This window comes from Lactuca saligna, chromosome 4 (genome assembly GCF_052625555.1).
Source record: "Lactuca saligna cultivar CGN05327 chromosome 4, ASM5262555v1, whole genome shotgun sequence".
NCBI classification, from domain to species: Eukaryota; Viridiplantae; Streptophyta; class Magnoliopsida; order Asterales; family Asteraceae; genus Lactuca; species Lactuca saligna.
The window spans coordinates 72,321,822-72,393,910 of NC_136420.1; the positions used below are offsets into that span (position 1 = coordinate 72,321,822).

A 72,089-nucleotide genomic window follows, 5' to 3' on the forward strand; every position below is an offset into this window, starting at 1 on the left:
GGTTATATTGCACTTGCCATCACCTCATTAGGTGTTGCGGCTAAAGAGAAAACAACTTCCAATTTGATTGTGTTTCGCAATGATAGTGAATAAAGCTAAGGGAGAAATAACTCCAGAGGAATATCAATACAAAAATATTAGTGAACCCTGATGAATAATTCAAAATGAAGCCTACACATCAAATGTGGTGTTTAAAAAAGTGTTGTACGATTAATAATTTACAACCAATCATGTGTTCATGTAATGTAAAGAATCTCAACTTTTCATTTATAAGTTTAATTGATTTCATTTTTGATAGCATGATTCTTAGTGATAATTGTTTAGATGTAGTAAACTATTTGCGTAAAAAAACTAAATTGCCTCTAAAAACTAATTTGTAAAAAAACTAAATATATATATATATATATATATATATATATATATATATATATATATATATATATATATATATTTGTTAATAGGCCTTCGAACTTGTTGTTTTATAGACATTATGTCCTTAGTCACAGCTACTCAATGTTAACTTCTCAATTTATACATATTCAGCCTTTAATATTTTTTTTGTTGTAGAATAAGTCCTTGTTTTTGTACACATTTATTCATCATGATCGATTTCTATGGGGTTTACTCGTGTGACATCCTATGTGAAACAATATTTAATGAGGTTTTGTCATATGTGGTTTATCCCTCACTTATATCAGAAACCTAATGCACGAATTGGTCAAATCACTTTGGTGCTCTAGTTTTCTCTAAGAAGAAGACTTAGCTTCACTATCGTCTATCTCCATAGCATGCAACGAGATTCTTTAACATTGCTTTCTCTCAAGTCGAATTTGAACTTTATTTTTATACGTTTTATAAAACATATTACTTTTCAAAAAGTATTTTTTTTACATATTTTTACAACATTGTTTTTCGTAAATTTGTTTCTACAAAATTGTTTTTAAAACTTCTTTTATATTTTTTATTTTTTGATGTTTTTTAAGCACAACCTTATTACCAAAAAAAAAAAAAGCATATTTTTTTCATGCATGCAAAGTTGTGAAAATTATGAATGTTCTTTCATCAGTTTAATCAGGGTTGATTTATTTGGTTCAGTTTAATTGGTTTGCTTATTAATAATTTTAAATAAAAGATTAAAACCTATTCTCTTTACCATTCAACAAATATCTTTGTCATATTAATAACATCATCAATGATTAAAACCTACTAAATCATAGACAAACACTATTTTATATAAAAGATAACGAAGTCAATTCTAACTTCATATTTTTCTACTGTGATCCTAAAACAAACAAACAAAACCTCTATTTTGAAGGATACTATAGTCTTTAAAATCTTAAAAGGTCCAAGTATTTTGATGAGAACGAAAGGAGAACGAATTAATTTATAAAATATAAATTTAAAAAATATCGGTTTAATGCTTTATTTGGTTATTTAGTTAGTTGAAATGAATTACCAAAAACCGAATAACTCAAACCTTATTTGGTTTAGATGTTTTATTCACAAACAATAAGTATGTTTTATTTATAGTTAAATGTAATCAATAATTATATTGTAAATTATCTTTTGCATATTATAAATTTATAACTTTTCTACAACATCATACACCATGATATAATGAATAATTTGTTAAGTTAAAATTTGAATATATTATTATTATTTGAGTAATTTTTTTGAATATATTTTTATTATTTAAGTTCAATTTTGAATATATATTTTTTAATATATTATTATTTTTATTATTTGAGTAAGTTATAGTTTTTGTACATATGGTTTACATCCCTATGTTGTTGAATCCAACTTTTAAATTTTTGATGGGGCTCGTCCATATGATTTTCAAAAGTTACACGTTTAGTCCTTGAATCTTATCCTCAAGTTTTTCCTACTAAATACATGTAAAATATCATTTTTACCGCATTTTGTTTTTCCTTGCATATTTCAGTTTTTATTAGTTTTTATTTAAAGTAAGTTGGCCCTTACCAACCCCACTTACAATCTTAAACTTGTCCCTACTCAACAAACTACCATTGACTTTATCATTATTCATTAACTTCCACCATCCATCATTACTGCTGCTAATCATCTCCATCACCATCACTATTATTATCAATCACTATTATTGCTAATTGACATCATCACAATAACCATTACTAACGTCACTACTACTGGAAAATTGGTTTTACCAATTTCCAAAAATGGTTTTTTTTTTTTTTTTTTTTTTTCATTTTTGAACACGAATTTTGAAATTTAGATGTAATTAAAATTGACAAATGATTACATATTTGTGTTCTCCTCCTTGTTACCTTTGTTTTGATATATTATACGTCCAAATAGATTAAAGATGAATGATAAATTACATGTTAAAGTGAGGTGTTTGGAAGAGTATAAACAAATGGTTTATTAGGTTTACTTCATCCCACATTGACGGGAGTATGAAAATGAAATGCTTTTATAACTAGAAATCCTAACTACCTTTATAAGATTTATGGTACCAAGGCTCTTTCTTGTGCGCCCACGTAGTGGGGTGCACATGCAAGCTAGTTTGAATTTAGGTCAACGAATCTATATGCGAGCGGGGTGCACATGCAAGCTAGTTTGAATTTAGGTCAGCAAGCTAGTTTGAATTTAGGTCAACGAATCTATATGCGAGCGTGCATCTTGCGGGTACGTATGCACCATCGGTTGACCAGAAAATTTCAATGACCTTTTTACAATTATTTTCTTTTCGTTTACAGGCCATTAATGGTAGATTTGGGTTTTGATATTTTGACTAATGGTGCAATTCAATTTTAACCATTATAATTTTATACTAATCACATCGGTTACGTTTTTTTGCCTCTATTATTCTAAGTATAAATAGAGGTTTAAGGATACAAATGGAATACACCGAATGAAACGAAACACTTTTCTTCCTCACTTACGTCTTTGCTTCATCTTCCATCTCTTGGAGCAACCAGGGTATTTTCCGGGCCAAGTGACGGTTCGGATGACCTAGAAGAGTCACTTTTTGATATTGTATCGTGGGAAACAAACACCCATATATGGCGAATTTGTTTTAAGGAAATTATGTTAAACATTTTCATCAACCGGTTTTTTTCTTTCTGCTTGTTCTTTTGTGCAGTTTTGGGTGATACCCTCCTAACAGTCTTAAAACAAATCGTTTCTACGAAACGAACAATTGAAAATAAAAAAGAATTAAGTACATCTATCTTCTATTACAGTTCTCAAAGAAAAACAAAAAATTTTCTAAAACAACTGCTTTCTATTTGTTTTAGTTTCAATAATATCATTCTTGGTTTGCTTCTGTTTTCATAATTTCTTTTCTAAAATAGATTTCAAAACCAATTGTTAATAGTGTTTAGAATCTATTTTCTGAAACACCACTCATTTAAAAGTTTTATTTTTTGTGATTGAGTACCAATCTTTAACTGTTTTATTTTTTGTTTAACTAAAATTTTTGGGTTTTATTTGTAGTATGAGTGTTGAAAGCTCCCAACCATTAAAGTCGAATGGTACTCCTAATGCTCATACCCTCCTAATTGTCTTAAAACAAATCTTTTCTAAAAAACGAACATTTGAAAAAAAAAAAAAAATTAAGTACATCTGTCTTCTGTTACAGCTCTCAAAGAAAAACATAAAATTTTCTAAAACAACTGCTTTCTATTTGTTTTGGTTTCACTAAAATCATTCCTAGTTTGCTTCTGTTTTCATACATTCTTTTCTAAAATAGATTTTAAAACCAACTGCTAATAGTGTTTAGAATCTATTTTCCGAAACAACACTCATTGAACAATTTTATTTTTTGTGATTGAGTACCAATCTTTAACTGTTTTGTTTTTGTTTAACTAAAATTTTTGGGTTTTATTTGTAGTATGAGTGCTGAAAGCCCCCAACCATTAAAGTCGAATGGTACTCCTAAGGCTCAAGGAGCTCCAATGATGATCATGCCGATTAATCATGCTGAGAAACTTGAGAAGTTCTCAGGACTACACTTTAAGAAGTGGCAGCAAAAGATTTTTTTCTCCCTTAACACATTGAATCTTGCTAGATTCTTAACTGAAGAGGCTTCAAGGATGCCCGAATGAGAAGGAGATGTGCAATCTTTGAGTGAAATTGATGCTTGGAAATATTCTGATTTCTTATGTAGGAATTATGTTCTTAATGAACTTGTTGATTCACTTTATACTATGTATGGTGTAACAAAGACAACCAAAGAACTATGGGACACATTGGATAAAAAGTACAAAACTGAAGATGTCGGGACAAAGAAATGTGTAGTTTCCAGGTTTCTTGAATATAAAATGGTTGATGTCAAAATTTTTATGTCCCAAGTCCAAGAACTACAACTCCTCATATATGACATGCATGCCAAGGGTATGAGGTCTAATGAGCCTTATTTTTGTTGCTTCCATGACTGAGAAGCTACCTCCTAGTTGGGTTGATTTGCAGAATTACTTGAAACATAAGAGAAAGGAGAAGTCCATTCAAGACCTAATTTTTTGTCTTTGAATTGAAGAAGACAACAAGGTAGCTCAAAAGAGTACCTACAACTCTACATCTGAAAAAGCTAATTTGATGGAACGGTCAAAATTCTAGGAAGAACAAGAATGGAAAGGATAAATTCCAAAAGAAAGGCTAGGATGGAAACTTTGGAGCCAAAGGTGGAACTTTCAAGAAAAAAATTCAATTAAACTGCCACAACTACGACCAACGTGCTCATCAGGTTGACAATTTCAAGCTTCCAAAGAAAGCAATGGAAGAAAATGTTACGGAGAAGATAACCAAAGATGTGTCTGACATCAATCTTGCAGCAGTTATTTCTGAACTGAACCTTTTGGAGTCCAATCCAAGGGAATGGTGGATTGATATGGAAGCTAGCCATCATGTTTTCTCGAATAGTGACTAGTTCAGAAACTTCAAGTTTGTGGACAATAGTTATAAGTTGTGTATGGGAAACTCGACAACTTCTAATATCCAAGATGTTGGGAAGATTGAGTCGAAGATGACTTCGGGAAGAGAGGTGACATTGAATGAAGTGTTGTATGTACTAGAGATTCATAAGAATATTATGTTGGGTTGGTTATTAAACAAGCATGGTTTTCGCTTGGTTTTTTATTCGGATAAATTAATGTTATCCTAAATGGTGTATATGTAGGTAAGGGGTATGTTCAAACTTTATGTAATTGTTCTTAAGCTAAATGCTAATGAAATGAATAACTCTTTTACATACATGCCTGAGTCTTGAAATATTTGGCATGCTAGAATAGGACATGTTAATTTTGATACTCTTGGACGGTTAATTAAACTTGAACACATACCACACTTTCACATTGACCAAAAATAAAAACTGAACACTTTTGTTGAATTGAAATTAACAAGACAGACTTTCAATTACATTCAAAGGACAACTTAACCAATTGGATTAATTCACATAGATGTGTGTAATATGAAATCGATTCCATCTTTGGGTGGAAATAAGTACTTTATCTCTTTTATTGACGATTGGACTAAATTATGCTATGCCTATTTACTTAAAAGTAAAAATGAGGCCATATAGAAGTTTAAAATCTATAAAAGTGAAGTTGAGAATAAACTCAATAAGAAAACTAAAGTAACAAGAAGTGATCGTGGAGAGGAATATGTATCACCAATTGGAGTTTTTGTGCATACGAGCTTACTGCACCTTATTCACCATAAAAAAAATGGCATTGTGGAAAGGAAATGATAAATGTCATGTTATTAAGTTCTTGGTTTCCACCCTCAATATTGGGGGGGGGGGGGGGTTGTGAAGATGTATTGATGTGTTGTCAGCTAACTACCTTTTAAATATGGTACCACGAAAGAAATCAGTTAAAACATCACATAATTTATGGTTGGGAATCAAGCAATCCTACAAATACCTTCGAGTGTAGGGGTGTCATTCAAACGTCAAGGTACCAGCACCCAAGGTGATAAAGATAGGACCCAAGACTATTGATTGCATAGTTATTGGATATACACAAAACAGTAGTGCTTATTGGTTTCTTATCCATGACTCAAAAATAAAAAAAAATTCATAAAGGCATAATAATAGAGACAAGAAACACATTGTTCTTTGAGAATGTATCTTCGTGTCTTGCTAAGGCTGAGACAAGTGCTACAAAAATAGTCGAGCAAAATGAATCCTCTTATGAAGACGCAATAGAGGAAGAAATAGATCCCCGAAGAAGTAAAAGGGAACGAGTTGAGAAATCATTTGGAGATGGTTTTTACACTTATATGGTTGAAAGAGGGCCCTGAGCATTCAAAGAGGCGGTTACCTCTTCTTAAGGACCTCAATGGAAAAAAGGAAATTAAAAGCAAAATGGATTCCATCTTGCAAAACCATACATGTGAGCTAGTGGATTTACCTTAATATTGAAAACCACTAGGATATAAATGGATTTTCAAGAAGAAATTGAAAGCCTACGGAACCATTCACAAGTACAAGGAAAGGCCAGTAATAAAAGGCAATAGACAGAAAAGTGGTCTTGATTAGTGTGATACTGTAACACCCGGTTCCTGGTTTGTTTTTAAATTATAATTTTAGTTATTTTAGTTAATAACTCAATGAGTTGGAGGCCTCAAATTCGTCGAGTAGGAATGGAAATTTAGGATGCGGGGTTTAAAGTCTACTCGACGAGTTGAGAGCCTCAAATCGACGAGTACGGATGCCATATTAAAACCCTAATTTGCAGGGTTTATCACCCTATTCAAACACCTTAACCTCCAAAGGTTGGCCTTATTTGCAGCCTCCATCGTCCCAAACCCTAGCCACGATACCTTAATATATCTTTGAGTGTTTTTTGAGCTATTGTTGTGTGTTCTTGGTGATTTTGAATCTTAAGATGGAGAAGAGTAGATCCAGAAGTAGAGCTTCATTTCTGGTTCACCTGAGGTAAAAAGCTCTTACCTTGCTTATTGAGTGTTTAGATCTAGTTTTAGGGCTTTTTCTCTATGTTTTGGTTCAATAATGGTGGCCTTTGGGATTTAGATGTCCCATGTGGAATGAACCTTCAGATCTAGAGTGTTTGAGGGACTCCATGGCATAAAGGTGCCAACTTTATAACCATGGGAGTCCCATGCAATTTGTGAACCACCTTTTAGGGTCTCTTGGAAGCACTAAGCCCAACAGAAAGTGACTTAATGGATATAGGCTAAGGGGAACTTGACGAGTTGTTCATGCAACTCGATGAGTTGGATTATGGCCCCAACCTTTTTCTGGTTAATGAGCAAACTCAGTGAGTCTAGGAGATGACTTAGTGAGTTGGATAAGTTTTTGGGGTTTTGAAGATTGGAGAACTCGATGTGTTAAAACAAAAAGTCTCGATTCTGTCATAAGGAAGAACTCAACAAGTTAGAGGGTAACTCGACGAGTTGGATCGCGAGTGTAAGGTTTTATGAATCATGGAACTCGACAAGTTGATGGAACAACTTGGCGAGTTGAGTTAACCAGATGTTAACCTTGACTTGGACTTTGACCAAAGTTGACCCTTAAGAGGGGTTATGGGTATAAAAAGGGTAATTAAAGGAAATGTTTATATGTAGGAGTCTAAGAGGGGTTGATTTCGGAGCAGGAGCCGTTGCAGCTATTTCTCCAATTATTGAGGTGAGTTACCTTCCAGTAGAAGTGGGCCCAAGGCACCAATGTCGGCCCACTAATAGTTGATTATAGTTAAGATAATTGTCTGTGTGATAATTGTCTGGTATGCCATTATTTGTTATGTGTTACGTGCTAGTATGTTATGATATTACGTGATAGTGGTAGGAGGCTTGGGGTAGACCCCAGTATCGGTTGTAAGAACCGACATGGTGGTCAGGCACCTAGATATGCCTAATAGTATGTTATGTTATGTGATTATGTGGTAGTGGTAGGGGTGAAATAGTCCCCGTACCCGGTTGAAATAAACCGGATGGTAAGTCGGGCACCCAGATATGCCTAGCAGGGTAGGTTAAGCACCCAAATATGCTTGATAGGGGTAGGTCGGGCACCCTGGTATGTTTGACAAGGGTAGGTTAAGCACCCCATATATGCTCAGCAGGGTAGGTCGGGCACCCAAATATGCTTGGCGGTATGTTTATTGTATGGTATGTAGTATGATGGGGGAAATTACTAGGCTTTGCGCTTACGGTTTTCAGTTTGGGTTTCAGGTACTTCTTCCTCGAAGGGAAAGAAACCGGCATGACTACAACACATTACACCATTATTTTACACACTATGATGTTCTTGGGATTTGTACTTTGATATTATTTTGTGATGAAATGTTTTGATGATGGATACACTGGTTCTGATATGAGTAGCATTATCATGTTTTCAAACAAATGTTTTATAATTATTAAATAAAATTGAAATTTTTGGTCTTGGATTTTGGGAAGCTACAAGTTGGTATCAGAGCCTTGGTTTGAGGGATTCGGACACACCTTCGGGGGTGTGTGAACTCAAATTGAGGGTTTGAAGGGTTTTTACAAGAAAATAAATTTTTCTAAAAATTAAAATAAAGAGTTTTGAGAAAGAACAATGTGTGTGATGTGTGCAATCAACCGAGCTCAAGTAAGTTTTCCCTAAGAAACCCACACAAGTTTGTTATGGTATATGTTATGATTATGAGAACTGCATGCTAGATTACGGGTAAGGATCTAAGAAGGATGCCCTATTTGCTTATTATATGATAACTGCATGCTTGATTAGGGCTAAGGATCTAGGAGGATGCTTTATATGCCTGCTATTTGCTTATTGTATGATAACTGCATGCTTGATTCAGGTGCAGGTTCCAAGCTGGTTGATGATGGACTATGCGAGTTCATCGCATCTAAGATTACGTGAGGCATCCTTGAGCCGACCCTGGTGATTTTCAGGTCGATCAAGGAAGGGATCATTGAGTTGATGGAGGATTGCCTCAATGCATTCCGGAGTGACATGGCATCTAGCCAGTTAGGGACGTGCACTCCCCTTCAATGATTTCAAGGGATGTGGTGCAACATACTATCATGGGGCAAAGGACCCCATTGTGGCTAGGAGATGGATTACATACATCAAGTATGCACAGTTCATGAGCTTCTGCCCTGAGGGGTAGAAGGTCCGGTATGCTGCGGGATGTTTGAGAGACAGAGTTAGGGACTGTTGGGAGGCAGTCAGTGATTCGTTGGGAGCCCTAGTCATTGAGGCTATGATTTGGTAGGACTTTATGACCAGGTTTAGGGATGAGTTTGCGTCGGTTGTGGAGCTTTAGCAGCTAGCCAGAGAGTTTCTATACATGAGGTAGACGACTGAGTTGGTGGTGAAGATTACCACCAAGTTCAGAGAGAAGGCCTTATTGGTGCCTCAGTAAGCAGGGGACAAGGAGATGAGGAAGACTCGGTTCCACGACATGTTGAGAGCTGACATCCGAAAACATGTCAGCTACTTGGCATGTACGAGCTTGGAGGATATGATAGCCAGGGCGAGGGAGAGGGAGATTGATGTAGGGCACCTCAGGAAGAGGAAGGGAAAAACTGGGCAGACGACTAGGGTTTCTAGGAAGAAACCCAAGGGATTTGACTCAAAGTCTAAGGGCTAGTAGGGCCAGAGCCGCCGTGGGAAATGTGGCAGGCCACATGAGGCAGTGTGCAGAGCTGTGGGATCGGGCTGCTACAAGTGCGGCAAGACTGGGCACTTTAGCATGGATTCTACAGCCCTTACCCCCACTATTCAGACATCAAACCTGATTTGCTTTCATTGAAATCATAAGGGCCATAAAAAGGCCAACTACCATAGATTGGTAACAACAACGTAGTGGTGGCGCTAGCTCCAGTGTCCATGTGGATCACGGATGGCCGACAAGGCAAGACGGATGTGGTGACAGGTATGTGGTGACAGGTATGTTTTCCTCTGCCTAAATCTTATTATATTTTGGTTATGTTATTTATGTTCTATGTTATATGTATTTCATTTAGGACCGTTCCACGTGAATGGTATCCTAGTTCAGGTGTTATTCGATTCGGAGGCTACCTGATCATTTGTCTCTCTTGCACATAGCAAGAGGTTTTATGAGACCTCGGGCATGTTGGATTTCCCTTTCTAGACATCAAAGGTTTTCTGAGATTGCGTCTTGAGGTTGCACGACGAGTGGTATCTTTTGGATTTGGTTCCCATTCCGTTAAGGGGCAACAAGGTTATCATAGGCATGGACTGGTTGAGCCCTAATGGGGTGGTGATTAACTGTGCACAATAGTTGGTACACATCATGACCCTAAATAGGAGAGAGCTGGTGATTCAGGGCGAGAGGCTGCAGCATGGACCAACTTTTTGTTTGGCAGTGAGAGCCAGGTGCTACTTCCAGCAGGGTATGTTGCCTACATTATGGATACCTGGGAGACGGGTAAGGCGACCGTGAGTGATGTGCCAGTTGTGCGAGAGTACCCGGATGTATTTCTAGAGGAGTTGCCTGGGATACCTCCGGAGAGATAGGTGAAGTTAAGGATCAACCTAGGCCCTGGTTCGGCGCCGATAGCCAAGGCACCATATCGGTTAGCTCCTCCTGAGATGCAGGAGTTGTTTACACGGTTGTAGGAGCTGTTAGAAAAGGGATTCATTAGGCCGAGCAGTTCACCTTGGGGACCCCCGATCTTGTTTGTGAAGAAGAATGACGGTTCGCATTAGATGTGTATAGATTACCAGGAGATGAACAAAGTAATGGTAAAGAACCGTTACCCACTACAAAGGATTGACGATCTCTTCCACCAACTGTAGAGTGCATCTTAGTTTTACAAGATAGATTTGCGTTCAGGCTACCATCAGATGAGGGTCAGAGACAATGATGCACCAAAGACTACTTTCTGGACTCGCTATGGAGACTACGAGTTGGTGGTGATGCCCTTTGGGCTCACCAATGCTCTTTCCACGTTGATGGATCTCATGAACCGCGTATATAGACCGATGTTGGATCGGTCTGTGATAGTATTATTGAAGGCATCTTGGTTTACTCCAAGATGTAGGAGTGGCATGAAGAGCACTTGCGGGAGGTGTTGGACACCCTGAGGAGGGAGAGATTGTATGCCAAGTTCTCCAAGTGTGAGTTTTGGTTGTGTGAGGTTGAATTCTTGGGCCACCTTGTCAACCAGAACGGTATTATGATCGACCTGGCCAAGGTGGAGGACGTGATGAGAAGGGAGGTTCTAAAATCTCCATCCGAGATTCGGAGTTTCCTCGGTTTAGCAGGCTATTACCGGAGATTCATACAGGATTTCTGCAAGATACCGGTACCACTGACCAAGCTAACGAAGAAGGCCATTGTATTTTGTAGGGGGGATGAGCAGCATGCAACATTTGAGACTTTGAGATATAGATTGTGCGAGGCACCGATCTTAGCCCTGCCAGAGGGCATAGAGGATTTTGTATTGTACTGCGATGCATCCATTTTAGGCTTGGGCAAAGTATCGATGCTGATGAGGCATGTCATCGCCTAAACCTTGAGGCAACTGAAGCCTCACGAGGTGAACTACCTGACGCATGATCTGGAGTTAGGGGCGATTGTCTTCACCCACAAGATTTGGCGGCATTACCTCTATGGGTTTCATTGTACCATTTACACGGACCATAAGAGCTTGAGGTACCTTATGAATCAGCTAAATTTGAGCATGAGGCAGCATCGGTGGTTAGATGTGGTAAAATATTACGATTGTGAGATCCTTTATCACTCAGGGAAGGCCAACGTTGTGGCCAATGCACTTAGCAACAAAGCAGCCCCGCTTAGAGACATCTGCTTGAAGATGACGATGGTGACTCCACTTTTGGAGCGGATCTAAGAGGCTCGGGTCGAGGGTATGAAGGAAGAGCATTGGAAGTGTGAGCGGATCATAGGATAGGTGGCCTCATTTGATTATAATAGTTGAGGGCTACTAACCCTACATCGAAGGGTCTGGTTTCCTTACCGAGGTGTGGTGCGCCAGGTTCTGATGGATGATGCCCACAAGTCAAGGTTCTCCATCCATCCTGCGGCAACGAAGATGTATCGTGATCTTCTCCCTGATTATTGGTGGCCCTGCATGAAGCGGGATATAGCTTGGTACGTGGAGCAGTGTTTGAGCTACAGGAAGGTCAAGGCCAAGCACCAAAGACCTCACGGAAAGACGTAGCCATTAGATATCCCTATGTGTAAATGGGAGGATATTACTATGGATTTCATCATGAAGCTTCCCAGGACCGCACGAGGAGTGGATTCTATCTGGGTCATCGTGGATCGGTTGACAAAGAGTGCTCATTTCATTCCGATCCAGGAGAGCATCTCAACTAAAAAGCTGGTTGACATCTACATCAGGGAGGTTGTAGCTCAACACAGAGTACCAGTCTTCGTGATTTCTGACTGAGATGTACGATTCACTTCCAGACTCTGGAAGAAATTTCATGGTGAGTTGGTACTCGTCTACACTTCAGCACGACTGTTCACCAGAGACGCATGATCAGAGTGAGCGGACTATCCAGACTGTGGAGGATATGTTGCAGGCGTGTATCTTAGACTTTGGTGGTAGTTAGGATACCCTCCTTCCCTTGGCATAGTTTTCCTATAATAATAGCTACCACGCTTGTATCGACCGATATCCCTTCGAGATGCTCTACAGGAGAAAGTGAAGAACCCCGATATGCTGGGGTGAGGTTAGACAAAGGATCATGGGGAGTATTGAAGTGGTACTCAAGATTACAAAGAGTATCCAACACGTTCGAAATAGAATCCAGATGGCCCAGAGTTGGTAGAATAGTTACACCGATCGACACCGATCTAACCTGGAGTTACTGGTCGGGATATGGTCCTTCTGAAGGTTTCACCTTGGAAAGGTGTCATCCTCTTCAAAAAGCAGGGCAAATTGGGCCCAGGTACATTCATCCTTTTAGCGTTATAGCTCGGCTGGGCAAGGTGGCATATAGGCTGGATCTGCCAGCCGAGCTTAGTCAGATCCACAACACCTTTCATTTCTTCCAGCTACGGAAGTGCTTGGTAGATGACTTTGTGTTGGTGACACTAGAGGATATTCAGGTGGATGAAAGTCTGAACTACATCGAGAAACTAGTAGCCATCCTCGACAGGAAGACGAAGGATCTGAGGAACAAGAGGGTCGAGTTAGTGAAGGTGCAATGGAAGCACTGCAAGGGCACTTAATAGACTTGGGAGCTGGAAGACAAGATGAGAGAGCACTACCTAGAGCTATTTTCAGATGCAGCAGACTTCGAGGACAAAGTCTAAAATAATTTGGGGAGATTTGTAACTGGTCCCTGGTATGTTTTTAAATTATAATTTTATTCAATTTAGTGAAGAAGTCAATGAGTTGGAGGCCCTAAACTTGTCGTGTAGGAATGGAAATTTGGGACGTGGGATTTAAAGTCTACTTGACGAGTTGAGAGCCACAACTCGACGAGTTGGGCTGTCAGATTGAAACCTTAATTTTTAGGGTTTAGAACCATATTTAAACACCTTAACCTCCAAAGGATGGCCTCATTTGCAGCCTCCATCATCCCAAAACCTAGCCATGAAACCCTAATCTATCTTTGAATGTTTTTGAGCCATTGTTGTGTGTTCTTGGAGATTTTGAAGCTTAAGAGGGAAGGAGAAGCATGATGAATTGAAGGAGAAGAGTAGATCCAGAAGTAGAGCTTCATTTATGGTTCAGCTGAGCTAAAAAGCTCTTACCTTGCTTATTGAGTGTTTAGATCTAGTTTTAGGGATTTTTCTTCATGTTTTGGTTCAATAATGGTGGTCTTTGGGAGTTGGATGTCCCCTGTGGAAAGAACCTTCAGATCTGGAGTCTTTGAGGGACTCCATGGCATAAAGGTGCCAAATTTATGGCCATGGGAGTCTCATGCAACTTGCGAACTACCTTTTAGGGTCTTTTAGAGCTAAATAACCCATGCACATACGTAAAGTTAGTAACTTTACGTGATATATTAATCCTAGGGGACCAGATCTATGGCTTGGAAGCACTGAGCCCAATAGAAATTAACTGAATTGACATAGGCTAAGGGGAACTCGACGAGTTGTTCATGAAACTCGATGAGTTGGATCGTGGCCCCAGAAAACTCAGTGAGTGTAAGAGATGACTCAGTAAGTTGGCTAAGTTTTTAGGGTTTTGAAGATTGGAGAACTCGATGAGTTCAAGGAAGAACTCTACGAGTTGAAACTAAAAGTCCCGATTCTATCATAAGGAAGAACTCATCGAATAAGAGGGTAACCCAATGAGCTGGATCGCGAGTGCAAGGTTTTATGAATCATGTAACTTTATGAGTTGATGGACCAACTCAATGAGTTGAGTTAACCAGATGTACACTTTGACCGGATGTTGACTTTGACTTGGACTTTAACCAAAGTTGACCCTTAAGGGGGTTATGGGTATAAAAAAGGGTAATTAAAGTAAATGTTTATTTGTACGAGTCTGAGAGGGGTTGATTTCAGAGCAAGATCCGTTGCATCTATTTCCCCAGTTATCGAGGTGAGTTGCCTTCTAGTAGAAGTGAGTCGAAGGCATCAATGTCGGCCCACTAGTAGTTGATTATAGTTATGATAATTGTCTGGTAGGCCACTATCTGTTATGAGTTATGTGCTAGTATGTTGTGATATTATGTGATAGTGGTAGGAGGGGTTGTGTAGACCCCAATATCGGTTGTAAGGACCGACAGGGTAGGTCGTGCACCCAGATATGTCTGACAGTATGTTATACTATGTTATTATGTGGTAGTGGTAAGGGTGAAATAGCCCCCGTAACCGGTTGAAATAAACCATAAGGTAGGTCGGGCACCCATATATGTCTGACAGGGTAAGTCGAGCTCCCATATATGCTTGACAGGGGTAGGTCAGGCGTCCTGATATGCCTGAAAATGGTAGGTTGAGCACCCAGATATGGTCAGCAGGGTAGGCCGGGCACCTAGATATGTCTGGCAGTATGTTTATTGTATGGTATATGGTATGATGGGGGAACTCACTAAGCTTTGTACTTACGGTTTTTAGTTTTCGTTTCAGGTACTTCTTCCTCGAAGGGAAAGTAGTCGGCATGACAGCAGCGCATCACACCACTATTTTCTGCACTAAGATGTTCTTGGGATTTGTGCTATTTATTATTTTTTGATGACATGTTTTGATTATGAATACACTGGTTTTGATATGAGTAGCACTATCATGTTTTCAGACAAGTGTTTTATAATTATTAAATAAAAATGAAATTTTTGGTCTTGGATTTTGGGATGTTATAGATAAGTACTCTCATGTCACACGTATTACATCCATTAGATTGGTAGTTGCAACTGCTTCTATAAGAAATCTTGAAGTACATCAAATGGATATTAAAACAACTTTTCTAAATGGGGTTTTAGAAGAATAAATTTACATGGAACAACCAGAAGGTTATGTTGCTCAAGACAAGAATCAATTGTTTGTAAACTAGTGAAGTCACTATATAGGTTGAAAAAATCCCCAAAACAATGCCATCATAAGTTTGACCATGTAATGTTGGAAAGTGGATACAAGATTAATGAATGTGATAGGTGTGTTTATGCTAAAAACGCACTTGAGGGTTTGCTTATTGTAAGTATTAATGATAAAATGGTTAAATAAAAAAAGAACATGCTAAAGGAAATATTTAACATGAAAGATATGGGGTTTGTAGATGTCATCCTTTGTGTGAAAATCACAAGGACTGCAAATGGACTTACTTTAAGTGAAACCCATTATGTGGACAAAATACTTGAAAAGTTCAACTCTGGCGACACTAATGTGGCTAGGACACCAATTGATACAAGTCACCATCTAAGTAAACATAGGGGTGGAGGAGCTGCACAAGTCGAATATGCAAGAATTATTGGTAGTTTCATGTACCTTACGAGTTGTAACAGACCCGACTTAGCTTTTGCAATAAGCAGACTAGGTAGATACACCAGTAATCCAAGTGATGAACATTAGGAGAGTATTAAAAGTGTATTTCAATACTTAAGGTATACTCGGGATTTTGGGTTGCACTATACAAAATATCTTGAGGTAATAGAATGGTATAGTGATACAAATTGGATATCTGGCATAAAAGATTCCAAGTCAACCAACGGGCTTGTATTCACACTTGGAGGTGGATCTATATCATGGAAATCTTCCAAACAAACAGTTATAGCTAGATCCACCATGGAATATGAGTTTATAGCACTTGATAAAAGTGGAGAAGAAGTTGAATGGCTACGATAATTTCTGGAAGATATACCAGGATAGCTTAAACCAAATTTTGCAATCTCAATCCATTTAGATAATTAATCGGAAATTGTACGGATGCAAAGTACTATGTATAATGGGAAGTCTCGACATATCTATCGAAGACACAACACCATTCGAGAATTTCTGGAAGATATACCAGGATGGCCTAAACCAATTTTTGCAATCTCAATCCATTGTGATAGTCAATCGGCAATTAGACAAACGTAAAGTGTTATGTACAATCGTAAGTATGGACATATATGTCAAAGAAACAACACTGTTCGACAACTACTCTCAACTGGAGTTCTCCCGATCGACTACATCAGGTCCAAGGATAACATTGTGTATTCACTAACCAAAGGGTTAAATAGGGAGTTAGTCAAGAGAAATGTGATTAAAACCCATGAACGAATAAGTTATTACAAAGGAAAACCCAACCTAGTTGACTGGAGATCCCAAGATCTAGGTTCAATAGGACACCCTACTTGTATATAACATATATGAATCACTATTAGGGTCAAACCCAACCTATTCCTATAAACAAACAGTGATGCAAGTTAAGCTTATAGTAGTTGATGATAAGTTAAAACTCATCAAGCTTTAGCTTTTAATGATTATGATATAAATCACTTATGTGAGAGAGAAATAGGGTTGTTTCAAAGGGGATTGAATGGGTAAATTCCTCAAAACTCTTACAAAACCAGGTAAGTGTCCATGACCATAACAGACACATCAATAAGAACATATCTAGGCTGGGGAGAATCATGTGAGAAATGTATTGATCATTTAAACAAATAGGAGAACGGTTCAAGGAAATCGAGTCTACTGGTCTAATAGTAAAATAAATATGTATCTTAAGGGAATGTTTAAATCGTAACATCTACATATCGTATACATGATTTAACTATAGGATTTTACCTAAGCAGCTTGGAAATTTTGAAGCAATTTTCATTCATGTGGGGGATTGTTGGAAAATTTGTTATACTAATTCCAAAAATGGGCTAATCCTACTTTTGAGCATGAATTTCGAACTATACATGTAATTACAATGGAAAATTGATTACATATTTGGGTTCTCCCCCGTGACACCTTCTTTCTGATATATTATATGTCTAAAATGGATTAAAGATTAATGAGAAATTATATGTTAAAGTGAGGTGTTTGGAAGAGTATAAAAAAGTTGTTTATTTGGTTTACATCATCCCCTATTGGTGGGAGTATGAAAAGGAAACAAACAAATTTTGTTGTTGTATCCAGGGAAACAAACAATCATATATGACGAATTTGCTATAATGAAATTGTGTTAAACACAGACCCCAACCAAATTTTTCATTATGTTTGTTCGTTTGTGTAGTTTTGGGTGATACCCTCCTAATAACTATTATCACTAATAACCACCACTAGAAACCACCACCACTATCGATACCATCACTACTACCAAGTTGGAACACATAACCAAAAACTGAAACTAACTCCATTCCTAACATAAATATATTATGACTTTCAAGAATGAGAGTACTCAATGATGGTTGACCGATGTCATTGTATTAATAAAAAAAATAAACCAACTAACCTAAGTAGATAGGGTAAGTCGGGTCGAATCCAGAAGGAGTTCGTGGTTAAACATTGTATCAAAGTAATCAATACATAAAAAAAGTATTACTAACAGTTCTCACTAAAAAGATTAAAGTAAAAATCAAACAAAAGCTTGGAAATTTATTAAATTAAAACAAAATTCTCAATGAGAAAACTAGAGTACTCCCGGTTCAGTTATAGACAGCTTAGATTCACACACTTTCTTCCATATAATCCTAATTCAATTACTTATATGCAATTAGGGTTTATTATCTGGTAACACGTAATTTTGGGCACATAATATGTTCATTCAACTACTTGTTTTACTCCCTATATCAAAATGGATTAGGACAATTAGTGAACTCACAATAAAGTGTCTTCCAACTACCTATTACCATGTTAAGATTCAATATCATAAGTTGGAATAATATATGTTGATTCAATCACTTTTCTTTAGATCACTTTTCTTTATTCCTAAACTATTTGAACTTGGAACAAATGATGAATTGACAATAGACTATCTTAATGATGACATGAAACAAATTCATACAACCCAATTTCAATTATCATTACCAAAGATCATCACATAAAGCATAAAACAACAATTGAAATTAACTAGAATCAAGTAATAATCAAGTGTGCTCATCCAAAAGTCATAAACATCCTCGGAAGTAACCTAATGATTTAGCCTTCCACTGAATTCACAAAAACACTAACTTGGATGAAATAAATAAAATACATAATAGAATTCATAAACAAACTTAATATCATCCAACAATTGTAGCCTAATTATTATCAAAATCTAAAACAAATAATCCTTAGGGAAGGAGTAATCATATCTAAAAATTACTATAATTGATGAGAATCACCGTTTGAATGACATTCAAATGTTGCTTGATAATGAATTGAATCGCATCTTGCCTTGAATCCAGATTGAAATGGAATGAATTTATGTTTACAAATGTTTCCAAGGGTTTATAAGCCACAAAAATTCAGGAAAATGGTCTCAAAATCAGAGGTAAGAACCCTAAAAAGGAATGCATAAGTCCCTATTTATATTATTTGGCATAAAATAGTGAAACTGGGCGATGTGGGACGTTGGACGTCCTAGGCAACGTCTTAGACACCATGTATAACGTCTTGGTGTTTTTTGTACGTCCTTGCATGCCATCTGACGTCCTTGAATTACAATAAAAATTGCCCAAAAATGCTTGACGTCTTAGATGAGTTCTAGTACGTCCTTCCTTGATTTCTAAACTTTCTGAAACTTGGCGTTCCAACACAGGACTCCACTAAAACACCCGGATGTCCTAGGGGATATCTTAGACATCGTGTACGACACCGATGGGGTTCTCCTCTTCTTTTCTGCTCAATAATTCTCCCAGGAACTGACCGTTTGACTTGGACGTCCTAGGGGACGTCTTAGACGCCTGGAGGCATCCTTCACCTTCCGTGCAAGTTTTGGTGGTCAAAACGACAGAATTAGCAGAAACACAAAACACTAAATTTGTAGAAAAACTTGTCTAGTTTTAGAACTTCTTTACTCATGTCAATCAGAGCTCCAGAACTTGAGATATGACCAAAACATTGAAGCAATGTCAATTTTCCTAGCAACATTTCTTCATTCTCTTAGCAATTCGTTTTACTTGCAGGTTCCGCCCACTTTTAGTATGATATATTGACCTGCATATGAAGTTCAACAACTCATCAAAGTAGTGCCATTCTTGGACAATTATACATCAATTCAAGATATTTATGACAATTTAGTACATTCATAAAATAGACTTTTCAACCTACCCAACTTTATTCCAAACTTGTATCGAGATTAGCTAGAAATAATCAGTGTAGGCTTACTCTCTCATCCTAAGAAAAACTCAATGGAATCACGAACTCCATACATTTTATCACAATACTTTCAATAAGCACAATATACTGATTTCGGGGATTATTAGTTGCCTATCCGGTCTTTTAAACTCAAAATACATGTTATGCTTATTTTACTTTGTTGTTTGAAACCCTCCACTTTTTGAAACCTTTCCAATAATCAACCTCATGAGTAATCAGTTGAACTCATTGCCAACGCCCCGTTTTCAGGGTGCACTAACATAGTTAGCATGATTGGTAACACTTAATGGACTAACCCATACACTCCCGCTATCAAGGGGTCACATTGTTTCACATAATGTCTTCAACTTGAACTTTTCTTGATATTTATCTTGATTGTGCATTCTTCAAGTTCTTTAAAGGCTTCATCGATTTGATCATCTTTGTATTTGACTTCGGCTTGAATATAGATACTTGGAAGTTCTTTAATGTCTTCTGATGCTTTTTGGTTGTGTGAATACAATAATAGTGTCCTCCCAACCCCAAAGGCGCAGGAGTAAGTAAGATCAACTACTCAGAGCATGATGGCACATATTGTTCGGTTGGGTCCTCAACTAAAAGATCATAGGCTCGAGCCAAAAACCTTCATTTTTCAAACACTTCGGTATTTCACATAACGGTTTACATATATATATATATATATATATATATATATATATATATATATATATATATATATATATATATATATATATATATAAGCATTTCCAAACCGACTGAGCAACCCACAAAATAAATATTAAATAGATATTATGACTCGATGAACGAAACTCCTATCATTTTCCGTATTGATGAGTTACATTCAGGATATAGAGATGCTACTAACTCATCACATATTTAATAGAAACAACCCAAGAGAGAGTAATAATAATAATAATAATAATAATAATAATAATAACAACAACAACAATAATAATAATAACAACAATAATAATAATAATAATAATAATAATAATAATAATAATAATAATGAGTTTAATAGTAGTACATTTATCCTAAATAAAGACATGAAAATCAAAAGAAAAACAATAATAAAAAGAAAAAGTCTTTAACAAACCATAAAAAAAAAAATCAAAAGAGGATCTTACCAAAGTTCACTGCGGGGGCAACTGTGGAGGATATCGTGGGTATGGTGGAGGATACCCAAAGATCGATCCAGCTAAATCCTCAAAGCGAGTAGAATCCTTTATAACTGGTGGTGGCTGATCAATATCCATCGGTTCATACTGGACACGACTCTATCTGTGGGCAGCATCTGCATAGTACTCCTGCTGGTACAACTGACGAGTTGAAACACTATAAGTGTTGTTAGCTGTAATGTCGACCCGTCGTATCTGCTCAGTAAGATCAGCTAGTGTCGTGTCGACACCCTCCATCCACATATTTGTTCCCTCTATGAAACTATGCCCCTGCTGGTTATGCATGTTTTGCCTCCCTACAAAGTCCTCCCAAGTTTCCCATATGTTCCATCCCTGATCTGTTGTTGGTCCCCCTGAAAATCACCAACAAATGGCTCCTCATCCCCCACCCCAAGTGGTGACGTATACGTCAAATTCGTAGCAGAATCCACCAGAGTATGTCTCCTATTTATAATTTGAAATGAGATGTATCTGAAAGAAGTATCAATGGGGCAAAGGATACGCTATTATGATGCAGCTCATGGGACCTTGATCCTATTCCCCAGCTCCGTAGTCACATATGTCGATATCAGGGTGTGACAACCCAAGTTGCCCCATTATATTTCTCCGTTACCGTTAACGGAATATTCCACTGTTCAAAAGTTCCGTTAATGAGAAGTCATCAAGTTTAATAAACATTTCAATTGTGTATGTTTATATGCCGTTAAGTCGTGATATAAGGGAATAATATACATAGCACACATTTCCATTTACTTGGAAAATATTAGTTTATTATCACGACCATTAAATCGGGTGCGATCAAAAGCCCCGTTTAACGGCAGTATCGGATAAAATCCCACTGAGCCCCGACTCAGAACCCTATGTAAGGGTGAGTGGAGTCCATGGGAGACTTTTTACACTCTCTCTCTATACTCTCTCTCTAGACTCGTTTTAGCCCCGAATCCGCAACCAAACGCTTCCAAATTGTAAGTCCGCTTACCCTAGCTTATTCTAAACATATTGATTTGTGTTTATAGCCCAAAAATCGGACTTAGAAGCAATGGAAAAGGAGTTTACGGCCTAAGAACCTTCTTAGGCCGTAAACACCCAAAATGAGACCAAATGACCCAAACTTGTCCCTATAGGCTTGGAAATAAATTAAGGGGATTGTCTAGGAGTGTTTAAACATTAAAACACAATGATTTAAGGGACAAAAGAGAGTTTACGGCCCAAGGACAAGCTTAGTCCGTAAACACCTCAAAATCATGTTAAAAGGCCCCAAAATCACTCCCAAACCACCCTTAGGCTTCATACATAATTTAGGGACTTGGTATTTTGGGTTTAGATCACTAAAACACATCAAAATGAAGGATAAAAATGAGTTTACGGCCCAAGAACATGCTTAGGCCGTAAACTCCCCAAACATTCCCAAAATGTTGGTTTTTGTCCCCCAAATGGCCTTAGACTATTTCTATAAAATGCTAGGAAGGATTTAAAGGCTTAAACACAAGGAAATGAGGCTTGAATTGGAGTTTACAGCCCAAGCATTTATCTAGGCCGTAAACTCCCCAAAACCCACTCAAATGATGGTTTTAAATCCTCCAAAATAGCATCATACTTCATTAGAAATCACTAGAAAGGCATTAGGGGCTTTAAACTTCCCAAAACTCTAAGGATTAGAGTTTACAACCGTAAACTCCTTTAGGAGAGGTTCCTTGGCCGTAAACTCATAGATCATGCCCTTAGAGGCCTCAAACCCACTCATGCCTTTTGGGAAAAGTGCTTAGAATAAATCAATGAACAAACTAGAAGCATCAAACACCCAAGAATATGACCTTGGGAGTTTACGACCGTAAAATCCCTTGAGTTAGGCCGTAAACTCCAAAATGGTCCATATTAATGACTTAAACCCATTTACACACTTGATATTTGAGTTTAGCAAAGTTCCACAACTGATAGAAGACCCGTAGCACCCTTAAACGCTACCCGGGACCCCAAACACTTAACCAAAAGTGTTTTCCACTCCATTGAGTGCGTATATTTGTGTAATTAGCATTAAATATACTAATTGTATGTGAACATATGTTATCATATGTTAAATAGGTCATTGAGTGTGTTCGAGTCCTTACGTGGCACCGAACGCCCAAACAGCACTCTCGTCGGACCTACTTACACCAGGTGAGTTCATACCCCTGAATAAACCTTTTTAAAGGCTTTTAAATGTTTTATAGGGGGGGATACAAGTTAAACATGCCAATTATCAGGTCAATTACATGTGATTGATAACCTGCATGCACAAGATTTTACTACTTTACACTGTTTTACCGAGTGGGACACTATAATGATTTTTACTTATTTCATAACTTTTACTTATACTGATTTATCCAAATTCATTCTAAATTAGTTTATGAAGGATCCTCTAAGGTTTTTAAACATATTTTACAGAAGAATTCAATTTGTGATTTTCTCTGTACATAGAGGCTTTTCATTAAGATTTCCCTTTTTGACGTATACCTTTACTTGTTAAATACTGCTACTTCGCTTATACTTATTTTATACTCTGACTCGGTAACACTTTCACTTATACCTATAGTCGCTTATACTTGATGACGCTTATACTTATTCACGCTCTTACTTAGTAATATCGACTCTACTTCACTTATACTTGATATCGATTCTACTTCACTTATACTGGATATCTACTCCACTTCACTTATACTTGATACACTCTTGCTTCACTTATTGTCGCCTCTACTTCGTGATACGCTTATACTTGTTCAACACTTCTACTTCACTTGCAACCGCTCCTACTTCACTCGTTAGACACTCCTACTTCACAAGAATCACTTATACTTTACGATTCTATTATTCCACACTGTATGAATTCACACCACGATGATATGTCTTCAATTACTACACACTCAGTCGTAGTTAGATGTACGTCTGTGCGTATATAGATACATATAAGTAACGATTGAAAGACTTAGGAAGGCTCATCCGCCCTATTTCCTTTTCTTCGTTGAGATGTGGTCTGGTGGGATCGGGTGGCCGTCCGAAAGTCGTTTGGTTCATTACTTATATACTATGTATACGAGTATGGACATACAGGAAATTCTCCAGTCAGTCCTGTTAAGAGTCTCTACCTCTAGTCTACACTTACATTAGAAACCCACTCCCTCCTAGTAACACACTATCCTCTATTTGGGATGCATCTTCGGGAAGCGACCTTCTCCGTCGTCTAGTTGGTAACCAGAGTCTCCTGTAAGGAGAGCGGACATTGTGTGTATAGGTCTATATGGGATTGACAACCCCGCACCCTGACTGCTAGCTACAGTCCACGGCCTACCAAGCCAAGGGGTGACAAATGTCACATTATATAGATGCTTGTAGGGTGTCTAGAACTCTAGTCAGTATGGTTACAAGTATCCTGGGTTGCCTTATAATTCATGGCTTTAAGGTAACGGTATTTCGTCAGCAATTTACACTGTATGCTGATGTCACCTTTTTCAGAGTCACACTGTTTGACCTTGCCAGATGTGTCTTTCATGTGATACTGTCTGCGGTTTGTAGTCTCTGTTTTGACCTTGCGAGATGTACCCTTCATTTGGTATCGTCTGCGGTTTGTCTTCACTGTTTTGACCTTGCGAGATGTACCTTTCATTTGGTATCGTCTGCGGTCTGTCTTCACTGTTTTGACCTTGCGAGATGTACCCTTCATTTGGTATCGTCTGCGGTCTGTCTTCACTGTTTTGACCTTGTGAGATGTACCTTTCATTTGGTATCGTCTGCGGTCTGTCTTCACTGTTTTGACCTTGCGAGATGTACCCTTCATTTGGTATCGTCTGCGGTCTATCTTCACTGTTTTGACCATGCGAGATGTACCTTTCATTTGGTACCTTCTGGGGTCTGTGTCTCCATTTGTTAGACTGAACCAGGCGTGACGTTAGTTCGATACTTCCCTGGAGTCTATGTTCTTTGCCTTAGTCATCAGTCCTCACTGTTGAGGCATATGATATTCCCTGATGTCATTGCTTTCCTCAATAATCAAATTCAGTATTTTGATAATGATAGCAATTTAGGGAAAACTACTTTTACCCTACATCACTGACCAGTCTTGGTAGAAGGCTGCTTTTATTAAAGAAAATATAGGATTTTCTGGAAAGGACTCTGATACACTGAAATCTCTTAAACTATTACTTTCTTAAGTTATTTGAATGAAATGTCACTAAATGCTTATGAACTCACCAGCATTTGTAAAAATGCTGATACTCGCTTTTCAAATAACTTGTATTTTCAGGTTAGCATTCGACAGGTATATCCCCGGAGCTGTTGATGAAGATAGCTTTGTATCACACTGTATTTATTCTATTACTTGTATTACTTTAAATCGTTGTAATGTAACCTTGTAAAACTATTACTATTAATGCAATGTTTTGTTGTACTTTGATTACTATAATGCATGTGTTGTGATACTTGACATGACGTCATCCACCCCAGAACATTTCCGTCGTTCCGGTTTTGGGGTGTGACATAGGGCGACATAGCGGGTGGTGACTTTATTCTAGATATCAAAAAAGGACCATATGTTACACATAACATTATCCCCTCCCCAACTTTAAACATTGGATCATCCTCGATACAAAAAAAAAAAAAAAATTAAAACACACAAACCGAAAAATAAAAGTAAAAACATATAAATCATGAGTTGCCTCCCGAAAAGCGCTAAGTTTTACGTCTTCAGCCGGACAATTTACCTCGTTTCTAAATATTGTGGTACCTCGAGAGTTGTTTTCTCACGAGAGTCGTTTCACCATATACCATTCTAATGTATGGTTTGAGTCTTTGTCCATTTACCTTGAATGGTTCACCACCTTTCGTGTCTTTGATTTCAATGGCACCGTGATCTGCCACATTTGTCACCACAAAAGGTCCACTACATTTACTCTGAAGGTTTCTGGGGAAGAGTTTGAGACGGGAGTTAAATAGCCACACCAGTTTTACTTCAACGAATTGTTTTCGGACAATATGTCGTTCATGAAATGCCTTCGTCTTTTCTTTATAGATCTTTGAGCTTCCGTAGGCTTCCCTTTGAATCTCTTCCAATTCAACAAGTTGAAGTTTTCTTTCCGTACCTGAATCATTCAATTTAAAGTTAGCATTTTTAATGGTCCACATGGCATGATGTTCCAACTCCACCGGGAGATGGCGTGGTTTTCCATAAACAAGCCAGTACGAGGACATTCCAATGGGCATCTTATAGGTTGTTCAATATGCCCATAACACATCATCTAATCTTAAGGACCAATCTTTTCGGTCGGGACGAATAGTTTTTTCCAAGATGCGTTTAATTTCCTTATTTGACACCATTACTTGTCCACTTGTTTGTGGGTGATATGGAGTAGCAATCCTTTGTATGACACCATAGTGTTTTAGTAACATTGCAAAATGCCAATTTTTAAAATGGCAACCCCCGTCACTAATAATAGTTCGAGGGATTTCGTGTCTAGAAAAGATGTTCTTTTTAACAAATTTGCAAACAACATTATGGTCATTCGTGTGTGTAGCCTTAGCTTCGACCCATTTTGATACATAATCAACCGTTTGACTTGGACATCCTAGGGGACGTCTTAGACGCCCGGAGGCGTCCTTCACCGTTGGTGCAAGTTTTGGTGGTCAAAACGACAGAATTAGTAGAAACACAAAACACTAAAGTTGTAGAAAAACTTGTCTAGTTTCCAGAACTTTGTTACTCATTTCAATCGGAGCTCTAGAACTTGAGATATGACCAAAACATTGAAGAATAGTCAATTTTCCCAACAATATTTCTTCATTCTTTTAGCAATTCGTTTTACTTGGAGGTTACACCTACTTTTAGTATGATATATCAACCTGCATATGAAGTTCAACAACTCATCAAAGTAGTGTCATTCTTGGACAATTATACATCAATTCAACAGATTTATGACAATTTAGTACATTCATAAAAATAGATTTATCAATGATGATGATGATGATGAGAGAATGTGTGATATATATATATATATATATATATATATATATATATATATATATATATATATATATATATTGGTGGTTGTGGCAATGGCATTGATAACGACAATACCTTTGCAATGGTGGTTATGGCTATGAGTATACTCTATGGCGATGAAGGTGGGACTTAGAGTGATGAGTGAGTAACTTTGGGTTATTGGTGAGATTATGGGAAGTTCAAAGGAAGGAGAAGCATTAATTAGGTTTTCAACTAGGTCAAAGGAAAAAGGATTGATTACTAACAAGAAATTATAAAGCCTTAAGCTTTTAGGTCATATTTTTTTAAATGACAAAAAAGATCCACGTAGTTTATAAATGTGTTAATATGTACATATTTGATCATATATTTCATATAATATCTTAATACTTTTTGGTTATTTTTTCTCGATTTATGAACAAAAGGTACTTTATTATCTTAAAATTATATTTTCAGTCTCAAAGACATGATCGAGTGAAAAAAAGAAGCAAGAACTAGCAATTGGGAGTTTGGGAATTAAAGTTTGAAGAAATAAAGCTTAAAAGAGGAAAAACTCGGCAAGTTCGCCATCAAGTCGACGAGTAGAATGGAACATTTGTGAACCATCAATGCCTTACCAACACGTCGTACATTTGTTATAAGTAACGAACTCGTCGACTTGGGTCTAATAACTCGACGAGTCCGTGCGTGATTTTGAAAAATCCTTATATATATATATATATATATATATATATATATATATATATATATATATATATATATATATATATATATATATATATATATAAATATATATATATATATATATATACACTAGTTTATAACCCGTGATAACCACGATTATAAAATTAATTAAACTTTCGTATTAAAAAAACAAAATTATTATACAATTATTTTAAATAAATTATTACTTAAGAAATATTGTTTTAGTTATATAAAATTATAATCGTTGATTTAAATAAATACGTGGAGTTATATCATTTTATAATTTATATTAATTTTATTTTATTTTTTAATCTAATGTTATTAATTTAATATAATTAAAGGGATAAATTTTAAATTTTGAAATCTAAAATGAAGAATCAATTATTAATTTAATAAAATTAGAGTGGAAAATTTAAAATTTGAAATTTGAAATGAATAATTAATAGATTGACAAGTGACATGATAAATAATATATAACATTAATGAGGGGTTCTAATTGCATGACACTTGTCAATGTGAGAATAAACTTATTCTTTTTTTAAAATAGGGATATATATATATATATATATATATATATATATATATATATATATATATATATATATATATATATATCGGTTATTCCCGAAACCAAAAAGGAGGTTAGACACTTTTGGCGACTTATTGACGATTAGAAGGGTTCTTGAAGCTCTGGTTTTCGAGAATTCAACTTGGTAGTCAAGTTAGAAGAGATCAAAGGCAACAAACACTATTCTTTTTCTTAATCTTTTGCATAAACTATGTTTCAATCATTAGATTTCGATTTTAAGTTGTTAATTGATGTAGATATGAGCTAAAAGCTTTTAACTTTTGTTCATAGTAGATGAATTTGTGAATATGATGTGATTTTATGGATTAGATTAATATTATTTGGCGAATTGTTTTGTTAAGCTTGTTAAAGACCCTTATGTGTTGATAATAATTATTTTCTGTTAAAAATCAAGTTGTTGAATTGCATGAACATCTTCTTAATTGTTTGAATCATATAATTTTGTGAACATAATATTGTATGCATAGTATTAGTGAATATGAACCTAGGGTTAACTAGAAAATAAGTAAATTAATCTGTAAGCATGTGTGATGAAAAACCATACACGAGTTGATTTAATTACCAAATTTAATTAGCTAATATTACAAGTCTTACTTGATATGAATTAAACACTAGGAAACTTGTTAGTTTAATCAATTGACCACTGTTTGAATTAACATGTTTGCTAAGGATTAGTAATAGTGAACATGAACCTAATCACATTAAAAATCAGTAACCAATGATATATTAATCCATTGCACTCGCCATGAAATCAACCATAGGAATAAACGAGTCGAATCTAAACATAAGTCTATTCTATTATTGAATCTAGTTACCTTCTATCATATTTAGTTGTTAATTGTTTTGTTTGAGTGTTATTTGTTTATTTAAGTTTGTAGTCTTGCAAAACTATAGAAAACCATCTTTTATTACTTGTTTTTATTGAGGTAACTCTAGTAGTCAATCATAATTGTTACCTTTCCGTGTGTTCGATACCTTACTTGCCTGAGTTATATTGTTAATCGATAGGTACATTGTCTTTTGTGTGTTTATTTTGTGTTTAGATTAGTAGGATTAAAACTAGTGCATTTTACACACATCATGTGTTAAAATATTAAAAAATACAAAAGCAAGGTTTTATTGACAATTTTAAAGGCATCTAACTGATAGTCATTGACAATGATCGGCGACAACACATAACGTTTGAAAACCACATAAACTAATAAATGTAAAAAGTTAATCTTAACATTACACATGAATATCCTCTCTAATAAATGAATGTTTATTTTATTTTATTTTATTTTATTTTTTTGCCATTTATCACACTCTCATTCAGTTTGTCAAATGTTATTTTTTGGTTAGTTTGATTTTTTTTCCCACATGTCATTTTATGAGTTTTTCTATTTTATTAAATTCCACATAATGTTTTAATGTAATAACTACAATAAATATAATAATAAATTGACATCAATATCATTAATAAACTTATATTTAAATTTCAAAATTCCCAAAATTAAAACTCATTAGTTTCTTTTTATTTATTTATTTTTTTTTAAATCATCTCTAATAAATAAATGTTTTTTTTTTGCCATTTGTCACTATCATTCAAATTGTTAAATGTCATTTTGTGGTTACTTTAATTTTTTTCATATATCATTTTATGAGTTTCTCTATTTTATTAAAGTCCACATAATATTTTAATATAATAATTACAATAAATATACTAATAAATAGATATCAACTTCATTAATGAATTATATTTTAATTTCAAAATTTCTAAAATTAATGCTCATTAGTTTCTTTTATTTATTTAAATTTAAAAGATAAAAATATTTCCATTAGTATAATTTATTATTTTTTTTTATAAATTTAATTTTTTTTAAATATTTTGACATTTATATTTATTTTAATTAAACTATATAATATATGTGTCTTACGGCTAATAATGGGTGCTGCTATTAAAAAACCATTTAAACACCCTATTAGCATATTTATAAAAAATCAAACAATAATTAACTATTTATAATAATTTTTTTTTAGAAAACAATACAATTTAAACCATTAAAAATATTTCAAAAATTAATTAGGATATTTATATGATTAATTTAAGTATATTTTTAACCAACCCCTAATAACTATGAAAGCAAAGATTATAATTTAGCTAACATTTATTATGTGAATCATAGAAATGTTTAAAATGATTTAATCCTTTTGTTGATATTTGCTAGTACAAAAATTATAGCACGTGAATTGTTAAAAAATAATGATAACAAAAGTAATATATAATAATAGCTTTTGTTTCAATTCCCAAGAGAAAGGCATTAAATATAATATTGGTGACGTGCAGTGTTTCGATGCTCCAACGCCCGCCATCGGCCCCATCCTCAATCCTCATCCTCTTTTTCCCCAAATCAATTTCGCCCTACTTTCAATACCCGTCTCAATTCAACCAATTTCATCCCTTGACGCTTTCAAACACAAAGCCTACATCAATTTCATTCGTGTAATCGACATCTTCGCTCAATTTCGCCGGGGTTTCAAGATTCCGGCAAGGGTTAATAGGTTTTGTTCAGAAGAGATAATGGTCGCCCCAGAAGACGATGATAATTCGAATTGTTTCTTCGATTTCAGCTTGATCGAACAGATTCCAGTCCCCGGAGGTGAACTTCCGTCTCTCGAATCGGATTTTCACTGGTCGTCTAATCCGTTTCCCGGTCCGTCCAATCTCAGGTTAGTTTTCATAGTTCTATTTCAGTTATTGGTTTAATCAAGCTTATCTTCGAGGTCACTTTATCTAAAAAAGGATTCTCGTGGTTCTGCATTGCTACTATATGTTCTATTTTGCTGAATTTCTGAATCTCTTAGTTATTCTTAAACTAGTTAAATTAACTCCACTTTCTCCATCGACTAATTAAAAAATTGTACTTGCAATTTATTGGATTTTTGAAGTTATGCATAAAAGTTTATGTATTATAGCTCTTCTGATATATATTTTATAATTTCCTTTTTACTTTCTGTGTTGTTCCTTTTTCTTTTTTTCTTTATTTGTGTTTTAATAGTAACAGAGGGATGCAATCTTTGTTCTAATGAAATTTAAATGTTTAATAGCTCCACCCACAAGAAAGAAGCATTCCAATTCATAAGGTTGGATTAATGAGTTATTTAAAAATATATAATTCATACCTTTAGCATTCACTTATTGTAGTTTTACATCCCAAAGAATGTGAATTTGGCCTAGTTTTATATCTTGATAATGGGCTAAATCCAAAGCTAAGTCCCTATAATTCATACCTATGTCATGCACTATTCACATATTGCTATTCTTATAACATATATAACTTCCTTAAGTAATTATTTAAGACCTTTCCTGTTTCCATTCCATTCTAATTAGTTGTATTGTTAGATACTAGTTTTCTAGAATGTTCTTTGCTATTATATATTACAAAATCCAACAAATTCCTTGTTTATCCTTTCATGGATTTTGACTTCAACAAGTCAATGCATTCGACTACTATATTTATCGAACTTAAAACCGAACTTTCTTCATGCTCAAACTATGTCTCAAAATTCAAGCCCATTTTGTTTATAGCAGTGCAGGTTTTTTAGACTCATCTGGAAAACCAAATTGTAGCAAGGAACTTGGGTCAAGAAAGAGGTACATTGTATATATTTATCTATTTTAAAAATCTTTTAATCTGAATAAACTGTAAAACTTGCTATTATTAACTGTTATTGTTACTGTTTTTTTGTAGGGTGAATCCTGGATTATGTTCTTCTACTGATACAAAAGCATGCAGAGAAAAAAGGAGGAGAGATAAGCTGAACGAAAGGCATGATTTTAACCCCTGTTTCTTTTTTACTCCATTAATACATTTCTTGGAGATGCCATAACAACAAACATATGAATGAAAATTCATTGATTTGACATTTTTGCCCTTTGGTTGGCTGAAAAGGTTCCAAGAGCTAAATGAAATACTTGACCCCGGAAGACCACCTAAGACGGATAAAACCGTAATTTTGGGTGATGCCATTCGAAGGGTGAATCAATTGAGAGATGAAGCATTGAAGCTTAAAGAGTCTGCTCAAGAATTACAGACAAAAATCAATGAATTAAAGGTAAATGTTTGAATTTGATATAGAAAGTTAATGAGTAAATTATTTTACACATAATTTTTATTTATTGTAAGGCTGAGAAGAATGAGCTAAGAGATGAGAAGCAGAAACTGAAGGCGGAAAAGGAGAGATTAGAAGAGCAAGTGAAGGCTTTTGGTAGATCTCCGGCGGCGGCAACGACGGCGGCTTTCTTTCCACCACCGCCGCATGCCGCCATGCCAATACCTTTTCCGGCGAACCACATGGTGGATGGTAAGTTTATGCCGATCATGGGATACCATGGAGTTCCAATGTGGCCGTTTGCTCCTACTGCTGCTGTTGATACCTCAGAGGATCATGTTCATCGGTCACCTCTTGCTTAAGAAAGATCCTTTTTTTTTTTTTTTTTAAATAACTTTTTTTTTGTTGATGATGTATTGGATGCTAATTGAATTTGTTAGGTAAATTAAGTTATGTTGCCATGGGGATAATGAAGTAGTTAACCCTATGTGGGTTCTCATTGATATTGTTGTAATCAGAGATTTATAATGGAATTTTAGTAGGTGATGTTTAAAGAAGGAATAGTATATAAAGCCCATTGTGTATCACTCTTAGAACATGTTTCATTTTTTTTGCTTTTATTGTAAATGGCGCAATGCAAATTGTTGGGTGACGACTTTGCTAGGTTAGGTGTGTGGAAAGGGAAGCGAAGGTAGTAAGATAAGTTATGGAATGTTAAAGTTGACACCGGTTACAGAGAAATCGGGGAATTGAAGTATCAATGTTAAACCAACTCTAACAAACTGATCACCCATAGTCCTTGTTGAAATACCATGCTACGATTCTTCCATATCCCTTGGGGGGTTCTTTTTTTCCCGAATTCATTATAAACTTCAAATAAAAACAAAAATCCTACCTTGACTTACACGATCCAATATAGAATACGCTTGTTAAATCGATTAGATTATTAAATCCATATTTGTTTTAGAACAAGCGTTTTACAGCATCAAAAGTTTAACCCGGATTCTAACAAAACAAAGTTTTTTCAAACATAGACGATGAAGGCTGGACCAGATACCTAGAAGGATGAACCATGAAGACGATAAAGACGATAGATGACAATTATGACATCCTTAATTTTACGGTTAGAAAAGACCGATTTGTTTATGTTTAATTTAAAATCAGAGTATCATTTTGAAGAATAATATTATGAAATTTGTTCCCAAAATACGATCAAGATATTATCAAAACATTTCCGAATAAATATATTTTAATTATATTAAAAACATTGGGATGTCATCGTCAATACAGTACATAAGCATAAACGGAAATAATATATAACTTAAAAACATCTATTATTCTGCTAGTCTATAATCCATAAATCTTTCATCTGTTCGTCACGCTTGTGCTCTTGTGCCACTACTTGTGATACAAGAAACTGAGTGAGTCAGGTTTGGGAGGCTGGTGAGCACATATGGTTTTCAACATACAATAATTAAATTCTTTATTTTGTAGTGATTTTAGCCAAGGAGAAGAAGAGGAAGAGCATCTAGTCCATCATTTCTGCATTAAAGTCTCACCACTAAGCATTTGCACATCTTCTGGACCTTTTGTGAGCTTCAAGTTCATTGCTTTATGAGTCAATTAGCCTAGATCTATATTCTTATGCTAAAACATTAATTTTCAAGATGTTTTAGAGGTTAGAATCCATAAAGTTGCCAACTTTATAGATCTCTAGTGTCCCTTGAGTTGTATAGTTGCTAGATCTGGAAGATGGTTGAGTTGTATGACTCTTGCATGAGATTTGATGTCGTTTTTCCCTTTTGTGCCCTACTTAGTGTTTGGGACATATATTGGAGATGCATGTCCAAAAAGCGACGATTTCTATGATGTTCTAGAGTAAATAAGACACTATGAGAGATTTGGTTGCTTGGCCAAAAAGAGATTAAGAGTTTCATTAAGAACTTTTGATCAAAGCGTTCTCACAACGTGAGCACGAGGAGCGTCACGATGTGAGGATGGGGATTCCTCGACTATTGGACTTATTAGGTCACAATGTGACCATTAGAGGTCACGACGTGACTAACGGCTATGGGATTTTCAAGTATGAATTGACTTTGACTTTGACTGAGAGGTGTGTCTCGTCTTTTCAATGATCTTTTTTGATGGAGAGGTGAATTTCCCTCACTATACTTATTGGTCGAAGGCACCAACACCGACCTAGTGGATTGTGCATCGTGGTTTCGGATGTTTCTATGTTATAGCGATTAGTTAAGACCTGCATGATTACCTGTTTGTTGTCGACATAGTATGGTTGGGTTGAGCAATACTATTTTATGCGGAAGCGAACAAACCCGGGAGCAAGCCAGATGTAAGCTGTGGGCTTGCAGGGCAAGCCAGACTTATGAAGAGGTCTTGGGAGCAAGCCAGACATGAGCTATGGGCTATAAGGCAAGCCAGACTCATGTTGTGGGCTCAAGGATAATCCAATCTATTAGATATGGACCCAATATGCAAGCTGTTATATGATTGTGTATTGGTACTTTAGGGGAACTCACTAAGCTTTGGCTTACAGTTTCCGATTATTGTTTTAGTTACTTTAGATGATCATAGGAAAGCTAAGGCATGATCATTCACGTGTCCCTGTTTTTTTTATGATATTGGATTTTGGGAAACTTTGATTATGATTATACTTTTGGAACACTGGTTTGGTAAACACTTTATGGTTAAAATGGGCTGTTTTTGAAAATTTTAAATTTCTATGATTTTTTTGGGTGTTACAAGTTGGTATCAGAGCCAGGTTTAAGTGAATTGGATAAACGTTTGTGTGAATCCAGACTCAAACTAGGGAATCTTAAAAGTTTTAAAAATCGTTTTCAAAATTGTTTTCAAAAGTAACCAATGAAGGATGCAATGTGTATGATTAGTCGGAGCAAGAAAGTATACCCCAAGTTACCACACTGTTATTTGTTTATGATAGGACATCATGCTAATGATAGGCTAGGGATATTTAGGAATTGCATGATAGAATTTCCTAATGTAGGATGCCTGATAGCCTAGGGTTACTTCTTGTATGAAATTGATATAATTATTGTAATTGCTTAGTGTATGCATCATAGTTGTACATAACTAAGATTTTATAGCTTGAGAATGTTTTGTTTAGCCTTATTTCCTGTTACTTATTTGGTTGTGGGCTTAGGGTAGAATCAAGTATTCGACTGTCTATAGGATCCATTGTTATGTATGATTAGCATACACGAGTAATGCAGGGTTGGTGGAAGTTTCATGGATGAGTATATGTGTGAGTAGCCGACCAGATGAAAAATGTTTAGCTACTCTCGAGAGAGTGAGGATAGGATGTATGCGTATTATAGCTGTTGTATTTGTTTTGGGTGGTTATGATGGTCCTTGAGACAAATACGGGTAGGTATGGAATGTAGTAGGGGCACAACTAGGAAGGTAGTATGGGCCCATACTACTAAAAGCACAAGACCCATACACGTAGCAAGGAAGTCACAAACCCCAAGGGTTTAGTCTCGTCTCGTGATCGTAGCTATATGCATTGTGGAATTTCTGACATATTCTGGTCTATTTTCAGTGTGATGTTCATGTGAGGATCTGGTTCTAGGTCCGAAGCGACTAAACAGGATAGGCCAGGGTTGATTGATGATCAGATTTGGGAGATCATCACCACTAAGGTGGTTGCTGCTGTCAGGAGGTCTATGCCAGAGTTTTTTGGGTCTATCAAGATCGTTGTGATTGAGCTTTTTGATGATCAGTATGCTACTCTTTCTGATGCTGCCATTGTTGCAGCTACCACAACCATTTCTGATGTGGGGGTTCGAGCATAGAGAGCCTTCCAGTATTGGGATTTTGACAATGCGAATCCCCCAGAGTTTGATGCGGTTAGGGACTCGATTGTAGAGAGGATGTGTCTATTTGATATGGAGGGTTGTTTATTCACATGCTCTTGCCTTGCAAGCTAGAATTTCAAGTGCGCCCTGAAGCTTATTTGGTTAGGGGAGAAGGATTGGTGGAAATTAGTGACTGGATCTTACACTCCTAAGCAAAGAGTTGTTGTTACTTAGGAGCAATTCTCGGAGATGTTTCACACGAGGTATGTTCCCTTGGTGGAGAGGGAAAGGTTGGCTCAGGAGTATCTAGATCTAAGGTAAGGTACTGATACGGTGACAAAGATCACCAAGATGTTTACTAGAGAGGGCTCTTTTCTGCCCTGAGTGTGTTGTTTCTGAGCAGGCTCAGATGACCCGATACTTGAGTATACTCAAGATGAATATCCGCTAGTTTGTGTCCACCCAACATTATTGTACCCTCTCTGAGCTTCAGGAGGCCACGAGGAGGCAGGATATTAAGAGAGAGCTTCAGTCGAGGGAGCTTAAGGCATGCTCCTATTCACTCGCAGCCTACAACAAAGAGGTTCAAGCCCGCTGATTCGAGATCTGGGGGACAGAGGGGCCATACTTTGTGGCAAGTACGACAAGGTTCATGATGGAGCTATTCGATCTTCATCTGTATGCTACAAATGTGGCAAGGAGGAGAATTATGCAAAGGAGTGTCATCAGCACGTCCAAGTACCGAGTGCTCGAATTTCTCATCACTGTGAGTAATTTGTCCACATGAAGGCCAATTGTCCCTTGCTCACTGCAAGGCTGGCGCAGGCTCCAGTACTGGCTACACTGAGGATCACTGATGGACGCTTGGGTAAGGTGGAGCCCCCGAGGGCTGAAGGTTTTTATTTGTAACTCACTACAGAGGAGGCTAGGGCGGCGTCAGACATCGTTACTGGTATGTTTCTATTTATTATTATGCCAGTTATTTTATGTTATGCTTATGTTTATAATTCTACTAGGTACCTTCTTAGTGAATTCCTTGCTTGATCTTGTGTTTTTGACTCAGGTACGAAGCGTTCCTTTGTATCTTAGTCTTTTAGTAAGGGTTTTGATATGAATCTTGGAGAGTTGGAGTGTCCGTTATGGGTTTCTATCGCCAACGAACATGGGGTTTCTACATTGAGCTATTATCAGGGTTGTGTCTTTGAGATTTCTGGGGTGCCATATTCGATTGATCTGGTTTCTATTCTCATGGGGGATATATGCATGATAGTAGAGATGGATTGTATGAGCAGGTTTGGGGCTATGATTGTCTGTGAGGGTTAGCAAGTGGTAGTTCAAACCCCAAGCGGGGGAGAACTGGTTATTTTTGGAGAGGGTACCAGGGTTGGGTCATCCTTTCGTTCTGCTGGTAGGGCTTGACAGTATATTTGACAAGGTTGTATGGTCTTTCTTACGTATGTGGTGGATACTCGAACTGGGAGTAGGTTTCAGTTTCAGATGTGCTTGTTGTTAGAGATTTTACAGAGGTGTTTCCGGAGGAGATTCCCGACGTACCTCTCGAGAGGCAGGTTGAGTTTAGGATTGATTGGTTCCAGGTGCGGTTCTGATTGCCAAGGCGTCATACCATTTGGCACCACCTGAGATGCAAGAGTTGTCCTCTTAGCTTCAAGAGCTGTTGGGCAAGCATTTTATTAGACCGAGTAGTTATCTATGGGAAGCACCAATTGCCAGACCCCCGAATCAGAATGATGGAAACATCCGGGGGTGGATGACGTCATTGTACGATATCATAACAATTGAATATAAATGAATCAAAGTCACACAACCATCATATTGAAAATTTAAAAGTTTACATTGTATTCAAACATGGTTTGGTTGATATCAAATGTGTATACAAAAATAAATAACGTGATGCGATGATGCCTCATCCTCAAAAAACGTTTTGATTACGTGTTTACTGATTTCTTGAGAATACAAGTGATTTTGAAAAGTGTCAACAATTAAGTTGATGAGTTCATAAGCATTTTGTACGAAAAGGATGTGTAATTGCTTCGTGAAAATGATAGTGTATACTTTCAGAAAATCCAATATTTTCTTTAAAACTTAGCTGTAAGTCTTATATTCTAAGACTAAAAATGTAATTAATGTTGTATTGAAAAATGGTGTTATGAAGTTTTATCTTTATATAAAACTAATTAATTGTGTGTTATCCCGTAAATCTAATGTTTTGTTAATACCCTATGTGAGTTATTATACTCATACTAATGCGACTAGTTGGCCTGCTACGATGTTCTTCAGGCGTCAGAACTATTATGACATTTGTTACCAAGATCTATACACAATTGTCACGCTCTCACTACAAGAGACTCTGGTTATAATGCAGGTCTTAATGTATACTTTGGTAGGTACGGTGAAGCCAAATGTCTCACAACCAGTGTCAATCGATTTACGTGAACTGAAAACCCCCTTTTCTTGTAGATGAAATAAATATATCTTTAAATAATTATATGTTTCTTCCAAAATGAAAATATGGTGTTTGTGATTCCCAGACTATACCAATTATAGTTTATTCTGTTTGTTGCCAAACACATTTATATAATCATTTATATAAATACATTGTAATTATCTTGTCTTGTTTCAAAATGTAAGGTCGAACATCATATTTTAGGGTTGTAACCTACAAAATAGTGAAATAATTAGAATGTACTCATTTTTGTTAGAAAAGCTATATTTTGGTAAAACGCCTCAAAAACCATGTAGTTTTACAATCATAATTTTCTTATGATTCTATAACATAGATTATGTTTTGTTTTTGTAAATAGGATGAAACTAACATGAAAGTGTATAAAAAACTCTAGATTAACAAGAAAAACTTACCAAGATTTAAGAACAAGCTTGGAGGATTTGAACGTGGGAGATTTTTGGCTTGCTTCTTGAGAGAGAATGGAGTAAATTTAGATAAAATGGAATGGGTGGGGGTTTGTGGGTGTGTTCTTCCGTAGTTAATGAGGGAAGGAATGACATGATGTTTGCCTAGTTAACTGTTGGTTAATAACACTGATATTTGTTGGGTATTATTTTGCATGGAAAAAGGGTGAAGGTTCAAATCATAAAGTCAAACTCCTTTTCTCTTTATTCCCACCGAAATCACCCTATAACTACCAAAATCACAAGTGATTTCGGCCCATGCACCAACCGAAATCACATGTGATTTCGATCTATGTTCCAATCGAAATCACTTGTAATTTTGGTCCTAGTGCAAACTGAAATCACTTGTTTGGTGGAGTACTAGGCTGAAATCTCTAAAGAAAAGTGTACTTTATGATTGGTTCTACTTATTGACTTTTCAAAGCCTCCTTAAAAGTATGATTTTCAAAACATATATATTTCCTCATACAAATAATGCCCTTTTGGTTTTCAAAATTTTGTTGCAACAGAGTTACGTTGTGGATTCACTTGTACACGGTTACAATTTAGAACTTGTTTATTCCAAAATTTTCCAGTTCTCACATAGATTTTGTTCATCAAGAAGAATGATTGTTCACATCGGATGTTACCTGTAGTTGAATATGTTGACGGTGGAGAACCATTATCCCTTTCCATGGATTTACGACGTATACGATCAGTTGCAGGGTGTAGCTTAGTTCTCCAAGATCAATTTATGGTCGAGGTATCATCATATGAGGGTTAGAGAGGAGGATGTGGAGAAGACCATGTTATGAACTCGATATGAGTTCGTGGTGATGCCATTTGGGCTCACTAGTACACCTGCAACATTTATGGTATGCATGTGGATGCTTGATCGATCAATAATCGTTTTCATTGATGATATCTTGGTATATTCAAAGACCAGGGAGCAACATGAGTATCACCTTCGAGGAATGGTGTGGATTTCTGTTGGGGGCCGAAGTAGCAGGCTACGTTCGAGACACTGAGATAGAAGTTGTGTGAGGCCTTAGTGTTGACCCTCCCTGAGGGTGTTGAGAATTTTGTGGTATTTTGTGATGCATCCATTATCCTCCTGCGGGCTGTTCTTATGTAGTAAGGGAGGGTTATTGCTTAAGATTTTCGGCAGCCGAAGTCGCATGAGGTTCGTTATCCGACTCATGTTTTTGTTGGATTAGTGTCTAAGTCCATAACTATTTTGGTATGTACTTGACCCGATGGTGCATGGTCCTTTTGGGTTGCCTTCACCAAAGCAACTTGATTGGAGAAATAAATAGAGAGAGAGGTTATTATGATTTATTAATATGTTATAAGAATAATATATTAAAGGAGAAATCATATTTGTTTAATTAATATTGGTCAATAATTAATTAGGAATTAATTTTGTGATCAAGTGTAATTAATTAAACTAGAGGGGCTGAATTGTAATTATGTGATAGTTACAAAATAAGGTATGGATTATCCTAAGTATAGGATGGATGAATTTAAGGTGATAATGCCTTAGAATTCGACTATGATAAGGATTCAAGGATTATCTTATGGGTTGCTTGGTAAGCAAGCAACTACATAAGGATAATGACTGAAACCCTATCTGTACACCTATATAAACCCCCTTGGCTCATGAATTCGTGTAAGACCTTCCCTAAGGCTTCTAGGGACGAATTTGATACCTCCCCTCTCTCCTCATATCTTCTCCACTTGCTCTTGGTGTTTGTAAGCCATTAGAGGAGTGGCAATTGTGACTCTAAGCCTTCCAAAGTCAATACAAGGAGATTTGGGATTGTTATTGATACATAACAATCAAGGTAACATTATAAACTTATTCTCATGTTAATATGATTATTTGAATGCTAGAATTAGGGTTTATAGTCTTGGATTACTTGCATGTACAATAGAGAAACCTAGATTCGAGCTTTAGGGTTTATATGAGCACATAGGATGTTCTTAGGACCAAAACCCATCAGTTTTGGAGTTGGGAGCAGTAGTATTTTCTCTCAAGATTTGGCGGCATTACTTGTATCGGGTCTGGTGTACCATATACACAGATCATAAGAGTTTGAGATATCTTATGGATCATTCGAATCTAAATATGAGATAGCATAGGTGGCTTAACGTGGTCAAGGATTATAGGATGTAACAACGAGGTTAATCAAACAAAGATCTCAAAATTTTGAATGTAAAAGCTGGAACTATTTGAAAGAAATAATCTGAATTCAATAATCTCATTAAAATCATGCAAAAGAATATTTGAGATATTAACAATTTCCAATACACCATCAATTCATTAAGTTAAAAATTTAGAACACGAAATTGTTCAACGTCTATTCAGTAAGTAAAAATCTAGAACAATAAATTGTTCACCATCAATACATAAGGAGTTGTTTTTTGGGTTTCACTGGAATCATGGTAATAACAACTTGAAGATCATAAACACAGATTTTTCTGTAGTCTCGACCGTAGTTGGTTTTTACGAGGAATCTTAGGATTAAAATATATGAACTAGAATTAATGAAGAATAACAGATTGGAAAAGAATGGATGGTGGGTTTCACGCAAATCATGGTATCAATGACTTACGATCATTAACACATAATGTTTGTAGTCATATATCAAATCAGGTATTACAACAATAATCAAGGGACTACATGAAAGTCGTGAAAATTTATGGTTGAAAGAGTGTATGATATCGATCGTCAATACCATAGAAGTACAATATTTTTAATATTTTTATTTTTCAAAACCAAAATAAAAAAAACAAAATATTTTTGGGTTTTTGAATTTTTGAAAATTAATTCCAAAAACAAAAAAAATATATATATATATTTTTGGATTTTTTGAATTTTTGAAAATCAAATGCAAATATATATATATATATATATATATATATATATATATATATATATATATATATATATATATATATATATATATATATATATATATATATATATATGGATTTTTGAATTTTTGAAAATTAAATGCAAAAACAAAGAAAATATTTTTGGATTTTTGAATTTTTGAAATCTAAATACAAAAACAAAGAAAATATTTTTGGAATTTTGAATTTTTGAATATTAAATGAAAAAACAAATACTTACAAATTCCGAAGATCATAATAATTCTGAAGTGAACAGTAACATCAGAATACTCCGATTTTTTTAGAAAAAGAATCCAAAAATCGGAGTCCGTGCGAGAAAGATATGATTTTTGCAAAATCATTAAATCGTATGGAAATAAGGGCTAACAATAAATTCATAATTAGCCAATGCAACCTATGGTAAAGTTGTAATACTCGTCGATAGCTACACGAGGATATAAAGAATGTTGAACGGAGTTTGTATGAGGAAGTTATGGATTTTACAAGAAAGAGTGGTTTTCATGTGCGAATTGCATGCTATGTACGATGCGCACCAAGTTGTAGAAGGAGACACGTGGCACCACAAATTTCAGCCATGTGTTAGGAAAATACTTGAGCTACGAAGTACGAGCATGACATGCCCCTCCTTTACACGATGCACAATCCTAGTATAAAAAGAGTTGCATGCTCTGTTCGATCCTCACTCAAGCAATATATCTTCTATATCATTTTTCTCTAAGAATTCTTATAAAATTCATTAGAAATTCTTCATATTTACTTTTGTTAATTTATCCTCTCGAGAACGGTCAATCTTGAGCACTCCACACCACCAGTCGCAATCCTAGAGTCTACTAAAGCACACTTCAAGTGTGAGCTTCATTGCCCAAATTTTACTGTTTTCAAATGTTTTACCGAGGCGGGGGGGGGGGGGGGGGGATACATGTTATAAAACTACTTTTACAAAAATACTATTATTTTTAATATATAAGTAGTCACTATGCATAAATCAGTTGGATAATATTATACCTGGTAGTTACCCTGCCAAATATCTTAGGAATAATATTATGCCTAGTTATTATAATTCACAAAGTCACAAGATAATATCTGGTAGAAACTCTGCCCAAAACTATATACTAATATTATGTCTAGTTAGTATGATGGCCTTCAACCTAGGATAACTTAGTACCTAGTTGTTATGATGACCAAACTTAAGGATAATCATTGTAATTAGTTGTTACTCTGCCCCAATATCCTGTCATAGATGATATTATATCTAATCGACGTCTTAGGCCATTTCTCTAGGTTAAAAAAGTACCTAGAGACATCCAAAGGAATAGAATTGTATCTAATCGTTATGCTAGGCCATTTCTCTAGGGTAACATAGTACCTAGAGCTGGCTAAAGGAATAACTTTATATCTAATCGCTATGCTAGGCCATTTCTCTAGGGTAACATATTACCTAGAGCCAGCCAAAGGAATAACATTATATCTAATTGTTATGCTAGGCATTATCTCTAAGGTAACATAGTGCTTAGAGTCGACCGAAGGAATAACATTATATCTAATCATTAGGTTAGGTCAATCCTCTAGGATAACATAGTACCTAATGGTTTGATGCCCAAAAACCTCTCAAATGAGTATTAGTAACTATTGATACTCTACTCGATTCAAACGTATAACTATATAATGTTATGTCGTCACCTAACTCGAATAATAGTTATATCACAATTCCGCCAGTTAGGCTTTTAATAAAGTATAAATGTAAATATAATTATATATTAATGATAATGCTAAAATATGGAGATCCTAATTACATCATAAGTATACAATTATATAGGTTAAGATTGGACGGTATCTAATTAACCTATATTGAGTATGAAAGTTACCATCAGTCGATCTAGCCGTAAATACACTCCTAATATATGAATATGCTAATAGAGGATAAAGGAAACCCTATTACCTATGGATAGTTGAATCCTATTTTCACACCAAGTAATCAAAATAGTATTACAACTTAACAAAGTTTTATACAAAAAGTATTTTCAGGGTACAATATTAAAAACATGTGAACTCACCAACATTACGTTGAACTTTTTAAAACCACATGTATTCCTCAGAAACATAAAAATGGAAGATTGTACCTCCGGAAGCAGTGGTTGATCTACGAAGCAATTGAAGGCTTGTTATTCTTATAATTATGTCTAACTATTAAGGCACCTATTGTATTAGAAACTCTATAATTTCAAAAACATGATCAAATGTAATAAGTTTTTTATCCATATTATAAATGATATATATATATATATATATATATATATATATATATATATATATATATATATATATATTGTTTGTACTATTCAATGTATGTTCAATATCTGTGATCCAACGTCCTAACGTCGCACAACTTGGTGTTTCTGCTGTAGGCCGAGGGTTTGATAGATTGGTATCATAACCATTGGCTATAGAAAACAAGTACTTTCTTAGGAATCAAGGTTGTGGCCTTGGGGATTATATATGAAAAGTATTATTGTTAATTACACTACTAATATACTACTTACGACAGAGGTGCGTAGGCTGGAAATTATCGTTTTGCGTTGTTTGATTCAGACGACAATATACTAAAATGCTCCTGCCCTCCAAGTTTTTCTACCAAACCAATCCTTATTTTATAGTCTTGAAGTACAAAACAAGAATTAATAAAACACACAAACAAACTTTGCATATAGAGATTTATATAAACTCAGACCCTCGAAGAGAAAATGCCTAAATATATAGAAAGAAATCTATAGGAACCCAAACGTAAAAGCTTAGGCACTACTACAAAATACCATTTGATGACATGCATTGCGTGTCGTAAAAGCCACAGATGACACGTAAATGTGTGTCAAGGAAGGCCTTGTCATAAAGGAAGACAACATGCTTTTGCATGTCGTAAACTTACGACACACATTTACAACACGCATTGCGTGTCAATGAAGGCCGTGTCATAAAGGAAAATGACACATATTTGCGTGTTGTAACCTTATGATATACGTTTAGGACACACATTGGGTATCATTAAAGCCCATGTCATAAATGAAGATGACAAACATTTGCGTGTCATGAACTTCAACAACCATTTACGATATGCATTTCCGATGTGCCTTTACGACTCTTATTTACGCATAATAAAAAATATATGGAAACGAATATATACTAAAATAATCAGTTTCATCCAATACATGCATGTTGATTTGGTAATTGTGTTTATGTTTTAAGTGCAACAAATGGAAATGTACTTTAGTTTTATGTCCCTAGTTTAAAAATAACAATGTACTTTGGTATCATTAAATGCATGTTGATTTGGTAATTTTGGTTTGTGGTGATTATTTGTTAAAAGCTTTGGTATTTGGGTTTTTGTCCCAAGTGCAAGAAATAGCAATGTACTTTTTTTTTTTTTGTCTTAGTTTAAAAATAACAATGCACTTTGGCATCGATAAATGCATATTGACTTGGTAATTGTGTTTTTATCCCAAGTGAAAGAAATAGAAATGTACTTTTGGTATTTCTTGTATTTAAGTGCAAGAAATAACAATGTACTCTAGGTGCCTGCTTTAACCCGTAGACTGCTTTCTCCAACTTGTAGCGGTGATTTGGAAATTCCGAGCTTTCATAGCCCAGAGGTTGTTGCAGATATACTTATTCTTTCATTTTTCCATTAAGGAAAGCACTTTTCACATCCGTCCGATGGACCTTGATGTTTTTATGAGCTGAATACAATAAGAAAATACGTATGGCTTCCATCCTTGCAACTGGTGCATATGTTTTGACCTAACGGGGACTTTTTTTTGTATGGTGCATATCCAATCAGGCTCCATAAATGCTTCTTTTGTGGTTCTAGGCTCGAATGATGACATGAATGTTGCATAGTGACAATGGTTATTTAAATCAGAACAAGAACGAGTTTGAATACCTGAAGATGGATTGTCGACGATTTGACCCAATGGGTGATCTTTCTTTAAAATGTGTAGATGAGATGGCTGATGGTCTATAGCCGTATTTGAGGGAATATCCTCTACGTTAGAGGAGTCTTCTGGTCTGTTTGAAGAAGGTAGCCCCCTTCACTTGAGAGCAACCTATAGATGTATCTTGGACTATTGGGATTAGTTATGCAGTTGGTTGTGGAGGTTACCCCTATATTAAAGATGGGAGTTCCCCCGGAACCAGTGACATCGGTTCCCCCTGGACTGATGAGTGATTAAAAATCCTTAGGTCCATTCTTGTATCAATATTATCAACTTCTTCATCCTCAGAGTCCTCAGACACGGTTGATGGATTGATCAGATTATGTGTTGGCATTGGAGTAGCATCTTCAAGTACTCGAACCTCGATGGTTTTAATTTCTAAAGAGTTGAGCTTTCCCCCTCAACCGGTGAGGTGGAAGTATTAAATGATGTCCCTTCAGACAATATTGGTCCAGATACTTTTGCATATTGTTGTTGTGCTACCGGGGACACTAATTTTTTTGAAAGATGAGCTGTTTTTGCGGGATCGAAAAGGTCATCATAGTTAACTTCAACTATGTTTAGCGGACCCGAGGAGGTTGGAATACCACTTTCCAGTATGAACTTTGTTTCTATTGAAAGAGCAGTGTTGCGGACATAATAGTCATTGAATTTGACGTCAAACTTTCAATTATTAGTCTTGTACATCGTATAAGAACCCTGTATGCAAGTTTGTTAGTTGAATAACCTAGAATGATGCCTTCATCACACTTTGGTGCGAACTTGTTTAGATGATTATTGTTGTTGATCACAAAACACCAGCAACCAAAAATGTGAAAGAATCATACATTGGGTTTCCGATTGTCGAGACCTTCATAGGGAGTCTTGTTGAAGCGTTTACAAATGATGCTTTGATTTTGAACAAATAATTTAGTTTCCACTGCTTCCACCCAGAAGTAAAGAGGTAAGTTGGCAACATTAAGCATCAATCTAGCTGCTTCGATCAATGTTCTATTCCTTCTTTCCACTGCTCCATTTTGTTGTGGTGTGTAAGGTGCCGAGAAGTTATGACTGATTCCCTTGGAGACCAAAAAACTATTCAAGAGTTGATTATTAAACTCAATGCCATTATCACTTCACAGGTAGTTTGATCTGAAGCTCTATTTGTTTGATGAAGTTGATCATGATCTGTGGTGTGTATGACTTTAGTCTCAAAAAGAAGACCGAAGTGAAGCGATTAAAGCCATCAACTATGACTATAATATATTTATTGTGGTGAAGACTGAATGCGGTTGATGAACCACAATGATTAATGTGAAGGATATCTAGAGGTTCAACGATTGAAGAATCAATTATCAGAGGATGGCTATCTTTAGTTTGTTTACCATATTCACATGATGGGAACAAGGGATCATTGTTATACTTCAAGATTGGTAGTCCTCGGACTAACTCTCCAGTTACCAAGTTGTTGATGTATTTAAAGTTGAGGTAAGCAAGTTTGCAGTTCCGAAACCAACTCACTTCAGATACTGCCTTTAATAGGAAACACAACCGCGATATTCCAATGATCAGAGAGAAATAAATGGATACATTGTCCCTTCATCTTTAGATTAGATCAAGCATGTTTTCCTGCAATTCGTCATGAAATAGCAATGCTCACTATTGAAATCAACTGATGACCAGCTTTGCATAATTGACCCACACTGAGCAAATTTTGTTTTAGACCTTCTATGTAAGCTACTCGTTGGATAGAGAAGCTACCTATAGTCAATAATCCATATCCCCTGATAATCCCACTTGCATTGTTCCCAAAGGTGATGTATCCACCACCACTGATTGGCCTGAAATCATGAAGGTATTCCAACCTTCTAGTCATGTGCAAGGAGTAGGAACTATTGATTAACCACTATTCTTCATGTTCCTCCTTGCACATTTCCTGGACAATCAGTTGGTTAGTTTAGGCACCCAAACAAGTTTGGAGCCCATGGCAACATGGGAAATCTTGTTAGCAGATGCATGCATGTGGGACATGGAAACAAATTTCCTTTTCCATGTTTATTTGGGACTATGATGTGTTACATATTTTTGAGTTTTCGAGTTGGGATTGGATAAGTCTTTGATGTCAGTGGATAAAAACAAAAAGATAAGTTCTTTTCATTAATCCACAGACCATACTTAGTCAACAGTCTGGAGGGTGTGGTCTTTTTCTTTTGACTGGTCTGAGGATTGTGTTTCTTGGAATTTTCCACTTGATTTTGAAAAGGTTTTTTAAAAGACTTTGTCGTAGGTCTCAAACTTTTGACTGATGGAATGGATTTCGAAAATTTTGAAGTGTGTAAAATACCCTTCATTTTTGTGTCTTTTAAGGAATTTTGTGATTTTGACTTGACTCTTTTTTGAAAACTTTCAGTTTTGTTTGAGTCTAGAGATTTGGTCACTATACATGACTTTTTGCACAATCCATCAACTGTAGTGGGTTTTGAAAAGATTTTTTGCAATGACGGGTTTTTCAAAATTCATTTTATTTAAAAACTTGGTATGGTTTTTGGAAGTTTTGTTTTTGGAATCAGCTTCCGGCTTTTAACGGCGGATCTGATCTTTATTTCTAAAAGAAATTTTACTACAATCTTTGGTGGGATAACATCAAAAACATTTAATTGAGGTTTCTTGAGATTCTTTTTTCAAGGTAAATATCGAGGACTTGAGTCATCAAAACTAGAGAGTTCATGACTTCGAGAGCATTGTCCAAATATAAAATTATCAATGGGCAGTTTATGCAAGATAGGTTGAAGAGTAGGTGTGAATTTGACTGGTGTTTGCAGTAGATTGGACTTGAGTACCACAGAGTAAGTTAATGGTGAATCTTGGTTGGTACATGTTTTGGAAGGCAAGGATGGATAGTCTACAATTAATTCAGGTTCTTCCAAAACAATTTCTTCGTCCATGTCTGAACTGGACTGAGAGTCTGGATAAACTATGCCAATGATGGGTAAGAGATCATCTAAGTTACCCGAGGATTCAAGAAGAATTTCGTTAATGACACAATTGTTGCTAAGTTCATTAAGTGTACCGAAGTGACATCGTATGTCTTTGGGAAAAGTCTTGTTATTGACTGGGCAATGAAAAGTCCAGTCTGGTAGGACATAGGGACAATCGACATCAATCCGAGGAGGAGAGTTCTCATCGATAGAGTACCTATTGGACCATGCCCAATTATAAGTGTTGTCTATAGTCCCATTGTTAACTAAGTTCTCAATAGCTTCACTTTCATTAAACACTTTTTCAATTAAACAATTCAGACGTACAATTTTTTTTTGGGCAAGATCCCGTTGATTCAAAACAATATCTAATTTAGTTTCACTTAACACTCTAGCATCTTTTTCTAACAACAAATATTTTTCTAACATATTGACCTTAAGATTTTTATCTTCTAGTCTTCCTCTCACATGGTACAGCTCTTGGGTCGCTATGTTCTTTTCATCTACGACTTTGTTGTAGTCTGTAAGGACGACATCACATGTGTGATTAAGTCTTTCTAAGTAAGGTTCACAGTCATGCATGTTGTAATCATTAGACCGAATCATAATTTTTACCTGTTAGATGATGTTGGGGGTTCCATCCTTTTCCATGTATTAGTAATTCCTCTGCATGTTAGGTGATATGTCTTCTCCACTAGCGACCACCATGCATATTTTCCCTTTCTTCCTGTTGTTGTCAACCTCTTCATCTTCATCACCCAAGGACCAAAATTGATGATCCCTTGTCACTTTGGCAATGTGGTTTTCTTTGTGACACTTATGAAAAATAATAAATCCGTCTTTGTCTTCGGTAGTGGTACTGGAGTCTGAAGATTTGTTTTGCGGGATTTCTTTTGAAGAAACATTATCTGGCTGAGATTGGTGATGAGGGTTTCTGGAATATCTTGGTTGGTTGTTCTGCGGGTTGATGTTGCGATTAAAAGGTGGTTTGGTGAATTGTTGATTCTTTCGAAATGAGGGTGGTGGGAGTCTATTGAACTGTTGGCTGACCCGGGCAATGGCATTCTGAAACTCTTATGCGTCATCAAGTTCTACATCAGCTTTATATGACTACGGTGAGCTGTCATAGGAGTGTTGGTATGATGACTTTGTGGGATATGGTTACTGAGGAGTTTTAAATTGTGGAGTTTTATCCATCAAGGCGAGTGGCCTAGCTAGGTCTGAGCATTCTTTTAATACCGTTGATTCTTAGGCTTGAAGTTCACCATATAGCTTGAACAGTTAGAGATTTTGGATCTTTCTGTCTCCTTGGACTATCATTTTAGCCGTAGTCCAATGTCTGCCCAAACCGTTCAGAAACTACAGATTTGTTTCATGATTGCTTCTTACAGTGCAATCGTTTGAAAGTTTGGTGATGATGAGGTTTAATCTCTTAAAGGAGTCATCAAGGCTTTCATAGGGTAAAGCTTTAAAGCTGGTGAATTCATTGAGAGAAGTAGTAAGCTTTTCGTCTTGAGCCTGTTCAGACCCTTGATAGTGATTTTCGAGAACATCACATATCTCTTTAGCAGATTCACAGTTGATGATAGTGTCGAAGTTGTCAAGAGAAACACCACACAAGATTTTATAGAAAACAATTGCATCTTTCTCCATTTTCTATAGGTCATTGTTGGTAGGTCTGTTCATGGTTGCTTGACCTCCACCAAGTCTAGCTTGAGTACCATCCGTTGCAATGGGATCAATGATGATATTCATTTGCTATAAGTATTGGGGCTCTATTAGAACCACCAACACTGTTTGTAACGTGTTAAGAATAAGCTTGTGCCATTTTCCTTGTTTTTTTTCTACTTTTTTATTATTTTATTATTTATTATTTTTATGAGATTTAGTGGTATAAAAGGTGTTTTAAATCAGAGTTTTGAGAACAAAAGCTTCAATTTGAAAGGAACTAAAAGGAACCCACTTTGGCTCTTATAACAATTATTGAGAGAAAAATTTAAACAAACGTTAGTAATGAGATAATAAGTTGCAGAATTAAACTTAATCTCAGTGGATGTTGTTAGCTCAACAATCATAATAGTGACCATGAATGATACACCAGATATTACATAAAATACAAACAATGTCAGTAAAAGTAACTTAAACAATCTTCATGCATAGTTTAACTATGCGGTTCATCTTCAACTCTATGGGTCACAAAAGACAAAAGAAGTCTCCTTTAGGATTGTCTCTACAATATCATCAAAGCAAGAAGTCTTTGGTTCCTTTTAGCTGAAGATGGTCATTTTCTGTTGCAACAGTTGCAAGGATGGAAGCCAGTTTATATCAATAAGCAGTAAACATGTAGACATAAGGTTGAATTGTAACAAGGTTTGGATGCAAACACAAGTTAGTATAAGATGAACAACACAAGTGAAGAAGGACTCGGTTTAAGTATTTGATAAGACAACTTAAGATAAAGATGAACAATATGATATTGATAAACTTTCAGTGATCGATTAATAGTTAGTAAATTGGTATAGAATACATGAAATGGGACACTCTATGTATAGAGTCCCGAAAGTTACATTAAAGAGTAAAATAACATAAAGTGGCTCACTACGGTGACCATAAATAGCACACCGAATATTACACAGAATACAAGCAATGCCACTAAAAATAACTTAAACAATCTTCATACATAGTTCAACTCTGCACTTCATCTTTAACTCTGCGGGTCACAAAAGACAAATGTAAGCTCCGGTAGGATATTCTTTACAGTATAATCAAAGCAAGAAGTCTTCAGTTCCCTTTAGCTGAAGATGGTCACTTTTTGTTTCAACATTATGTAGTTGGAAAATTTTCGGGCAATGCTCAACAACCCGACATGTAGGCAGAAGGTTTATTCATTTTTTCAATCGCGGAAAGATCAAGGAGGAAACGATGGGAACGGAGATGATAATTCGTTGAATAATTAATTTTTGTTTTGTGTGTTAGACTTGTGGTAACACTTTGCTACTTTTTAGAATTGTAAAACTTTGGTTGTTTATTTTGGTATGAAATTAATTATAAAACTATTTGTATCTAATAGGATGTTATTAGGTAATTTTTTTTTCTATATTTAATGTCATTATATATCTGTTTTTTTGGACCCAAAATTAATGATTTGAAAAAAAAAATTAAAAAAAGAAAAATGTTATTACCGATGACAAGAACATTAGCAGCGACTATGGGTATTACCAGCGAAAAATATTTTTGCCGGCAATATTTTGAACAATAGCTACAGAATAGTAGCTGCAACTTTTTACCAGTGACGTGTGTCCGCTATTAGCTTTACCGACGACTATTCTAGGCTTTAGCGGCGACTTTTGTCGCCGCTAATTCCCTTTTTTTGTTGTAGTGCTTGAACAATTGAACATGAAGTCGGGAGTGGTAATCTGTGGGATCGTGATTTTCTTTTGATTATTGTTGTTGTTGCAACTTGCAAACTGAACCGCGACCATTAAACACACGAAACATAAATAAGTAACGTTGTATCTTGAAAGACAATGCACCTATACCTCGTAGCAGAACATTCATATGAACGGTAAGGTTGAAATCGTTTTAAGGATAGAGATTAATCTCTAAATATTATTAAAAGAGAACCTTAAATTTACCAATGAAGCAACCATGGCTCTTGATTGTATTTCAATCACTAGTTTATAACCCGTGGGCACCACGGATTAGAAAGGTAAAAATAATTTTTAATTAAATTATAAGGTAATTATTGAGCAATGATAAAAAAAATTAATAATTTAATAAATTAGGCAATAGATATTACAAATAAATTTTTTGTTGACGTGTTTGATATGTGTAAAATGGAAGAGTGAATTAGTGGAAATTTAATTAATGAGGAAAAACCTTAGAATGACAAGTGGTAAATAATTAATGTGAAACTCTAATTGATTGATACGTGGCAAATGTGCTACTCTTTTATTAGGTAGGGAGATATGTTTTTCACCATTAGATCAAATTGATGACATCATTTTTCCCAAATAAAATTCAAACATAATTACATTTAATTATATAATATTTAAATTCAATAATTATGTTATCAATTGAAACATATTATTCTATTTATATAGACAATATCAATTTCTATAATTAATATTGTTTCTAATTTAACTACCTTATTTATAGTTTTGGCTTCAAAATTTAAATACGTTTTTGTTAAATAACTCTTTAAATAAGCAAATTATTAATTTGGTTAACCTATAAAATCTAATCTAATCTAATTAAATCGGTAAAATATTTGAGAGTCAAAATTAAAGTCAATATCATTCATAATTTATCTCATAGAATATCCCACATAAAATGAATCGATTTGAGATAATAATTTGAATTTTAAAACTCATAAAATAAGCAAGTCAATTAATTTGTAAATTTGAAACAATATAATTGATTTTTTTTTTCTAGATTAATAGCCGGAAATCTCCAAAATGATATCTTAGGATCCTATTTTTTTAAAAGATAATGATTTGATTATTCAAAAATCCCCTATATATACGATTTCATTGAAGTCGTTATTCTTACAATTTTGAATTGAGTCCTACAATTTACAATGTTCTTCTTTAGCAATTTTCTTCTTTAATTCTTTTTTCTAGGTTCTTTCTTTACTTTGTTCTCATTCTCATTCTCTAATTTCTTGCATTTACTCTCTCTTCTTATTACATGTTATTACTGTATTCATGTTGAGAGATCATGAAAAAAAATTAATCAATCTACTTTAAGCATATTAGTTTCATTCATATCTAAATATTATTAGAAGAGAACCCTTAATTCACTAATGAAGTAATCAAGACCCTTGATTGTATTTCAATCATATATTTTCTACCCTTAGATCAAATTGTTAATATCATCTTCCCCAAATAAAAATCAAACGCAATTACATTTAATTATAAAATCTTTAAATTTAACAATTATGTTATCAATTGAAGCATATCATTCTATTAATATACGAGAAATCAGATTTTATAATTAATATTGTTTCTAATTTAACTCCCTTATTTATAGCTATTGGCATCAAAATTCAAACCCGTTTTTTTTTTTTTTTTTTTTTTTTTTTTTTTTTTTTTTTTTTTTTTTTTTTTAAAACTCATTAAATAAGCATATCAATATTTTAGTTATTAACCCACAAAAGCTAATCTAATCCCATTAAATCAACAAAATATTTGTGAGTCAATATTAAAGTCAATATTATTCATAATTTATTTCCCATTATATCCTACATAAAATGAATCAATTTGAGATAACGGTTTGAATTATAAAACTCATTAAATATGCAAGTTAATTAATTTGAAATTTTGAATCAATATAACTGATATCTTTTTTTTCCAGATGAATAGCCAAAAATCTCCAAGTTGATATCTTAGGATCCCAATTTTCTGGAAGATAATGATTTTCTTATTCAAAAATAGTATATATATATATATATATATATATATATATATATATATATATATATATATATATATATATATATATATAGGTTTAGGTTTTATGGAAAACAAAAAACCATAAAAAACCCTAAAAATCATTAAAATGTATAAAAAAAATACTTAGAGATCACAATTTTTTTTTTATCAAAATAGCGCAAGTTTTAGGTTAAAATCGCTGAAAATTTTTTTTGAAAAAAAAAATTTACAAAAAAAAAGTTGATTTTTTATTTTTTTTTCAGCGAAATTGTAAAAAATGCTCTGATTTTTTAATAAAAAAATTCAAAAAAAAAGTCTTGTGATGTCTTGGTATTTTTTTTATGCATTTTTAGGGTTTTTTTTTTGTTTTCCAAATAACCTTTCCATATATATATATATATATATATATATATATATATATATATATATATATATATATATATATATATATATATATATATATATATATATATATATAGAGAGAGAGAGAGAGAGAGAGAGAGAGAGAGAGAGAGAATTACATTGAATTTTTTATTCTTATGATTTTGGATTGAGTCGTACGATTTATAATGCTCTTCTTCAATGGTCTTCTTCTCCATTTCTTTTTTCAAGGTTTTTTTTTTCTTTACTCTGTCTCCTTCTTCTTCCCTAATTTCATGTATTTACTTTGTTCTTATTACCTGTTATTATTATATTTCTGTTGAAATGTCATAAAAAAAAATTAATCAATCTACTAGAGGAAAGATACGTGCTAACATTTTGAATTTGTATTGCCCTCTAGAAACCAACTGTAGTCACATAGACCATTCTCACATATCTTAATAAGTCTTAGCATTTCCCCAAATTCAGCTACAAGAAATACGCCAAATTCAGCTACAAGAAGTCATGAATGTACTTCTTGAATCAATCCTTTAAACTGAAATTCATATGTTAGTTTGATGCAGTGACCAAAATGCAAGATTTGTGAAAGTTCCTTATTATTTATTAGTGTTAACCTTTGGCAAATTATGAAACTAATATTATATTTTTGTTCATAACAAGGCTTTTTTTTTTTTTTTTTTTTTTTTTTTTTTTTTTTGTAATAATTTATTTGATCGGAAGATATGTATATCTGATTAGGTATAGCCTGAAAAATCATATTTTATTTTTATAAGGAAAAGATACTTTAGAAATTGACCAAATTATAATGTCTGAGTTTCATGTTTATGGCTATAGCAATGCACTTTAATTGTAATGTTTATTAAATTTTCTTTACGGAATTTAACATTGCTGGTACATATAACAACTTATTGTTGTTTTTGGTTTTACATGACCAATATGAAAAGTGTCATATGTGCCTCCATGAGGGTTTGTATACCGAACAAAATCAATTCATAAAGCTACTACACAACATGTTTTAATCAATGAATCGCATGATGTTGTGATAAAACAAATATCACGTGGATCATTTATGTTAAAAATTAATTGCTCTAATATAAGTATCAAATATTTTTATTTAATAAGTTTGGTTCAAAAACTCAAAATGAATCTAAATAACATCTTTTATTAAAATTTCACTTAAAACAATAGTATCTATTAATGTGATGTGTATTTAATTTATTTTCTTCGCATTTAATACGGGTTATAATCTAGTTGTTATGAAAGAATAAGTAACTAATTTATTTTATTACTTTTATTAGTCACAAAATTATAACCCAAAGAGGAAGCTCATACATCAATTGTGGAGTTAAAATTAAAATCATAAGTTTTAATTTAAAAGTCGAAGTCTACATATTTGAAAGAAATTCTTTAATTTACTTCCTAATAATTTCCTCCAAAGCAGTAGCATAAAATCGAAAAGTACTCACACTTATTTGTAAAAATAATCAAGAGTACTAAAACTCTGCTTCTAGAGGTTGTGAAGACGGGGAAGTTCTTAAAGTTCTAGTATCTGTCACTGTAACTTGATCAAAAGTAACAATTTTAGTAAAAGAAAGCGGAGGTTCTGATGGTTCCGGGAGGGTTGACCATTGACCCTCAAGCATGAAAACAACTGACGACATGTTAGGCCGATCTTTAGGATCTTCTTGAACACATAGCAACGCGATATGTATCCATCTCAAAGTCTTGTTTAACGAACAATTTTTTATCAAGATTTTGTCTATCAGATCCTCTCCTCTACCCTCCTTCCACGTCCTCCATGCCTTTGAATTGACAAAACTACCATGTTAGGTTTTGTATAATGTGTTGCTTCTTAATTGTCGGAAGTTGTTCCTAGATATTATAGCGAAAAATAATAATCTTATGGATTTTCTTACTACTAGAAAAACGGGTCATTTCTGATGGTTTTGATATTTTTGGGATTGGACTTACATATGAGAGAAGAGTTTCATCATGCTCTTGGAAGTAGAATCCGTTGTTTCTGCTTCCATGAATGATTTCTAGGAGCAACACACCAAAGCTATAAACATCGGACTTTGTTGAGAATAATCCTTCCATTGCATATTCGGGTGCCATGTATCCACTGTAAAAAAGAGGTAACATTGGTTTTAAAGTGAATATAATGAAATTGAAACTCTATAGAAGTGAAAGATGACTTACTATGTTCCAACAACTATGTTAGTCTTTGCTTCAATTTGATTTGTCCCAAAAATTCTAGCAGTGCCAAAATCTGATATCTTTGGATCCATGGCGTCATCTAGAAGAATATTGCTCGTTTTCAAGTCTCTGTGGATGATCTTTAAACGTGAGTCCTCATGAAGATACCTAAGTCCTTTTGCTACACCACATATTATCTTCTCACGCTTAATCCAATTTAATTCCTTAGCCTTAGTTGGATCTGAAAACGTGGAACTAGCAAGTAGTCAGAGATTCAGTTTGATTTCTGTTGTTAAACAGACCAAATATTAACTTCAATATAGATATGGGTTTATTAACTTCAATATAGATATGGGTTTATTAACTACTAGAAAAAAATAAATATATATAAGCAAAGTTGAACATTGGACATATATCATATTACTTTTGGATTTGAAATGTATTATAACATCCACAATATTCAAAGTTTATTGGAGAGTTTTCTTTAAATAAGCATTGTAAAGTCAAATAAGCTAGTGTATTGAAAATTTTTCATCTTATAGTTATAGTTTTTTCAAATTGCTTGTTTGATTTACAAGCTCTACTAGAGCTTTTTCATCATTTTAATAGTATTATTTTATTTTATCTTACAAAACACAAATAAATACGTTTTGTTGGACAATAATTAAGCTTAATTTATGCAAAAGCATTAGATATATAGTTGAGATAGGTTAAGCTTTTCGTTTTATTGAGTTGGCACTAATGTGACATGAAAAATCTTTGTAAAAAAAACTCTCCTACCGTGTATGCTCTTAGATTCATATACGAATTCAAACACCAAAAAGTCTCATAGAGAAAAAGCACACATACCGAATAGGAATGAGTCTAGGCTTGTGTTAACCATGTATTCATAGACTAGAAGCCTTTCGTCACCTTTTATACAGCAACCTAAAAGCTTCACCAGATTCTTGTGTTGTAGTTTTATGATCAATCTTACTTCTGTCTTGAACTCTTCAAGTCCTTGGCTTGAATTCTTGGAAAGCCGTTTCACAGCTATTTCCCTTCCATCGACCAACTTCCCCTAGACCAAAATATACATTGATTACATTCAATTCCCATGCATCGATTTCATCATCCAAAAGCAAAGTTTTTTTTAAAGTTTTTTTTTTATCAAAAGATATAGACATGAAAAGTTAGCAAACTGAGAAAGTCATACCAGGTAGACAGCGCCAAAACCACCTTCTCCTAGCTTATTTTCAAGTGAGAAACCATTCGTGGCATCTTGTATAGTACTTAGATGAAAATGATGCATTTCAAACGGATCATCGTTGTCTCCATCAAACTTGCTTTTATCCACATAGATGCTTGATGGAACATCGCTTTCATGGTCTTTATGGTCTGCTTCAATACGAACAATTAATACAACCAAATTTAATGATAAACAGACAACATTTAGAGTAAAGCAATAGATCTTTTCCGATTTTGACCCACAAACACCTTTATGTTTGACTTTTAAATGGTGCCTATGCCATATAAAGAAACCAGATATTGCAATCAATGCTCCAGCTGCGAATACGATTCCTATGAACTCTCCCTTAATGTATGTTCCCTTCGTCTCTGTAATCAAACCTATTGAGTTAAAAAAGTGTCAGTGTCAACCAACATTACAACATATGTCGTAATATAAGAACAAATTAAATCAACCTGATTGTGGTGATTGCAGAGATGGTGGATGAGTGGGAAACCATGTCTCATTAAAGAAACGGTATAACTCATACCTTGCGTTGCAACCCCTCTTGTAAACTCTACTTCCCGTTCTTCCAAATGAGCAGTCCAGAAGTAAATTTATGGCGTCCACTAAGTACTGGTTGCATTGCGACTCTGATAGATCAGGAGTGCATTGCACAAGTCCGCTAATTGTTGAAGAATCTGGAATTACACTCATGCTTCTGGCTGCGTATTTTCTAATGCTACCACCCTTTGAAGCTTCTGTTCGTAACTGATCAAAAAGATTCACCATTGATGGTTTTAATATCGTCCAGTTTGAAGTGAAGCTTGGGTTATTAAAACACTTGGTGTCGTCTTTATCCATAACAGTAGTGTAAAGCAATGAGGAATTCGAATAGACTAATTGACAATAATCATAGCAGCCCATTGCTTCCTTTTGGTATACACAATTCTCTTGTAGTTTACGAGATGCATTATCTACGCAACGTTCACAATCACTCTGATTAATATCTGCTCTACAAAGAGCTACTGCATTGACCTTATCGATCCCTTCTCCGGCTGTTTGATTGAAAAAACCATATCCATTATTTGTTTTGGTTATGGAGTATAGTACATCGTCTACGTTTCTTTTAAATGAGCTGCTTGATGTGTATGTTCCATAGCAATATTGATACCAGAAATCAGTTTCGGCAATGGTGACACTAACAAGGTGCGTTAGTATGAGTAAACTAAAGAAGAAACGCAATCTGAAGTTATCCATTTATGGGGTTTCGACGAAGAAAAGTAGAAATATCAGTTATTCAGCAATCAGGCTGGGGTTAGGGTTGGGAATCTAATAACTTCAGTTTGAAAATCAAGAAAAGTAGAAAATGGATAAGTAATCCATCACAAATGATCATTTCGGGTACTTGAGTGGTTTTTGGAAACTGGTTAGGCTAGGTAAAGGACCCGAATTGGCATTGGGATTAGAGAAATATAAAATTCAGATTAGAAAGAAATATATTAGGATTTATCAGTCTGGGAAATAAGTTATAATATGTAGGATACAGCCATAGAGGGACAGGTGAGGAAAACAATGATAGGTGTAGACAAGATGAACAAAGTATATTTCCGGTTTGTGGACAAGGTTGTGACAACTTTAGCAATGAATATGTTTTCTTTTGAAGTATTGGAAGTTGGATAAGGAATCTGTTTTCGGCTTTAAGGCTTTATGTTAATTGCACTTGATCACGGAATACTCGCGAAGGTAAATATTCTACTAAGAGTATAATTAGACATTTATGTGTTATAATATTCTACTAAGAGTATAATTAGACCGAGGATCCTTGTCTTCATTCCGGTGTGTGTTATGTGAACCATAAACTTACCACTGCTGGCAGAAAAAGATTGTACTTAGCTTCTTTTATTAATTTAATTACATAGAAGTAGGCCACACAAATACACAATGCTATGTGAACTTATGGAAACATTAGTTATTCGAATGTTTTGTGTGATTTTGCCATCATTTAATTAGTACATAAAGAGGGTAAAAAAAATAGAAGTTGATTTCGTACACAACAATTTGTATATAATTTGTATAACACGAAAAATAAGAACACGAAGAAACGGAAATTATACTTGTTATAGCAAAAAAACCATCTCAAAACTTTGCTACAATCAACTTTGTGTAACTCTCTTGTCTGGTATGATCGTGCTCGATCATATGTATGTATATATAAAGGTTGAATTGGAGACCATTAATTATTAAAAAAAATATTAAAAAACTAATAAATATAATATTAATCGTAAGAATATAACATTAAATATAAAATTAATAAATGTAACATTATATCAATTAAAAATTTACTAAAAAACTAATAAATATAACATCATAACATCAAAATATGATTACAAGAAACCCCTTTGATCCTTAATACATCACATACAAATAAGCCTATGCATAAAATGGGGATATGATTACAAAAAATGCCTTTGATCCTTAATACATCACATTTCCATATACATTCTTGAAACAAATGATTCCTCTTTATGTAGAAACAAAAGAAAGAAAACAATATAAAAGTAAGTTTCAAAGATCAAGACAATTCTAACAACAAATTATCCAATATACATCTAACAAAAATTCTACTTTGAACTCTTCCACAATTTACTCATACAAATGTATCAAGTTAACAAATGAAAATAGGAGTAATCCATTCTGGGGAGGCATGATATCACCTTATCAATAGGTCGTTGCACCTTATCAGCATTAACACTTTCATTCTGAGTTCAAAACCAATCCATTTTTATGAGGCATGATTTCACCAATCAATTCATATTACATGTTTGTCTATTAGTGTTTGTATTTATAACGAATCCATTCTTATGTTTAGCATATATTCAAAAAACAACAGTTAAACCTAATACATATACATTGCTAAAGTATTAATCAAGATTCACTCATGCAATTGATTGAACACTTGGTGGGGATATGCTTTCATACACAAAACAATTAAACATTTCATTTCATTTAGATACAATCTGATTTCATACAAAATTCATTTGCTAACTAATTCCATACATAATTTGTTAGTCAACTGAGTTCATACATCAGCTCCAACTGATTTCAGAAAAATAAATTACAAAAACTGTTGCTTACCTGATGTGGTGGATGTCGAAGTCGATGGTTGAGTCAAAATTGCAATCTGGAGGGCGTCGCTGAAAAGGAACGATGTAGTAGGTCATGATGATGAAGCACGATGGTTGAGTCAACGATGGAGCAACAATGGAACAAAAATGATGCTGCAAGAATAATGCTTGAGCACGATTGAAGAACTAAACGACGATAGAGCAGCAATGTAAGGATAATCGAAAAGCAATAGAAGAAGAAACATTTGCGATTTACGGGTGTCGATAATTTAATCAGGAACAACTTCTTCGATCATTCTCCTCCACCACCAATCGTGTCATCACGTTGATTGTTGATTGGGTTCGCTACTTGCCATCTGAAGGTGCTTAGTTTGATGGCGTTCCCTTGATATCGTGGTAGAAGACTAACAACAAAGGAGAGGAGTCAGAGTCGAGCAGGGCAGGAGTCAAACCATTAAGAAAATTGGGGAAGAAGGTAATGAAAAGGACATATATGGAAGAGTAAAATTTTAAGCATCCCACATAGAATCTGGGAACATTCTATCAAGGAAAATATACTTTATAAAAGGGAATCCTCCATACAAAAACAAATGCAGTTATGTTTGAGGCAAGCCGACTCCTTTGAGTTGGTGGGGCCTTTCGAGTCAGCTGGATCGATTTGGTCAGCGTTAGTCCGGTTTTGACCGATATCGACCAAGGCTGCCTAGACTAACCCTCTAACACCTATTCGTAGGAGGTTGGAGGGTGCCAAGCAACAAGGCGCTGATTAATCGGCCGCCTAGACTGATTTATACAACCATGATATATATAGCTAATAATTAGAAACCTACTTGATACAAATTGCCATATAAAACCTTATTGCTTAATGCCTAAGAAACCACTATTTACTTGAATCCTAAGCTAATCCTCATGTATCCTTGGTTTGCAAGAACCAACCTCCTACACCACATCATGTAAGGAAGGAAAATCCGTAAATTAAATGATATTCACCCCTAATTTACGGCTAAAAATTGAGAGATTCTCTAATCCCAACAGCTTACACATTTCAACGAATTTTTATCATTGCAAGATCTTTCTTCAGAATGATAGATCGTTGTTCCTTTCCATTAATGCGTTCCACCAAAATATCCTTTTTTTAACTATTTCGCGATTTTAGTCAAAACGTCATTTGATGTTTTGGCTCCGTCCATGAAACACTAGATTTTTGACTTGTGCAATTGTAGAATTATTATCGATCTTCAGAACTACTTCTTGATTATGAACTCCAGTTATATCCTCATGTAGATGAAGAAGCCATAATGCTTGACAACTTGGTGCACTTGAAGCCTTGTATTCATGTTCTCATGATGATAGTGCAATCATCTCTTGTTTTTGTAAGCACCAAGTAATTGGTGATTGGTTTAACTAAAACACATGACTAGTGGTACTTCTCCTATCGTCTTGATCTATATTGTGACTATTATCACTGAATCCCATAAAACTGACTGATCCACCTTACGAGTTTTGAAGTCCAAAGCCTATGGTTCCTTTAACATTCCTTAGAATTTTTTTTATAGCTGCCATAAGCATTTTTTTGGATTATGCCTGTACCAACTTCTAATGATAACCACATATGCAAGATCCAGTCTCATTTGCAATAAATACCTTTTCCGTCCAACTAAGCTTCGCTACTCTTTAACTTTGGTTTGTTCCTCCCCTTCCACATCCAAAAACTTCACATTTGAATCCATAGGAATTGATGTGGGATTACAATTAAACATGCCTACATTTTTCAGTACTTTTTTTGCATAACCTTCTTGTGTAATAAAATTTCATTCTTCTTTTGACACACCTCAATCCTTAGGTAATAAGTTTGCATGCCTAAATCAGTCATATGAATCTTTATAAGCATTTCTTGTTTGAATTTTAACATTATTTTGGTTCTTGATCTAGTGATGACAAGATTTTTAACAAATACTCCAACGATGATCAAGTCATTCGCAATACTTCTTCGATACATGGCTTGTTCATGAATGCACCTTTGAAATTTCATATTCTTTAGTATCCCTTCGAGCTTCATATTCTATGTGCGAGCTCGTCTTAAGCCATATAAAGCTTTTACAAGCTTGTATATTGATTTTGTACTTCCTTTTTGAAATCATTTTGGTTGGTGGACGTATACTTTTTCTTACAGCTCATTGAATAAATATGTGGATTGTACATCAAGGTGATGTTATTCAAATCCTTTTAAAGTCTCGAGTTCAATAAGTGTTCGAACTGTCTCGATTTATGCATACTACGCGAATACTTCTTCAAAGTCAATGAGTGGTTGTTGGAGATAATCTTTTGCAACAATCATTGCCTTGCAATTACTTATCGAACCATCTGCATCTCTCTTGACTTTGAACACCCACTTTAATCCAATAATGATTGTATGATTCGGTTTTGGAGCCAATTTCTATGTCCTATTTTTTCAATTGAGTGGGTTTCTTCTTTCATTGCTTTCATCCACATTGTATTATCTTTGGCTTCTTTGTAATTTGAGGTCTCATCTTCATTAAATGAAATCAAGAGTTTGAGACTTTCAACATAAAAATCATCTCGTAGTCGTCGTATCTTCATGGTGTTTAAGCTAACAGATTTGATCTTTGCAACATTTGAGTCTTGTGATACTCGACATCTTCATTGGTTTCAGGATATTGTTTAGTAATTACTCCACTATCTTCACTCTCTTCATTGTTTCCATATAGTTTGATGTCATCTTGATTTGGTGTGCAAGTTACTGGTCTGTATTCTATGTTAACAAGAGTAGATGCATGTACCTAAAACACTTTGAGCTTCATTGTTGAATCACCTTTTTCTTCATAATTCCACCTTGAATATTTCATCAAAAATTACTTCTCGTGATACTATAATTCTTTTGTTTACCAAGTTGTAGAGTCGATATGCTTTGGTCCTGGTCTCGTCCCAAAGTGCACTGTTTTTCTTGAGCATTCATCAAGCTTCTTAATGTGTGGGTCTATAACTTTTGAGTCGGATACATAACCAAGTACTTGTAATTGTAGTATATTAGGTTTTAGATTGTAGTATAACTCATATCAACTTATATATATTATTTCCATTGTCATAATTCAATTTATTATGAGTGTTGCGAGATGTACAACTTCACCTGAAAACTAATTAGGAACTTGCTTTGCCTTTAACATTCTTTGTGTCATTTTAAGATGGGTTATTTTCATCTTTCAACAACACTATTTTTTTGTGGTGTGTATGGAGCGTTAAGGTGTCTCATCATTCCATGATCTTCACAAGGATTACCAAACTCATAAGATGTAAATTCATTTCCTCTATCCGTTCGGGGTAATTGCATTGTATTTCCAGTTTTGTTTTCTACCTTCATCTTGAATTTCTTAAAGTGGTCAATTGCATCGCTCTTTTCCTTCATTATATACCACCACATAAAATGTGAGTAGTAGTTAATTAACACAAAATATACATATTCCCGGTGATTGTTTATTGCTAGATCATTCCACATAGATCTCCATGGATAAGCTTTAATGTATTGTTGGCTAGATACTTAAAACTCTTAGGGAATGATTTCCATGTTTTCTTTACAACTAAGCATGACCTGCATAATTGATTGCTTCTAATGACATGCGGTAAACCCGTGACTAGGTCCTTTTTGCTCATTGTAGTGATTGTATCAAACTTCTTATGCCCTAATCTAGCATGTCATGACCACCCTTTGTTGTTAAGTTGGCTATGTAGACATACTGGTTTCCTAATTGCAATTTTGGTTTTGTAAAGACTATTCACCGATCTCTTTACTTTGAATATGAGTGAACTTTAATTATTAAGAAACAACAAATAGTTGCTTTTCATTAAATTTGAGTACGAGTTGTCGTGTTTATCTGTAATATTTGTGAGGTGAGTCTTCTCACTATACTATATAGGATACGAGGTGTCATGTTATGCTTGTTGTCTCTATAACTCATGCATGTATATTCTATGCTTATTGGGTAGGGTATGTATATATTCTTGTTGGACGAGTCTCATTTATACATGTTGGGTGGGACCTATATATATGCTTTGTAGGGTGTGACCTATTGCTTGTGTTTTATATGGTATCATGGGGAGGTCACTAAACTTTGTGCTTACAGTTTAAGTTTGAATGTTTCAAGTACTCTGGTAGCAAGGGGAAAAGCCCGACCTGATTGCATTGCATCCAATAGAGATTTCACATTATATATTTTTGATGATACTTTGATACTTTGTTTATCTTCTTTTGGAATGATACTTTGGAGATTTCAAACTTAAAACTGATACTTTTTTTTATCTTGCTTTGGAATGATGGTTATATGGTTTCTCTTTATTTTAAAAATAAAAAAAATTTAATCAAAAATTTCGAACCTTACAAGTTGGTATCAGAACCTTGATTTGAGAGATTCATGCTACCCATGGGTGCATCAAGACTCAAACTGAAGAACTACTAAAATCTTTTTGTAAATTGTTTTCTAAAAAAGATTATATTAAAGTAATGGTTTTGACGCATGCAATCAACTGAAGCTCATGTAAGTATTTTCCAAAATACCCAAACATGATTTATATGTTATTTATCTTACGATATGATATTCATGATAGCGATAGGCTAAGGATCTGCTCAGGATTGCATGCTAGAATGCTTGTTTAGGAGAGATTCTTTACTATGCTTGATATGTATCTGCTACATGTTTGTTAGGGTTGATGCTAGTACTGTAAATGTCTTGATGAATGCTTTAGGTTGGTACATAACTAGGATTATATAGCCTCAAAATCATTGATTTGACCTTACTTCCAATTCCATGTTTTCTTGTGAACTTAGGGTAGAATCATCTATTCTAATATCTATCTTATCGTAGATATGTATGTTGGGTTTTGAGCATTCTAACACTCTTAAATGTACATGCAACCTTAAATACCTTGGATCTATGTTTTCTCTATTATACATGCAAATATGAATATTCCAAGGAATTACCCTATCTAGCATATAATCTTTTTATACTTGGGTAATATAAAAAATTAGAATACATACCTCTTGATGTAGCTTGACTCCATGATGATCAAGAGCCTAGTGCCCCAAGTGTGACACCTCAAATGGTTCACACAACATCATCAGCACTTGGAATAACCATGAAAAGAAGACACTTCATCATCAAATCGGCTAGCCCTCATATATGTATCACTAGTGCCAATTTCTTGAGCTAAAGGGGTCCTTATATAGTGTGCACATTAGGGTTACACCATGTAAACCATGACTTTACCCATTCCTTATGCTCCATGGGTTTTAACCTCCATGGAGTATCCATGGGTCACCACATGGGTTACACCCAACATAAGGAATCATGGATCATAAGCCCACATATATAAGAATGATGATTTACACAATCAATCCCCATATATTTAATTAGTCTCTTTTGACCACTTAATAAAGTTCAAATTAATTCTTGATCAATACTAATTAAATAACATGATTTTATATTAATATATTAATATGTCACAAATGTCTTCTTCTCACAAACGGTCTATCTAAATGTTCCGATGCCATGCAACCCAAATGAACCATGACGAGTTGGTTCAAGTACATACCAATTATAGTTATGTACTTAGACACTAATCCAATAGTATCCCACTTGGATAAGTCTAAAACTATTATTGAGTATGACTTAAAGAATCAACTGGCAATCGTAGCTCTCAAAAGCCGCTGTCGAACTTTGACCTTATCGATGAACTCTAACCTTTGTCAATGACTTGTCCATTAGATAAGAGATCATATATTCCTCCATTCTAGATATCATATAGACTAAGACATGGATTATAAATCATTCTCTCTATCCATTTGTTGTTTCCCGATTTCCGATTCATGATGACAGACTGATTGAACATATCAAATTAGTCCTGCCTTGGCCAAGCACTCACATGTGTCATCATTAAATCATCGAGGGGACCACATATATCGCTTTTATCCCACAGGTAAAAGGAATTGATAAACTTCGACTCATATGGCTTGTTCTACTACTTGTTGAGTCATACACAAAGGCACGTTTTATAACATCGAGTTACCAATGCGTCTTCGTGCAATCAATGTATAACCAACTCATAGTAACAACTCATATCTCTAGGTTTGAAGAATATAAGATATTATCGTCTCATGATCACTCGTGATAAAATCCAATAAGTGATTCAATGAGCGTGGGTTGAATCCAATACTCAGAACTTATGAGCACTCATGAGTGTTGTAGTACCACTGTCTCCAATATCTTAGACCTCTACAAGCCAACCCATGATAGTCCTGATTCATATCTACTTCCATCATATGACAGATTGTGGATGGTTTGAATAACTTAGTCATTGGGGGTTACTAATTACGCCTTCGAGCTTACATTTATCGATTATTGTTTCAGGTACTTCGGATGATCGTGGGAAGGTGAAGGCGTGACCATACACTTCCTCATTTTATGATTATGATTTCTGGGAACTCTGATATGATACTATTTTGGAAAATGAATTGTAATAACTTAATGATTTTTAAATGTTTTAAAAAGTTCAAATTTGGCATGATGTTTATTAATGTTACATAGGCTTAGACTATTAAAGCCCGTATAAAATGCATAATTCTCTCATCCAGTGTCCATTTTCGACATACTTTATATCATTGGAGTCCTGTTAATGAGATTTTCAATTCTCTTTAGATTATTTTTGATAAAAATCAATTGATCTAAAATTCAATATCTAAGTTATATACTATTATGATGAATCTTAGAAAAATTAGAACTTCCTCTAATAAAGTCAGATTTAGTTGTCCTCTATATGCATGCTCTCAATTTAATGACTATGATAAGTTTCTCTTAGATTAGCTAGGCTAAAAAGTAATTTATCAACAATTTACTTTTTAGGATACGCAAAGTCGTGCGGTTTAGTAGTGAAACTTAAAAGAAACATAACTTCTTAATACGAAGTTGGATTTGAATGTTCGTTATATCTCCAAAATCCTTATTACATATAATATAACTAGGTTATGATTATTTGTACTAAATAATCTTTTACTTTCAACGTGCATTTTAATCTTATTTATTTTATTCTTAAATAATTTTATAACTAAAATAGAATATTGTATAAAACATATAATCACATAAATATATGAATAACCCTTTCATATTCATTCATATAAATATTAAAATAGTTGACCAAAGTGATTACAAACTATGACTTATGTAGCAGGAAACATGGGCATTACATACTGAAGTCAAGAAATCGATTGATCTTTTCCTTCTACTCAGTTTGACTCCAATCAAAACCTCTATTGGGGTGATCATAACCCCTCAAGACCATTTCCAATTAGCTAGAATGATTGGGACAAGCATAAAACCAACAAATACACTAAAACCAAGGGTTTTACATCATCCGTAGCTTCCTTCTTGTGCACAGTTTGAAGGACATCAGAATTGTAACACCTGTTCCAGGTATTATTTAATTTAATTAAGTTTTAGGGTTTTGGTGTGTGGAATCGGCAAGTTGGGAGTCTAACTCGCTGACTAGAGGGCATTTCAAGGACAAAGAATCCACACCCTACTCGACGAGTTGGAAGGCCTAATCGACGAGTAGGCTCTGTAATGATAAAACTCTAATTTTAGGGTTTGCATCCTTTATAATCTCCTTATGAGCCTTGAGCCTGACCTCCCATCAATCTCCAAACCCTAAGAACGTCTGTGCCAACCCTAATCCCCCTTCTCTTCCATATTTTTAGCTAGAGTGACCTTTGAAGCTTAAGACGAAGGAGATAGTGAGAAGATCCAGCAAACCAAGCAACCACCCTTGATCTTAGTCATCTTGTGGACTGTTGTAAGTTATCAAGACTCGATTTTTATCAAAGAATATGGCTAGATCTTGAGTTTACTCTTAATTTCCTACCATTCTTGTTGAATGCATGCATGGGATTCATACAAATTTCAACTTTATGAATCTCCAGAGCAAAATGGTCCTAAGGTGGGCTAGATCTGGCCTTTGGTTGAGCAAGGACACCATGCAAGGGTTTTAGGGCATATTTCCCTCTTTATTGCCATTTTTACCTAGGGACATGCTTTGGACATGTATTTCCATAAAGCCTGCATATTTGGAATGTTTTGAGGACTAGAACATTTTTGGAAAGGAGGGATTTCATATCCCTATAGTTTTGGATAATATGGCAAAGCCTTGGAGCTTTCCAACCTTTGTTAAGGGCCTTAGAGCATTTAGAACGGTTATAGAAGCTAAAGTTGGAAACTTTATCCTTCTAGACACCTTAGGGCTTTAGATCTAAGCCCCGGAGTCCCTGGATTCAGTGAATCATCACAACAAGAAAATACATTTATGGATTTGTTTCAGGTACATCAGATCCTAAGGGCAAGGGCAATGCATGATGGCGCAGCGTGCACTCTCACCCAAGCATTTTATGGACACTCTGATATTTTAAATAAAAGATGGAATTGATATGAGTTTGAAAACAATTATATGTGGGATTTTGTAGTTCATGGAAATGTGTTCTGTTAATCCAAAATGAAAAATTTCCTTTGAGAAATCGGGTCGTTACGAGTTGGTATCAGAGCCTTGGTTTGAGGGATTTGGGCACACTATTGGCTGTGTCAGGACTCAAACTAAGAAAATGGTAAAATTGTTTTCAAAAATAAAATGAAAAAGCTTTTAAGGAAAGGAAAAGATAAGAGTGCAACGCGTGTGATCAGCCGAGCAAAATAAGTAGTTCCCCAATGTGTTAGCCATGTTATAATTATATTTGAGCTTTATTAATCATATGGAACTTGCTATGTGTATGCTTTTGAGATTGTATATGGTTAGGAGCTTATAGCCTCAGAATGATTGATTTGGCCTTATTTCTTGTTCCTTGTTTGGTTGTGGTCCTAGGGTAGAATATTTTATTCGAAAGTCTATTTGATCCTTTTCTTTATAAAATTTGCATGCATAAAGGCAACTGGTTATGATTGGTATGGGTAGAGAAAATCTTAGGAAAGCCTAGGATTTGAGAGGTGTGGTAGTCTATGGAATGTTATTTATTTGGTACAAATTGAAGTTTCTAGGTAGAGCATTGGCAAAGGTACAAGTAGGTGTGGAAGGTAGTATTGGGCCCGTACTATTGAAAGAACAAGCCCTATACCCAAACAAAGGTTAGATATGACGACTCCAAGAAGTACTAGTATGGGAAGATCCCCTTTCTAACTATCCTGATCGTTATGATTTATGACATTTTAGTTCAGCATGGTGGTGACATGATTTTGAGTAGGGGGATCAGGATCGGGATCTGGATCCAGGGCTGGATCAGGCGACACCACCAATTTCATCGATGAGAGCCTGCACGAGCTTATTGCAGCCAAGGCTACTAAGGGCATCCATGACACTACCCGTGTCATCTTTAGGACAGTCAAGGAGGGTATGATGGAGATTATGGAGGAGAGACTCAGGAATTTCACAATTGAGATTGTTGCAGGCCAAGTTGGGGCCCGAACTCCACCATTCCGGGAGTTCAAGGTGTACGGGGCGCCGAAGTTTTTCAGGGTCAGGGACCCCATTATTAGCCGATGTTGGCTGGTGGGTATCAAGAATGCCCAGTGCATGAGTTCTTGCCCGGATGCAGTAAAAGTGGGATTTTCTTCTTGCATGCTAAGAGACAGGGCACAAGATTGGTGGGGCGAGGTTACTAGCCAAGTGGGAGAAGCCGGTGTGGTTGAGATGACATGCGTCGAGTTTGTCCGATGATTTGATTTGGATTTTGCACTAGTCATTGAGGTGCAGAGGATGGTGAGGGAATTCCAGGAACTCCAGCAGACGATCGAGACTGTGGATGAGATCACTGCCATCTTTCGTGAGCGATCATTGTTTATCCCACATTATGCTACCGATGAATATATGCGGAGGACGAGATATCATTCCATGTTTAGGGATGATATCTGGTAGTTTGTGAGCTTTAGAGGGTGCAAAACCCTGAATGCGACAGTGGAGAAGTCCCGAGAACGGGAGATGGAGTTAGACTTCCGCACCAAACAAAAGCCGGAGGAGGAACAGGTAGTGAAGGGTCAAGCTAAGAAGCCTAAGTTCTCAGACACTTCCAACAGGAGCCAGCAGGGTCGGGGCTGGTGTGCCAAGTGCGGTAAATCGCACAGTGGGGCTTGTCGGACAGTAGGGATATCAGGATGTTACTCTTGTGGTTAACAGGGCCATTTGAGCACGGATTTCCCCAAGAAGGGCTTGATATCTTTCCACTACAACCAGACTGGCCATAAAAAGGCCAACTGTCCGAGGTTGTAGGTAGGGGAGGAGTAGTGGCGGTGCCTGCACCCGCCACACTGAGGATCACTGATGGCCGCCCTGCTAAGGTGGAATCCTCGGCGGTGAAGAGCCGCGCATTTTATCTAACTACTGAGGAAGCTCAGGCAGCGCCAGACGTTGTGGCTGGTATGTGTCTATTATTTTATGTTCCTATTATTTGTATGACTTATGTGTACTTTATGGCTGTATATGGACCGTTTTTAGTCAATGGTATGTATGTTCATGTCTTGTTTGATTCAGGAGCTACATGATCATTTGTGTCCCTTACGCTTAGCAAGAAGTTTCGAGACGCGCCGAGAACTTTCTATTCCACACTCAAGGTAGAGATTGCAGATGGCCACACTGTGAGCGTTGCGAGGGTGTATCAGGATTGCATACTGAATGTATTGGGCGAGAGGTTTCATGTAGATCTAGTCCCGATACCATTGCGAGGGTTGAAGGTGATTGTCGGTATGGATTGGTTAGGGGCCAATAGGGCCATGATTGATTGCGAGTGCCAATTGGTTAGGGTTAGAACCCCAAGTAGGGGAGAACTAGTTATACATGGTGAGAGAGCCTCACAGGGGCCAACTCTCTATTCGTCTGCGAGTGTTAGGAGATTTCTGC

At 35.2% G+C, this 72,089-nt stretch overlaps 3 protein-coding genes across 4 annotated transcripts; 1 reads left to right on the top strand and 2 right to left on the bottom strand.

The window, feature by feature from the left end:
- Window positions 1-25,555: 25,555 nt before the first annotated feature.
- Window positions 25,556-26,047, bottom strand: LOC145039746 (uncharacterized). The gene has a single exon (XM_078987764.1). The coding sequence runs from the start codon at window positions 26,045-26,047 to the stop codon at window positions 25,556-25,558; it is 492 nt and encodes a 163-aa protein (XP_078843890.1).
- A 4,376-nt stretch (window positions 26,048-30,423) lies between these two features.
- LOC145042130 (transcription factor ILR3-like) lies at window positions 30,424-32,795 on the top strand. 2 transcript variants are annotated; one of them, XM_078990507.1, is made up of 5 exons: window positions 30,424-30,825; window positions 31,685-31,750; window positions 31,848-31,925; window positions 32,049-32,211; window positions 32,283-32,795. In XM_078990507.1, the coding sequence occupies exons 1-5, from the start codon at window positions 30,677-30,679 to the stop codon at window positions 32,568-32,570; spliced, it is 744 nt and encodes a 247-aa protein (XP_078846633.1). In that variant the 5' UTR covers window positions 30,424-30,676; the 3' UTR covers window positions 32,571-32,795. The 2 variants fall into 2 exon arrangements, with proteins under 2 accessions (XP_078846633.1, XP_078846632.1); XM_078990506.1 differs by having other exon boundaries at window positions 30,464-30,825; window positions 31,688-31,750.
- Window positions 32,796-56,113: 23,318 nt separating this feature from the next.
- LOC145039747 (cysteine-rich receptor-like protein kinase 15) lies at window positions 56,114-59,283 on the bottom strand. Its single transcript, XM_078987765.1, has 6 exons — window positions 58,500-59,283; window positions 58,012-58,424; window positions 57,666-57,876; window positions 56,820-57,057; window positions 56,592-56,742; window positions 56,114-56,422 (listed from the first exon to the last, which is right to left on the bottom strand). Exons 1-6 carry the CDS (start codon window positions 59,281-59,283, stop codon window positions 56,114-56,116), a joined length of 2,106 nt encoding a protein of 701 aa, XP_078843891.1.
- Window positions 59,284-72,089: the final 12,806 nt, after the last annotated feature.

Excerpts from the sequence above, each read along its gene's own strand:
- LOC145039746 (XM_078987764.1), bottom strand. The coding sequence starts at position 26,047 with ATGCCCATTGGAATGTCCTCGTACTGGCTTGTTTATGGAAAACCACGC.
- LOC145042130 (XM_078990507.1), top strand. The coding sequence starts at position 30,677 with ATGGTCGCCCCAGAAGACGATGATAATTCGAATTGTTTCTTCGATTTC. Across the intron at positions 30,826-31,684 it reads CCCGGTCCGTCCAATCTCAG|CAGTGCAGGTTTTTTAGACT; the intron begins GTTAGTTTTCAT and ends TTTTGTTTATAG. Across the intron at positions 31,926-32,048 it reads AGAGATAAGCTGAACGAAAG|GTTCCAAGAGCTAAATGAAA; the intron begins GCATGATTTTAA and ends TTGGCTGAAAAG.
- LOC145039747 (XM_078987765.1), bottom strand. The coding sequence starts at position 59,283 with ATGGATAACTTCAGATTGCGTTTCTTCTTTAGTTTACTCATACTAACG. Across the intron at positions 57,877-58,011 it reads GTTTTGGCGCTGTCTACCTG|GGGAAGTTGGTCGATGGAAG; the intron begins GTATGACTTTCT and ends ATTTTGGTCTAG. Across the intron at positions 57,058-57,665 it reads CCTAGACTCATTCCTATTCG|ATCCAACTAAGGCTAAGGAA; the intron begins GTATGTGTGCTT and ends CCACGTTTTCAG.